Genomic DNA, 72,089 nt, shown 5'->3' with positions numbered 1-72,089 from the left:
TGGGTGCACCCTCACCCCATTCAGCAGGGAATACACTGTTGGAATGAAAGCAAGAAACTGCTCCTTCTCAGATTCTTCCAAATGACCAGCAGTGACGATTTTAGATGCACAATGTTAATAAATGACAGAACCTGAGCAGTCATAAGAAAGGAACTTGAACAATATACTCAAAATATTGAACCTTGCATTTTGTAGAGGGCTAAGATTATACACAAATTATATGTTTCCTGTTAGACGTTTGATGTCTTGGATGTCTCATGACAGTCAGGCATTTCCATCTAATCAGACAAATATTAAAATGCAATCATTCATTTGCCTTTGCATATTTTAAATTGTAGCAAAATAAATATAAAATTAGGTTCTTCTCTGTTAATTCACAAAAGCTTGTAGCCTCTCACTCTCCCACACTGAACCCAAGGAACACTAATATCCACAAACTTTTAATAGTACTCTTCATGGGAAAATGTCAATATATTTTTACAGTTTAATAAAATTATGGTGAAATCACCACACAAGGCGTTTACTAATAATATTTTTACATAAAATTGAAGTCAAGATATGTTAAATGTAATTGATCATAATTATTTATCCTTCACCTGACTCATATTTACCTCATTTTAAATTTTCTAAATTTAAACTTTCTTCTATTTTATACAATTCAGTTGATCATACTGTATTGTAGGATATTAAATGTAATATAAATATTGTCATTTATTTTACATATTGTTATACTTTATATTTTTCATCTTGCATTTTACAGTGAGATTATGAAATCTTTCATCACCTAAATGTATTTTTTGTTTTGTTCTCTGCTTCATAATTTTCATATACATAATGATATAAACATTAATGTTTTTGAGAATATTCAACTTTAGATGATTTTTTATTTTATCCACACTGAATTTTTATTTACTCCATGTGTGAGTTGGAAGATTTTTACCTTCACTTCTGCTTTATTTTCTTCCTGACCCTTCACACTCCCAACTCTTGTTTTAGTCAAAGAACAGTGATGTATCATTCCAGCAAATGGAGCCAATTCAATGAAAATATACAGATACACCTTAGAGATATATGGCTTTTGCTCTAGACAGGTACAATAAAATAAATATCACAATAATGTGAGTCACACAATTTTTCTTCTTTCCCAGTGCATATAAAAGTCGTGTTTACACTAAACTATAGAATAAGTCTGAAATAGCCTATGTTTATAATAAAAGGTACAAACCTTAATAAAAAAATGTACTATATTGCTAAAAAAGGCTGACACAGATATACACATACAAAAAAATCACATGATGTTGGAAAAATAGTGTTAATAGAGTCGCTCAATGTAGGGTTGCAAAAAACCTTCAATTTGTGAGAAATCCAATATCTATGAAGAAAAATAAAGTGCAATAAGACTAGATATGCCTCTGTAACAATAAACGTTTGCTAGTATTATACCTAGAAATTATACATAAAGGATGTTTACATATGTATAAAGGTAATTGACAAGTTATATATTGGGTGGGAGATAAAAATTACAAAATGATTTTAAAGAAAATTAAAGGGTAGATCAAAACATTCTTGAGTGGACAGAATCAGACATCCTCAGTGACCTCATCTTGTTGACTTGCAAACAAGCAAAAACATAATGTGAGATATTTTTTTGTGAATGCCTGTATTAAAAAAAAAGCATAACTTAAGCCTAAGTTATCAGAAGTACCCAAGAAGCTTATAGTAATATATGTCTATAAGGTAAACCAAAAAATACAATTTTATAACTGCAATAAATCAAGGAATTTTATTGTTTGCTACTTCATTTTTTTTCGATACAATCTTACCTCTGACACTTTGCCATTGAAATGCTAAACCTCTTTTGCTCTGGTGTTCCACAATGTATAAGTTGCTTTTTACTCAAGAAAAAATTTTTGAAACAGGTTCTTGCTCTGTTGTTCACGTGGAATGTGTACACAGAATCAAAGCTCTGTGCAGGTTTACATCCTTAGCAAAAGCCATACTCCCACCTTAGCCCCATGAGTAGCTGAAACTACAGGAATGCACCACCACACCTGGCTAATTTCTTCTTATTTTTTTGTAGAGACAGGGTCTTAGTATGTTTCCCAGGCTGGCCTCAAACTCCTGGGTTCAAGTAATCTTCTCAACCTGGCCTCTCAAAGTGCTGGAATAACAGATATAAACCACCATTCCCTGCCAAAAAAACTTTTAAAATTTATATTGTGCTACAGTTTACTTTTTAACAGGACAGAATAAAATAAACTAGCTATACATAAATCTAACAAAAATTTGTAAAACATATGATAAAGACCACAAAAAGTCCTTGAAATATAAGAAAATCAGCATAAACAAATGGAAAACCACATCATGTTCTAAGGTAGAATATCTCAATATTACTCAATCATCAATTTTTAGAAGTAATTTATAAATTTAATTTTGTCCCAATAAAGATACCAACTGGTATTGGAAGCAGGTATTTTATTGCAAAACTCCTATAGACGAAAACACAAATAAGAACAGCTGAGAAAACTCTGAAAAAAATAGAGTGGCTATTCCACCCTATGAGACATGTTGATTTATGAATACATGGTAGTTCAGTGGAACCATAAATTCAAAAATAAACCACAGTGCATAAGAAAGTGCCTTTGTTCAGGCTGCTAAAACAAAATGCGCTAGACTGAGTAATGTATAAACAACAGAAATGTTTGGTCACTGTTCTGGAGGCTGGAAAGTTCAACATCAAAACACCAGCAAATTCAGTGTCTGGTGAGTGTCCCGTTTCTCATAAATGGTGCTTCTTGCTGTGCCTCACATGGCAGCAGGGAGAAGTGTGCGCCCTTCAAGCTCTATTACGGGGTATTAATTACATTTATGAAGATGAAGCCCTCCTGAGTGAGTCACTTCCCAAAAGCCTCCGTGTTTTAAAACTAGCATATTAGGGATTAAATTTTTACAAATGAGTTTTTACAAGTAGACACAAATTCAGGCCATAGCAAAAAGTTAATTGGCAATACAAACTACAGTTGGGGTGGCATCATTAACACTTTGAGTTTAGGAATCCAATGTTTCTATCATAAAGGTAAAAACTAATGTGCTAATTATAACCTGCAATAAAATAAAGATCAAATGAAAGATAAATCTGTATGGTGAAAAAAATCAAGTTTTTAAAGGTGAATTCTTACAGGTTGTATCCGGATTTTTGTGGTCCCTGGGGATGAATAAGACCCCAGAGATTCCTCCTGTGATTTTTTTACTGAAGTTTCTGACACTCTTACTCAATTTCAAAGTGTGTAAAAATGCTTTCTGTTTCTGTCTTTAAGAAATTCAAATTAAAGTTGGCCTCCATATGCTTGATCTAAAACAATTATTCACTCAGTGGTCCTCTGCTGAGGAAGGGCACTGAATCTCACATGCCCAGAAGCATTGTTGCAGGCAGTCAGGGACCCCGAACAGAGGGACTGGCTGAAGCCATGGCAGAATAACATAAATTGTGAAGATTTCATGGACATTTATTAGTTCCCCAAATTAATACTTTTATAATTTCTTATGCCTGTCTTTACTGCAATCTTTAAACATAAATTGTGAAGATTTCATGGACATTTATCACTTCCCTAATCAATACTCATAATTTCCTATGCCTGTCTTTACTTTAATCTCTTAATCCTGTCATCTTCATAACAGGATGTATGTTGTGCAGGATGTATGTTGCCTCAGGACCCTGTGATGATTGTGTTACTGCACAAATTGTTCATAAAACATGTGTGTTTGAACAATATGAAATCTAGGCACCTTGAAAAAAGAACAGGATAACAGCGATGTTCAGGGAACAAGGGAGATAACCATTAGATCTGACTGCCTGGGAGCCAGGCATGACAGAGTTATATTTCTTTTGTTGCCAAAAATGGGTAAGTGAAATATCACTGAATTCTTTCCCTAATAAGGAATATTAATAATTAACAGCCCTGGGAAAAGAATGCATTCCCAAGTGGAGGCCTCTAAAATGGCTGCTCTGGGAGTATCTGCTTTATGCATTTGTAGATAAGGGATGAAACATGCCCTGGTCTCCTGCAGCACCCCCAGGCTTGCTAGGATTAGGAAATCCCAGCCTGGCGAATTCTAGTCAGGCCGGTTCTCTGGTCTTGAACCCTGTTTCCTGTTAAGATGTTTATCAATGACAATGTATGCACAGTGGGACATGGAACCTCATTAGTAATTCTAATTTCACCCTGGCTTTGTGATCTTGCTCTGCCCCCATTTGCCTTGGGATATTTTACTGCCTTTGAAGCATGTGATCTCTGTGACCCACTCTCTATTCATACACCCCTCCCCTTTGGAAATCCATAATACAAACTTGCTGGTTTTGTGGCTCAAGGGGCATCACAGAACCTGCCAACATGTGATGTCTCCCCTGGACATCCAGCTTTAAAGTTTCTCTTTTGTACTCTTTCCCTTTATTTCTCAGGTTGGCCAACACTTAGGGAAAATAGAAAAGAACCTATGTTGAAATATTGGGAGCTGGTTCCCCTGATAAAGCATCATGTTCTGTCAGACACAGGACATCTCCTTGAGGCAGAGCCTCACCATTCACGCATGATCAGAGGCTTTCTCAGGCATGCACTGCTCTGTGCTCTCCCACAGAGGCTCAGCCCTGACCATATGACTGAAGGTGACTGATGAATATGTGCCCTAGTACTCTAATTTACAGGGATTTTGTTTTCTATTAATGATCTTTTGCAAAGCTCTAGGGTCTTTCCTGAATCCACCTACCATACACAGATAGACTGGTAGATTTGGACAGAAGCTTGGATCCTCCTCACTTGAAGCCCTACCCTGTCCCACCAGCTTCTCTAGAAGTCCAACGTTCTAATTACTCCTGAGAGACCACATATCAGGGCATCTCTCTGTGCCAATAATTGAATAAAAGTGAGAAGATAAACAGCGAAAAATTTCTGCTGAAGGTTGCATCTAGGGGTCTAGTTGCCAGACTTATATATCTTTTTACACAAATATTGACAAATATAATTTCATCTTCAGATGAAAAACAAAATAAAGAGTCACAGCTCACAGAGGAATGAGAAAATGAAATCAATGCTCTATAGAATCCAGCTTACCTCAGCCATGGGATGCTAAATCTTCTCAGAAAAAAAGCAGTTGTCCTTGATCATCAGAAAACAACTGTGGTCACAGACAGCTGGACACTGAGAATGCAGGATGTTCACTGAGATTCCATGCCTACATCACAGAGAGATGGAATTCCCAGGAGAAGCTGAACCCACAGGTCCTGTTCTACCATTTGGTCTAACTAATACTACTCCTCCTGGCACAACAAGATTCCCAAACTCTTCTCTGGGCCTCACTAGGGATAGTTCAGAAAGACAGAAAGTTATTAATGACCCTCCATTTCTGTAGTTTCTGGGGTCTAATTTATTCATTTTTAGGTTTGGGGTTTTTGTCCTCCCTCTACATCCACAGAATTTTTGTGTCCTATTCCAGTACCTATAACTTTAAGTAATCATTTTTTCTAGTCTAGTCACCTGTACTGTCTTCTAGTCATTTCATTTTTTTCTAGTAGAGTGAGATGATATAGACACAAGAACTTCTATATAAAATTCACTATAACTAAGTTGAGCACTACAACCCCTCTTTGGGCTGGACTGTCATTCAGACAATGTAAAAACCAGATTTGCCTGGGGTTGCAGTTAAGTAAATGAAAGCTACATCTTGTCCAGGAATGGTCAGTGAGAAATCTCAAAGTTTGAAAATGGTTGCCTATAGACCTCAGTGATATTCTCTTCATCTTGGAGTCAGTCAAGAAAAGATTTTTGAGTGCTGAGGGAAATGTCACTTTCAACCAACAAATTACCTAACCAACATGTGTGGACCCAGAGAAAAAAAGGAAGTAAAATCAGTTTGCCATGTTGACAGATATAATGATAAAAGCTACAATGTGATTAAAATGCAAGTGGCCTCAAAACCCTAAAGTTTACATGAATGATCTTCAAGGGACACATGGTGTGACTGGAGTCAGCTGACTATTATGCTAAAGGTGAGAGATGATGGATACCTCAAGAAGTGGGCCAAAGACCAATGCAGTTATCATGCCAAGAATGGTCTGGGGCCTTCTAAACCATGCTTCTTTCAATAAGAAGCACAGGTCTGGCATGCAGTGATGACCTGTGCATTACACACGGATTCAGTCTTGGTTTCTAGCTTAATTGTGGTCAGTATTTTCAGAGAACAGACCCTTTCCATGGAATCCAAAATGAATTATCTGACAGATCGCAGCTAAAATTCTTTCTGATTTGAAGCCAGATAAAGAATATCCTTTACCAGAGAGCCTTTAGTTTCGATGTGGAAGATTAAACAGTTAGAACATGCCCAATGACCCGAAACCCTGAGCTCTTACCATTAAGAGGAGCAACCACCCCTGCTTCAGGTTCTGTGTGGCGGGCACTGAGGTTAGCAATCCAGTCACCCAGTGAGCACCTTAAGGTGGCAGTTTTCTTGACTCATCAGGGAATTAGTGACAAGCAGCTAGGAAACATTCAGTAAATTGAAGACCCCATAGAGCCAGGAGTTTTGCTTCAAACAGTGGAGTGGGTTGTTATTAGTTCATTTTCATCCTGCTAATAAAAACATACCTGAGAATGGGCAATTTACAAAAGAAAGAGGTTTAATGGACCTACAGTTTTACATGCTGGGGAGGCCTCACAATTATGGCAGGTGAAATGCATGTCTCACAGGGTGGCAGACAAGAGAAGAGAGAATGAGAGTAAAGTGAAAAATGGTTTCTCCTTATAAAACCATCAGATCTGGTGAGACTTATTTCTTACCACCAGAACACTATAGGGAAATGTGCCCCCGTGATTCAATTATCTCCTACTGGGCCCCTCTCACAAAACTTGGGAATTATGGGAACTAAAACTCAAGATGAGATTTGGGTGGAAACACAACCAAACCATATCAAGGAGTATAAAATTTTCACCAAAGAACCTAATTTTTATATTACAGCTAAGGTGTTCCTGTGGCAGTACAATTTTCTTTTAGAATATGTTATATTCTATGTGGCATTCTGATGTCTTGGATAACTCAAATTTACTCACTTCAAAATTGGAATATCAAGCTGGAAAGTCCCAAGCCCTTGATGTGTCAGGATTAAGTTTTACAGGAGCTTTGTAGCAAGCTCATCAATGACTTTCAAATCAGTCTAAGTAGTAGTGTCAGGGAGACTATGTGTCAAAACTTTAAGGGGCACCTCTATGTGGAGGCTGGCTCCCTCTCTCAGAGTCTTCACATGAAAAGAGTATCAAGTATTTCTTGGATGTTGGAAGAAGTGAACTGTGTAAATCTGCCCACATAGTTCCCGTGAATCTTAACTGGAAAACAGGACTATGGGATGTTGGGGATTTTATCAGCTACTGGCAGAGAGATGTTACCATTCTAGACAGGAGCATGAAGGCAGATGCTTCTAAATTGGTAGCCAATAAACATCACCTACAGAGTTAAACTTTTTGGACATCAGAGGGTAGAGACACTCATGATGAATTCTGCCCTGCCACTGTGGCAAATGGCAGGGAAGTTTGTCTCACTTACACTTCTCTACCTGTTCCTCACACAGTTTAGAATAATCCCTTCTGGCACTTATGGAGCAGGCAAGGACAAAAATGCCTAACCTCACAATTGCTACTATAGATTCTGATATACAAACAGAACAGGACATTGACTTAGCTCAAAAGCCTCCATCTCCACTGTTACATGACCCTCCGGCTTTCACTGTCACCCTCCCCAAACACTATTATTTGCATTTTCCTCTTTTTTTTCATTTTATTGTTTACTTTTGTTTTATATTTTCCTCTATGTAAACAAAAATTAAAAAGTTATAGTATCCCCTGGACAGGGGAATACAAAAGACCAATAAAGGCTGGCACAGGTGTCTGTTGGGGATAGAAAACAGCAATGGGAGGTGTTATTCTCTCTAAACGTTTCACCATGAGGTCTGTACTGTCCCCTCACCTTTGTACCATCTAGCATTTGGAAAGTATTCAGGATCAGAAGCTTCCAATTGATGAAGGAGGGTGAAGTCCAAGATCAAGGTGTGGGCAGGGTGGGTTTCCTCTGAGGCCTCTCTCCTGGGGTTGTAAGTGGCCGCCTTCTCCTTGTGTCTTCACATGGCTGTTTCTCTGTGTGTGCACATTTGTATCCTTATCTCCTCTTTTATGAAGACATCAGTTAAATTGAATTAAGGCCCACCCTAAGGTCCTCATTTTCAAAACTTTTTTACTGTAACTAGTAACGATTGTCTACATTTATGGTGCTGTTTTGAAATATGCACACATTGTGGAATGGTTAACCCAAGCTAATTGGCATATGCATTACCTCACATACCCATCATTTTTTTGTTGTGAGAACACTCAAAATCTACTTTCTTAGCAATGTTCAAGGATAGAATAAATTAACTGTAGTCACCAAGTGCAATAGATCTCTTGGACTTATTCCTCCTGTCTAACTGAAATTTTGTATAATTTGACCATCTCCCGACTCCCCAACCTCTGCTCCCAAAGACGTTATTTTAACTCAATTACCTCTGTGATGACGCTATCTCCAAATATAGTCACATCCTTAGGTGCTGGGGGTTAAGGTGTCAACATATGAATTCTGGGAAGCACACGATTCAGCTCATGGCAGCCTCTGTCAGGACATAACATTTACGTTGTGATCCCAGTAACCTAGCAATAGAAGGAATGACATGCAAAGATTCTGAGGAGGAAAATTCCAGGCAGGGAATTCTATTGAGCAATGGCCCTGAAATTGGAGTGAACAGGGTGAGTTTGAGGAACCAGAGACCAGCGGCAGAGGAGAGGGTGTGCAGAATGCAAAGGGAGGACGTGAAGTCGCAGAGTTCTGGTGAGATATGCAAACTTGACTGTGATTTCATTCTCCATGTGGTGAGAAGTCCTTGGAGGGTTTTAAGCAAGAGGTACAATCAGATTCATATGTTTAAAAGCTTTTTCCAGTTGCTTCATGGAGAATTAGTTCTAAAGAGGGCAAATATGGAAACAAGGAGCCTTTTTCTCAGGTCAGGTGAAAGTGATGGTGGCTTCGACTGAGTGATGCGGAATAAGGATGAAGCAGGTAGGCCAGGCACGGTGGCTCACACCTGTAATCCCAGCACTGTGATTACAGGGGCCAAAGGGGGTCAGATCACGAGGTCAGGAGATCAAGACCATCCTGGCTAACACAGTGAAACCCCGTCTCAACTAAAAACACAAAAAATTAGCCGGGCATGGTGGCGGGCACCTGTAGTCCCAGCTACGCTGGAGACTGAGGCGGGAGAATGGAATGAACCCAGGAAACAGAGCTTGCAGTGAGCTGAGATCGTGCCACTGCAGTCTAGCCTGGGCGACAGAGGGAGACTCCGTCTCAAAAAAAAAAAAATAATAAATGAAGCAGGTGGATTGGGGATTCATTTGAGCACAAGGCTATAGGAATGTTGGTTTGTTGCATAGATGGGGAAAGGGTCTTTAAGACTACCGCTACATGTTAGGCAAGTCAAGAGAATTTCTAGAGATATGGTGGGGCCCTTTCTGAGACAGGAAAGAACAGGAGAACAAGCTTTTGGAGAATTTCCAAGTGATCTAGTATTTTCCTAAGAGCATGGGTCATGAAACGTGGTAGAGCCTGGGCATCCTCAGTAGTACGGACACACACTTCCCGCTGCGTCATTTTAGCACTGACACTCAGACCTGGAACACAGAAATTCCCAAATGGGAAGAGGTGTGATACTGTAGGAACACAAGTGTGGTGGTGAGGTTGGTGGGGATTTGCAACACACCAGCTGTGTGATCTCGATGGAGACCTGCTGCATCTGGCCTGCATAAGGTCAGTCTCCAGTACACTGGGGATGAGGGCACCCACCTCCTAGATCTGTCTTGATGATTCAGCAGAGTCATGCTCATGAAATAAAGGTAAGTCCTGGCACATGCTGGGCCGTTGGCATGAATTATTATTGGTATTATTATTAATATCTTTGGTGTTTTTATTAATATTTTTAATACTGAGAGGATATCAGCTCAGTTACTCCAAAAAACGCTTCAGAGATATCCCAAGGCCCTCAGACAGTCTTCACTCCTCCATACTTTTCTCCAGCCTAGTAGCCAACCCACTCTTACCTCAGCCTTGTTTTTAAATTAAACAAGTGGCTCTAGGCATGTTCCTAAGGCTCTGAGCAGTTTGTGGGTTGTGTTCTCTCCTCCTCAGACCTTTGACAGGCATTGAGGCCCTTTAGCAGATCTAGGAAGTTTGCTTGCACTCCACCTTTCCAGGGAGATTAAATGTGAATGAATATTGGATTGGTCAAATGCTCACTGTGTCTGTTGAAAGGATCTTTCTGTTACTTTCATTTATCCTATTATTTCTGTAATACATTGATTGATTACTGGATATGTCAACATTGCATTTGTGAAATAATTCCATTTGGTCTTGTTCAGGAAAGTAGTCATGTAAATAGTCTTAATTTACCCTTTTATTTATTGACGAATCTATATTATGTTTGTGTAACGACAACACTTTTGTAATTTGAAGGAAACTTTCTGAAAAGTTTCTAACTCTGTATCTCTTTTATGTATCACTTTACAATATTTTATTTGTAATATAAACACATAACAAAAATTTACTATTATACACATTTTTAATTGCATAATTTAGTAGTATTATATATCCACATTGTAATGCAACAGGCTTCTATAGCTTTTCCATTGCAAAACTAAACCTCAATACCCATTAAACAACAACAGCCCATTTTAACCTCTCCTGAGCCCTTGATAAACACATTCTACTTTCTGTTTCTATGAGTTGGACTACTTAGGCTATCTCATAAGTGGAATCATACACTCACTGTCACTTTGTTTTCTGGCATACTTTACTTAACATAATGTCCTAAAGGTTTATTGTTGCTGTAGCATGTGATAAAATTTCCTTTTAACTCATATTTCATTGTATGTATATATCATATTTTCTTTACTTATTTATCTGTTAAGGGACATTTAAGTAGCTTCTACCTTTTGGATTTTGAGAATAATTATGTCATAAACATGGATATGCAAATGATTCTTTCAGGTCCTGCTTTGCACATTTAGATATTCAGAAAGGGGGTTGCCAGATCATATGATAATTGCATTTTTAATATTCTGAAGAACCTCTCTACTATTTTTCATTATGGCTGCATTATTATTTTTTTCACCACCAGTTCACAATGTTCCAATTTCTCTACATCCTTGAAAACATTTGTTATTTTTTCTTGCTTGACAGTGGCCATCCTAATGAGTGTGAGGTAATATCTCATTGGGGTTTTGCTTTTTATTTCCATAAAGATTTGTGATTTTGAGCATCTTTTCAAATTCTTCTTGACCATTTGTATATCTGCTTTGTAAAATCATCTGTTGAGCATTTTGCCCATTTTTAAATAGGGTTATTCACTTTTTGTTGTTGAGTATTAGAAGTTGTTGAGTTTAGAAGTATAGATTTTGAACATTATCTTCTATCAAATATGTAATTTGAAATTTTTTATCATTTCTTCAGTGGCATTTTTACTCCATTCAATGTTTTCTTTGATGTCCAGAAAGCTTATGGCACTTGATATAGTCCGATTTTTCTGTTTTTATTCTTGTTACTTCTGCTTTTAATGTCATATTAAAAAAATTACCAAGAAAAATGTCATAATTGTTTATTCGATATTTTATTTTAAGAGTTGTATAGCTATCTTTTTACATTTAAGTGTTTAATTCATTTAAGACATTTTTGTCTATGGTGCAAGTAAAAAGTCCAATTTCGTTTTCTTCCATTTTGATATTCAGATTTACGACATTATTTGTTAAAGAATCTGTTCTTTCCCTTTTGTTTGGTCATGACAACTTGATTAAAAATTATTTTATGATATTCATGAAAGCTTACTTCTGGGTTCTCTATTCTGTCCCATCATTTATTTGTCTTTCTATTTGTATTGCTATAGTTTTGTAATATGTTTTGGAATCAGGAAGTGTGAAACCACTAACTTTGTTCTTCTCTGAAGCTATTTTGGCTACTCATTGTCCCTTGATATTCCATATGAGTTTTAGGACTTAAAATAATATTTATACAAAAAAAGTCTCAGCAACCCTTCCAGCCTGGCCTTGAGATATTATATGAATTTTAGGACTTCAAATAATATTTTTGCAAAAAATGTAGCATTGGGATCTTGATAGAAAATACTTTGAATTTCTGCTTCACTGTGAGTAGTATTGACATCTTAACAATATTAACTTTTCTGACCCTCGAACACGAGGTCAAGAGTGTGGTGTTTTAAGTTTCATATATTTTTTCATTTGTCAGTTTGCTTCTGCTTGCGATTTGTAGATGAGAGCTTATTATGTTGCCCAGGCTGGTCTCCAACATTTGACCTCAAGTTATTCTCCCTCCTCAGCCTCCCGATGTGTTTGGATTACATAGATGAGCCACTGCACCTGGTGTCTTTATTGGTTTTATGTTATTTTTATGATTTGAAGGTAATTTTTGAAAATGTTTATAAATATGTATCTCTGTAGAAGGTTTTTCATTTTTAATGTGTCAAAAACATGTACAATTTATCATCTTAAATATTTTAAGTATATAGTTAAATATTATTAAATATATTTGCATTGAGACATAACATTTCTCTAGAATGTTTTTATGCTGCAAAACTGAAACTCCATAATCATAAAACAACAACTACCCCTTTATCTCCTCTCCTAAGGCTCTGACTAATACTATCCGAATTTCTGTTTCTAGGAGGTTAATTACTTTAGATATCTTATTTAGCTGGAGTTACACAGTGTCTTTTTGTGACTAGTTTATTTTACTTACATAATGTCCTCAAGATTTATCCTTAGTGTAAAAATAATCAGACTTCCTGCTTTTCAAAAACTGAATAATATTCCATTATTTGTATATTCCAAATTTTCTTTATCCGCTTATTCATTGCGGGACATTTGGGTTGCTTCCACCTGTCAGCCTTTGTGAATAATGCTGCAATTAATATGGATATACAAATAACTCTTCATTTGGCCATATATATGGGAGTTTATTTCTGTGCCCTATTCTGGTCCATTGGTCTGTCTGTCTGCCTTTATGCCAGTACCAAATGGTTTGGTTACAATAGTTTTCTAATACATTATGAAGTCAAGGAGTGTGATGCCTCCGGTATAATTTCTTTTTTTGAAGATTGTTTGGCTTTTTATAGTCCCTTTAGAGTCCATATGAGTTTTAGAAGTGTTTTGGTATTTCTGCACATTGAAAAGACAGTTAATACTTGACGGAGATTGCATTGAATGTGTAGATCACTTTGGGTACTGTGGAGGTCTTCACAATATTGTCTTCCAACCATTGAAGAAAAGCATGCTCAAGAGTGTGTTGTTTAATTTCTACATGGTTGTAGATATTCCAGTATTTTTTCTGCTCTTAATTTCTAATATTATTTCCTTTTAATCAAAACTGATAATTTATAATATGTTAATCTTTTTTTTTTGAGTCAGGGTTTTGCTCTGTTGCTCAGGCTGAAGCACAGTGGCTCAATCATGGCTAACTGCAGCCTTGATCTCCCAGGCTCAAGAACTCCTCCCACCTCAGCCTCCTTGGTATCTGGAAGCACAGGCATGTCCAGCTATTTTTTTTTATTTTATATTTTGTAGAGACAGGGTCTCCCTATGTTGCCCAGGCTGGGCTCCTAAACTCACTCAATCCTCCAACCTCAGCCTCCCATAATGCTGAAATTATAGGTATGGGCTACCATGTCTGGCCCATATTTTAATATTTTAAAATTTAGTAAAATTTGTTTTACATCCTAGTACGTCATCTACCCAGGACAATGTTTCATGACCTATTGAAAAGATTGTGTATTCTAATGTTGTTGTGTGAAGTGTTTTTTTTCTTTTTCTTCTGTTCACTGTGACTAGTGTTTTCTATATGTCTTTTAGGTTTATACAGTCTGCAGTGTTATTCACATCCTCTGTTCTCATGTTAACATTCTCTCTGGCTTTATTATTCATTATTGATAGTGGGGTAATTATGTCTCTTACTATTTTTACATAGCTGTTTCTTTCTTCATTTGTGTCAATGTTAGTTTTATATGTTTGGGAACCATTATGTGAAGTGTGCATATATTTATTATTAATAAAACTTCCCCAGTGAATCGACCTTTTTGTCATTATATCATATCTTTCTCTGTCTCTTATTTCAGTTTTGACTTAATGTGTATTTTGCATAATTATGACCCCTCTTGCTGTCATTTGATTGCAATTTTCCTACAAAGTATTTTTCGTACTGCCACTTTTAGCCTATCTGTTTGCTTAGATCTAAAGTGAGCTTCTTATAGACAGCAAAAAATAAATCTTGTTGTTTTTTTAAAATCTGTTTAGCCAATGTATGTATTTTTATTGGAAATTTACTCCATGTATATATTCATTTTAATTCTGGAAATAATTGACTATTTTCATGTTGTTAATGGTTCTATTTGTTTGTTGTGGCTATTTTATCCTATTTTTTGTTCTTATTGCATTCCTTTGTGTTTAATTGGTATTTATGGTGACATGTTTTTATTTCTTTCTATTTTAATTTGCCAAGGCCAAATTGCAAGATAAAAAGTTTGCCTTTATTCCATTCTTTTGACACCTAAATTCTGGAGGTAAAGGCTATGGACAAATCTAAAACCATGAGGCTTTTCCCATCTGGAGCCCAATCTTTTTTGGACTGCTGTCTGATCTCTGGAGGAGTGATGAGTCCACACCCAGCAGCAGTGGACAACAGTGGTCTACCTGTGAACACTTGTTTCTTGTACGCCCCATCCATCTCTCGGGGTGCCACCTCTATTACCCTTGAAACAGGAGAGATATTGGCAGAGAAGGGGCATTCCCTCCCATCTGGCAGAAAAGGAGGATTCAGGCCCTTTACCTCCCTAAGGTCAGAAAAGTCAGAGCTCTTAGAGATGCACTTGCAATGTGGCAGCCACTGGCGATAAGGGGTTATTGAGCACCTGTATTGTACACAGTATGAACTGATACATGATGGGTAAAAATACAAGAAAGTATTTTAAAGATTTAGCTATATATATATATATATATATCTTAAATAATTTAATTCTGATTATATGTTAAAATATTTTGGATATATTGGGTTAAGTTGTCAAAATCAATTTTACTCATTTTTCTTTTTCTTTATGCTGCTATTACAAAATTTTTACTGACACATGTGGCTCACATTTTACTTCTATTGCACATTGCTCAATAGAGGGTTACCTATTTTCAAAGCTCAGTCTTCCTCAAAATCCAAGAGGCCAGAAAGATTGCAAAATCTAAAATTTAAAAATAATTGTCATTGGCCGGGTGCTGTGGCTCACGCCTGTAATCCCAGCACTTTGGGAGGCCAAGATGGGTGGATTGCTTGAGCTCAGGAGTTCGAAAGCAGCCTGGCCAACATGGCAAAATCATTTCTCTACTAAAAATACAAAAATTAGGCAGGCAAGGTGGCCGGTGCCTGTAATCCTAGCTACTCAGGAGGCTGAGGCAGAAGAATTGCTTGAATCCGGTACTTAGATTAATCCTACCCTTAGGCAAATTTATGTAGTGATTTCAATTGTCCTACACATTCCTTTCCTGTGATAAGTGTCTGGGTTTAGGAGGTAACAGTGAGGGGATCCACCATCTTCAGCCATCTGAGACATAGTTTCCATTCATGAGTCCCTCTTAAATGTTTCTTTCTGAGAAACTTGATTTCTCAGCCTCTTTCTTCAATCTCTCAACACCCTTGGCCTTTAAAGGTAGGCTTACATACACCTACTCATGACAAAACGAGGTTATATATATGTTCTGTCAATTTCTAGAACACTGTTATGTGGTTCATGACTGTAATGTGTAGCACATGTAGTTTTGTACATGAATAGTATACTTTATATAGTATATTTTATATAGCTACTTTCTGTTACACATCACTAAAATACACATTCAGTAAGTGCTCACTTAACATTATTGATAGATTCTTGGAAACTGAGACTTTAAGTAAAACAATGTACCATATAATAAAACCAATTTTACTACTGGTTAATTGATACAAACAAGAGTTAATTTCCTAAGGTATGTAATATTTTGTTTCACTTAAAGTCAGTTTCCAAGAACCTATCAACAAAGTGAGAACATATTGTAATTAGTATTATGGTGTATAGTACATTACTGCATTATACTATTATAGCATGTTATTGTAGTCTTAGCAGTTGGTAGGGTAATGTGTTTCAGTTTCCCCCAAGATCACAGAATTATTCAGATGGATCAACAACAACCTCCTGTGGGAACCAGGAGCATCTCATCCCTTGATACTACAAAGCCTTCCCCAGACAACTCCTGTTTGTTCTCTTTGCTCCCAAGTGCAATTCCTGTGTGTGTCTGTTTACCTTACATAATTCCCTCTTTCCATGATTATATGTAATGAATAACTGCTGTCAATCTCATTAGTCCAGTGATTGGTGCCATGGTTTTAATTGCTCCAGTAACCTAGGGGGGTAATTTTTCCCTCAAACAATTCACAACACAATTAACCACCCGTAACTGAGGACATCTGCTCAACTTTAACTGCTTTTGACCTGCTGGTTTCTTGATACATTAGAAGCCACCTCAGTCAGAAGCACCAGTTGCTGGTGCTTTGGAGTTTCCACATTTGTTCATTTATAAGAATATTTTCCTTTGCCACCATGAGCATACTTATAATAGCTGCCTTCGAATTCTTTTTTTTTTTTTTTGAGACAGGGTCTCACTCTGTCACCCAGACTGGAATGCAGTAGCATGATCTTGCTTTGGTCTAAATAGCAGTTTGGGGCCTTTATCAAGAGTTGCTTTCCCTGCCCACACTAAAGCACACTTATCACTTAGACATAAATGGTCAATTAACTCTGCTCCAGCCTGATGTGTCGTCAGGTTTGGCCTGCGTTTGGCAGGCAGTTTGCTGCCTGTCAAGGCAGTGAAAACACAGCACCTTAATCAGTCAGCACTTCAGTCCTTATTACCAAGAGTCAGGCTATATCCCTGTGGTCATTTCATCTGATCTGGTTATCATTACTAAATGCCTGGGTAGTCATCTGAACATTATTTATTATTGCACACTCTCAGGACAGGCCCAGGGATGGTCTTTTGTAAAACTGCAGAAGCAAAAGTGACTTTCACTTTGGAGAGAATTATGCATGTCAGTCAGTTGCTCTGACAAGTGCTACTGTCATGCAAGCAAGAACAGTGGCCTTCTCTTTTCTGAGCTGCTGCTTCCTTTGCTGCTGTCATGAGCTCTCATGATGAGGTGCATATTGCTTGTGCCTTATGGTTCAGGCACTGATGAGCAATCAAAAGGAAAAAGAGCATTTGCTATGAGCCCCTCCCAAAACCCCTACCCAAAGGGCTTTGTGGAGCTTTGGATATAAACATTTATTTTTTGAACAATTTTTGGAGGTTTTCACATTAGTTGTTGATTTACTTTTGTACCCCATCCCCATCTAATTATTCTCTCTCCCTCTTCTCCTTCTCAGACTCAGTCATTCCACGGGTCTCTAAGGCTCTGTTGATTTTCTTTAAATTCTGTAGATTTACTTTTGTACCCCATTTAAGTTTTTCTGTCTCTCACCTTTTCTCACACTCAATCATCCCACAGGTCTGTAAGGCTCTGTTCATTTTCCTTAAACTTTTTAAAACTTTTAAAATTGTATCTTTAGATTGGATAATCTCTATTGCTGTGTCTTCTGTTTCCGATCTATAGATAAGCTTAATTTATTATTTTTATTTCTTATTTTTCTATTTGGCTATTTTTCATTTCTCTGCTGAGTTTCCACATTTGTTCATTTATAAGAATATTTTCCTTTGCCATCATGAGCATACTTATAATAGCTGCCTTCAAATTCTTTTTTGTTGTTGTTGTTTTTTGAGACAGAGTCTCACTCTGTCAGCCAGACTGGAGTGCAGTGGCACAATCTTGGCTAACCGCAAGATGTGCTCCCAGGTTCAAGTGATTCTCCTGCCTCAGCCTCCAGAGTAGCTGGGACGACTGGTGAGTACCACCATTCCTGACTAATTTTTTGTATTTTAAGTAGAGACAGAGTTTCACCGTGTTAGCCAGGATGGTCTCGATCTCCTGACCTCGTGATCCACCTGCCTCAGCCTCCCAAAGTGCTGGGATTACAGGCATGAGCCACCGCACCCAGTGGCTGCCATCAAATTCTTGTCTGCTGATTACATCTTGGACATTTTGGAGATGTCTACTGCCTGCTTTTTTATCTTGTGTGTGTATTACATTTTCATGTGTCTTCACCCATCTCACGAATTTGAAAATTGTGCACTAGAGAGTGTATAGAAGAGTTATAGAGACTCTGGATTCTGTTGTGTCCCATTGAAGGGTGTTGATTTTTAAAGAGGGTGTTGATTGGGCTGGATTCTAACTTCAATACTTATCTCTTCTACAGAGGGCACAGGGGACATCCTCATTCACTTCTTATACACACATATCTCATATATGTATTATATAGAGAAGTTTTATAATGATACATACTATTTTATTCAGTATTCATCATTTTTCTTTGTGAGAGTGTTAGTTCAACTAGCTACTTCACCATTAGTGGAAGCCAAAACCTCAGTTTTGATTTTTGGATTTAATACAAATTGTATTATATGCTATGGATATTTTTATATCAATTTTTAAATGCAGGATTATATTTTTGATATCTATTTATGCTATTGCAGATATCTATACTCTGTTCATTTTTAAAAGTCCTTTTATACCTTTTGGTAAAATATACATGAAATTAACTATTTTAACAATTTTTAATGTGCAGGTCAAAGGAATTAATCACACTCACATTGGTCTCCAACCATCATCCACATTTAAAGGGAATTTTATTCATTTTGCAAAACTGAAACTGTTTCTGTTAAACAAGAATCACCCTTTACCTTCCTTTTGGACTGGAAACTACTCTTCTACTTTGTGTTTCTGAGAATGGAACAACCATAAGTATCTCATATGAGTGGAACCATATAATAGTAAAGAAATCATGAGGAAGAATAATATACACTGTATAAGGAAGAATAATATACACTGTATAACATGTTTATTAATTTAAATAACCCGATCTGTAGTACATGAGGATTATAGAGAAAGATAGATACAGAAGAAAAAGCATTTAGAAGGGTGTGTTAAATTTATGACTATGGTGTCTCAAGTTCCAGAAAAGTGAGGCCCCTGCCCCAGACACAGGGCTGGTCACAGTGCAGCTGGGAGCCCAGTGCAGCTGTCTGACTCCCAAAGCCCACGCTCAGCCCAAATGTCACTGTGCCCTGAGGCACTCTGCCCCTGCCAGCTTAGGCACTCAGTGGCCCTGAGATTCACCATGCCCTGGTCTTGGTCTTGAAGGTGTTGCTGGCCTACTGGTGGTGATGGCTCAGCTGACAGGACAACTAGGAGCTTCAGGAAATAGTGGCAGCTGTGAGGCTACCAGGAGCCACACCTCAGGCTTCCCACTGCCTGCCCAGGGGTCCCCAGGCAACAGGGCCTAATGTTGACCAGGGAGCCACAACCACAGGCTCTCTGAAGCTGGCTACATAACAGAGTCTTCCCCTACCCTCGGTTAATCTGCTAGACCCTCACCTTTTATTCTGACTGTGTCACACCATGGACTGGAACCAAACCCCAAATTCCTCCTCAGTTAGAAGATGACGATTATCTCTTGTCACTGAAGCACCTGCATTTCTTGGAGGACTTAGATCTGGAGACAGAAGGAAGGGCAGGATTCTGACAGGTCCTGGGTGGAAGATAATAAAGGGAGCTTGTTTGGGAGGGAGGGAGAAAGGGGCCAGTCTCTGGGGCTTTTCTTTTAAGGGGCCCCACCCTCCCCTCCAATTCCATGTAGCCCCAACCTGTTCTCAAAGTTGGATATAAACAGTCCCTCCTCTAGGAATTTATCATTGATTCTAGTCCCTTAATCAAACTCTCCATTGGCATGGGTCTTTTCCTTCTCTGTGTATCAAACCTTCCCAATAAATCTAAGATGGAGAGGATGGAGCCATTGAGTGTCCTCCTCAGGGTGGTCTCTGACCTTCACATTCACACCTTCCCTCAAGGCAAGGGCCCCACCTGCTCACCTTCCACCTTTATTAGTGTTGATTATATTTTCCAAGAAGGTAGACATCCAAGCTCTATGAGAAAGGCGCCCTGGCCCACAACTAGCCTTCATCACCTATACTTCCTATGCTGCATCACCACCAGGGCTGCCAGGGTCAGGGCATGTGCATAAACCAGGACTTGGACCTGCATCAGGTTTTGGGCTCTACAGAAGGGACGCTGAGGCTCAGTGACCTTTTATCGTGATTCTTTGTGATGACAGACAGGGCAACTGAGCTCTTGGAAACAAAGAAGGTACTCAACAACTTAGGAACTGCCTGTCTTAGGAGGGGCCCAATTTCTGTCTTCTCCAATGGGTACCACATATGGCAGAGGCTGAGACTCAGTTCTGCAGCTTTACTGCTCAAGGAGTAGTCTTTGATAGAGCCTCCATTACTCATAGAAAAGACAGACCAGACACCCCCATTCACAGGGACATCTGGTAGGTTCTCAGGAAAGGAGGTTTGCTGAGTGCTGCAATCTCAGGGCTCAGTCCAGGACTCTGTCCTCACAAGTTTCAGGATCCTGGTCCCCCCTTCCTGCCCCAGTCTCACACACATCCATATAATCCTATATGGCAATTTCCAACATCAGCAAATCAGTGAGAAGTATGCCCAGAGAGGGCACAGCACCCTGTGCCATCAAGGTGGTAGCAGTGATGAGTACCAATTCTCAGTTTCCCACACAAGGCCTGTCCTTTGAACTCTTAACAATCCATGTCTCCTTGACCCCCCTACCCAATCTCCTACTTGGAGCTGCCAAGGACCCTCAGCCTCCTTACCCAAAATCTTCCCCTTCTCTTTCCACAGCTGGCCTGCAAAGACACCAAGCACCTTCTAGTTATCTCTTTGGTGGGATTTCAATAAGTCACAATGTCAGATCTTCCCCAGCCTCACTCTTCCTCAAATCCACTCTGAGCCCAGGTCTCCCAGGCTCTTTCTCTGGTCTCTCTAATGAAGGGATTCCAAGCACTGTGGCCACCGGAGGGCAGGGCCAGGAGAGGAAGACACTGTGCTCTTTTGATGTGGAGAACTCCAGCTGGGAGGGAGGAGCCCTGTCCTTGACTCCCTGGAGCCTGTCCCTGCCACAGGCCAACTCACCCGCTGCCGCAGCCCCATCTGAACTCTCTAAAAATGTCTCTAATTAGCAGAGTCAGAAACAGGGGCAGTGAGACTGCTTCCCTCACCAAGTTACACCCCAGCCCCACCGACCTCAGATCATGGATAACTGCCTGAGTCAGCTGGTGCAATGCTTCCACCTCCTCCGGTAGGCCTGGATTCTAGATTTACTCCCAGCTCCAACATTCACTGCGTGTGTAACCTTGGGCATGCTCCTGGGCCTCCCTGAGACGGTTTCCTCACCTGAGAAGTGTGATGAGAACACCTTCCTCACAGGGCCTCCTGAGGACTCAGTTGCATGTGGCTATCACCATTGTTCTCACTATCATCCCTCTCAGGAAGAGGCGGGCACAAGAACTCTCAAATTTCCTTCCTGCTTTGCACCTTATCATGACCCTGAGAGGCCCGCACAACAGACTTCCTGCATTTTCCAGATGAGGAAACAGTGGCCCAAAGATGGCAGTGACTTGCCCAGGGCCCCACAAGAGAGGCTAACTGCTCCTCCCACCTGGAGGGCCTCCTCCAGCTCCCCTCATGCCACACACCAGCACCACTACTGGTTAGGGTCCCATCCTCTAGACTCTATGGGTGTCCACACCCCCATTAAGGGTCAGCTATGGTGGAAACGGACATGGTGTGTTGGGTGGCCTGGTTGAGCAGTGCCAACCTGTCCCAACTTCACTGGAATTGCAATCTCACAAGCTGGGTTTGAGAGTATGCCAAAGACTTCATCTCCCTAGTGATCCACCAAGAAAGATTTGCACACAGAACTCTCTCTCTTTATCCACTCCCTTTAGTTCACATGTGGGCCCCACCCACCAGCTGCTGGCCTCCACTATCACTGATACCCAGAGCTGATCACACCTGCCTTGACGAGGCTGCTGAGATTCAGGTGGACCTAAACAGATCTTTGGCTCAGACAGGTCACTTCAGGCTTGTGTCCTGGGCCATCTCCATTGCTCTTCAGAAAGCCCCTGCCAGCGTCAGTGTGCCAAGCCCTGACCATAATGGCCTCTCCGTAAGGACTGCATCTCACCCACCCTCTATCACCAGGGCTCCTGCTCAGCCCTTGTCACTTTCCCAGGACAAATCTGGCTTCACAGACATGTCTAGATCCTGTGCATTTCTCTTTGTGATGTTCAAAGAAAAAGAATAATTTCCATTTTTTTTTTTCTAATTTGACCTACAACCTATTTATTGTGAAGATGTCCAGGACGTGCCTACCCATCCACTCAGAAGGCTTCAGCCCTTGCTTTAGTGCCTTCTGGGTCCATTCTGTCACTAAATGTTTATGACCTCAAGGGGGAAGCATGAGCAAATGCAATTCCATTGGTACCAGTGCAATGAGGGCGGGGCCAGAAGGGTGAACCTCACTGGGGTTATATAGAACTTTTATACAAGATAGACACTTCAAGATTGGTTTGGAGAAATGCAGGGAGAAATATCTTTTATAGGTGATAGTATGTAGAAGTTAAGCTTAGGCAGAAGTTCACGGGTCCCTCTTACTAAATGTGGCAATGTGTGATGATGTCCCAATGGCCATAACACACATACATAATTTATAGGATTCATTTTGTATTAGAAATTGTGCATTTCAGCCAAAAGTTTTTTACATGTCATGGATAGTTTCCCACATTGCTTGAAGACTGGAAGTGAGAGCACTTTATGAAATGTCCTTTTGGACACAGTTTCATCACAGGTTCCATGTCCCAAGGAGCAAAGAGACAAGTCATGATCAAGTGGCCTCATCACATGGGGTGATGCCTGGTCTCATGATTGAGGAAATCAAGAATGCATACACGCCAAGGGTGATGTTAGAGGAGAGGTTTAATAGGTGAAAGGCATAGAACAACTCTCTGCTGCAGAGAGCGATCCTCAAAAACACTTGCCTTTCTGCAGTGAAATGCAATGGCTTTTATAGATGAGCTAGTGGGAGGGAGTGTCTTATCCGCAAAGGGCATGAAAAAACACTTAAGACCAGGTGTGTCATCTCCATAGAGCACGAATCTCTGGCAGCTCACACTCCAACCTTTTATTATGCAGGCGGGTTCTTAGCCTGAGGTACTCCAAGTTGCTTATCTCTTTCTTACTGTGCATGTGTAAAAAAGTTGGGTGGAGCCCCCATGTTGAATGTGTCTGGCCTGAGGTGGTCCCTTCTTTTGGTGCAGCTGCAGGCATACCCACTCATACAAGCTTCTAGCTTCCTTATCTATGATTGCAGCCCAATCTTCCAGGTTGCTCTTTGTTAAAGCGAAGTGATTTCTCGGGCTGCTTTTTGTTAGAAGGAACATTCTGCTGAGGACTGTGCTCTACTTGCCTAGCTAGTTTCTTTCTACCTCCACACTCAGTGATAACTGTTCAGCTTTTAAGGGCATCCTGGTGGTGGGAAAGGACAAATTTGAGACCACAAAGTACCTTAGAATAAGAATTCACCCTTCTATCAGCTTTAGTGTGAATTGCACTTCTATTGTAATATCTGCTTCATGCACTATTGAATTACTGGATTACTGGATTCTTAAAAGAATTCAGATGACAAACGGACTTTCAACAGATTCTTTGAGTCTTCCTGTTTCTAGATCTTGGTCATTCCAGTGTAGATTTTTCTTTTTGGAAACACTAGGTGATGAGGAAGCCTAGGCTGCCAAGCAGGACACTGTGGATTACTTGTGGGGAAGGTGTTTCCGTGGGGTCTCTAAAGGGGCAGACACTGCAGCCCACAGGACAGCCTCAGCAGTGATTCTCTCCAGCGCTGCCCCGGCAGGGTAAGGCTGCCAGCAAAGCTCTGATTCCTTGTCCTGAAAGGCGACCTCAGCCGGGTAAGCCCCAGGCTCCAGAAAAAAAGGGCGGACCAGGCAGCGCCCCATGTTCCGGCCTTGTTGTGGGCTGCGCCTGCAGCCTCACTGGTGCACGACTTCTAAGTGTGCAGGTCCTGCTCTGGTCCTTCAGGAGGCAGAAGACGACGTTTCTCTTCAATTCGCCGACCTGTTGGCTGGGCCTGGGAAGGACTTGAGGTCTGCACGGCGGTTTCCGAGTCTCCAGCACCAGTTTTCCCAATGTGCTGACAAGAAGAATGGCCAGAAGCACCTGGGTGGGGAAGACATAGGGCGAGCAGAAGAAGGCGAGCTTCCAGAAAGAGGCCTAACGCAAATGCTTAGTGCCTGTGTGGGTGGGGAGATTGCTGGGTGCTACTTGGGGTCAAGGCCCTGTGCCCTTCTGGAGATTGCCAGAATAACCACATTCTGCCAGGGGTCACCAGGGATTGTCTGAAAACCTTTGGAAATGATACAGGCTCCCGTTGCTCAATAACTGGAAGAAGCTGCAGCTGCAGCAGCTCATCCAGGCCGCTGAGGGGCGCCAGGACCCCCACCAAGTACCCCTTGTAAGGCAGCCTGGGAACACAGCCTAAGTCTGTAGCACCAGTGAGAGCACAACCCGCACCTCCACTGCCCTGGTTCTCTTCTGGCTCACTCCTCATGTGGCTGTGTCAAGATTCTAGAGGCTTGATCTCTGACTTGCCTGAGAAGTGTGCAAGGTTGGGGAGGCAGGGCAGGGGGAGATGATGGCCAAGAGCCCTGCTACAGTGCTGGGTGCTGCGAGGAGACAGCACAGAGGTGGTCATCTTGTTCTGTTCAGAGAAGAGAGGAGAGGACAAAGCTCATGACACACTGTGTTTTTAGGGGGCCTCCCATTCAAGTCCTATCCAGTCTCCACTGTCCTACATTTCTCCAGACTGAGGAGATAAGGCTCTGGTAGTTGGGCGTGGCCACGGAGGTCCGCATTCCCCCCTTGACAGACCCACAGACTGACGGAACTAGGCCCAGCACCACGGAGGCTTTCTCCAGTGGGCAGGACAGTGGGCTCCTGCACTGGCAGTAGGCAGCTCCCTAGCCCCTTCCACCAGCCACCTGCTTCCAGTGACTGAGATCCTCAGGGCTGAACAGGCCCCCCGTTGGCAGGGCTGCTGAGATTCAGATGGGTCGCTTAAGCTTTCAGTGTCCTGTGCCATCTTTCCTGGCTTTCAGAAGGCCCCTGCCAGCCTGAGTGGGCCAGGTTCTGACCCTGGCTGCATCTCCCTGGGAGCCCCATCTCACCTGCCCTCCATCCCCAGGGCTCCTGCTCAGCACTTCCCACCTTCCTAGGACAAGCCTGGCTCCAACAGGCATGTGTAGACCCTGTGTGTTTCTCTTTGTGGTGAGTAAAGAGAATGATTTCCATTTTCTTTTAATTTTTTTTCTAACTTTACTTATAATTTATTTATTGTAAAAAGGATCAAGCTTCAGGAGACCTGACCTACCCACCCAGGAGGCTTCAACATTACTACAGTACCTTCCCAACCCACCTGTCACTAAATATTTCCACTCTTAACAAAATGGGGGGAAGCACAAGCAAGTGCAATTCCACTGGCACCAGTGCTTTGAGGATGGAGTCAGAAGGGTCGTACCCATTAGGATTCTATAGGAATTCTGTAGAAATAAACGTCTCGCAGTTTGTTTGGAAAGATTAGCATGGAGAAATAACTTTGATAGGTTCTAGTACACAGAAGTTAAGCTTCCTAACAGCCATGAGCTTACAGGTTCCTATTCCTGAATTTGGTCATGTTTTTGATGTCCAAATTGCCATGATGGGCACACATATGTAGAATAGTTTATACCATTCATTTTTATATTACCAAATGTGCATTTTTGGCTAACAGTGTTTTATACATCAAGGGTAGTTTCCCACCTTTCTTGAAAATTGGAAGTGACAGCACTTTATGGAATGTTGGTTTTGACTCACTTCCATCTAAGGCTTCATGTCCCCACAGTGCTAAGAAGACAAGTAGTCATCACGCTTCCATTTAGAGGGACCCAGGGGAAGCAGACGTAATATGAGAATGAAAAGTACCTTGGAGTCAGAATTCACCTTTCAACCAGTTTTAGTATGAATCAGACATCTATTAGAATAGCCTGCTCATGCACTCTTAAGATTTCAAAGAGGGACAAATGTCATCTTTGAAAAGTCAAAGTGACCAATGGACTTCCCTCAGATTTTTTTGCTTTGTTTGTTTGTTTGTTTCTGGCACTTGGTCATGCCATGGTAGAGCATTTCTTTTGGAATTACTGGGTGATGAGAAACCCCAGGCTGGAGAGCTGGACACCACAGAGTCCCTGTGGGAGAAGTGTTATTGAGGTCACTAAAGTGGCAGACACTGCAGCCAGGGGGAAAGCAGCATCCAAGACTCTCTATGGCACGGCCCCGGTGGTGGATGAAGCAGCCAGCCCAACAGCTTTTTCTGTGTATGGAAGGGTGACCCCATGCCTCTGTGTGGCTCCAGCTTTCATGAGACAGGTGCGGACCAAGGAGCGCCTTACACATTTACTGCTGCCATGTGTGGGGCCTGCATCCGCCACTGGGAGCCCCACTTCTTCCTTCAGTGCTGGTTCCTGTTCCATTCCTTCTGGAAGCTTCAGAGGACTTTCCTCTCTGACTCCCAGCATGTTTGCCTGGATGCTGCAGAACCCCATAACTGCACATTTCCCGAGTCTCTACGGTACCTGGTGACCCATTGTGACAAGGAGGATGACCCAAAGTACGGAATTAGGGCCATGAGGAAAAAAAAAGCAGGAGAGATGCTATAGGGAAGAGACCTGACAGGACCACCTTTAGTCTGGGGCTGCTGGTGCCACGCGGGCAGGGCTGGTTGCTGCCAGGTGAGGTGATCCTCTGTGCTGAAGATTCTCACCCTTTCCACCCTTTCCTCATCTGGGACGCCTGGGTAAACAGCTAAAGCACTAGTTCCGGTCTGGAACAAAGACTGCAGAAGCTGGCGTGGGCTCCAGCCTGCAGGACACAAGCATGAGCCACGGAGCACCCCACATGCCTAGGTTGTTGTGGGCTAGACTGGCAGTTCCCACTGGCCTGCTGACTGCTTCTTGGAGTGTGGGGGTTTTGTTCTGTTCTTTCTGGAGGTGGCAGATGACTTTCCTTCTGAACTTCTCCCATGTTCACCTGACCTTTTCAGACCTGAGATCAGTGGAGTTCCCGGGTCTCCATGGTATCAGGCACTCCATTGTGATGACAAGTAGGATGACCAAAAGTATGCCAGTGGTTGAGGAAGAAGAAAAGGAGGAGGAGTGGAAGTGCAGTGAGGAGGCTCCACAGGATCGCCTCCAGCCTGGGGCAGCTGGATTGGCGAGACTGGTGATGGTTGCTGCCCGGGCAGACAAGACAAGGAGATAAACCATGCTGAAGAATGCCATTAGCCCCACCTTCAGCTTGGGGTGCCTGGGCGTATCTGAAAACCTTGGGAAAGTGTTCATGTTTTCATTTCTTACAAAATGGAAGAAACAGCAGCTGCAGATGCTCTTCCAGGCCTTCCAGCAGAACCTGGCACAGAGCAGAACCTGCTCTGTGACATGTGGACTGAAGCCTGGGCCTGCAACCTTGGGCCAGGGCACCCGTGAATGCAACCCTTTTCGTGGCCCCCTCTTTGGACTTGCTTCTTCCCTGGCTGGGCCAGAGTTCAGGCCTGCTCCTCTCTGGTATGCTCCATAAGAGTGCAGGGGAGGAAAAATGAGGGAGTGGAGTCAGGAGCCTTTTTCTAGTGCTGGGTGTACTGAGAAGTATCTGGTTGTGCTTGAAGGGGAGAGGCCAAAGCCGAGGACATTCTGCCTTTTTAGGTAACTTATGTTTCAAGCCTTGTTTTGTCTCCACTGGCTTTTGCATCTGAGGACAACGGAGTTGGGGCTGTGTTACATGGATATCTAAAGAGATCCTACCTCTCGCCCTGAATGTCCGAGAGACTGATAGGTCTATTCCAACACCAAGGTAATATGACTCTTTTGCTACCTGTGCCCTCCCTACATAAGGGATTGGACGTATCACTGGGCCAAGCACCAAGGTAATATGACTCTCCTGCTTGTACCCTGCCTACACTGGGCATTGTGACGTATCACGGAGCCTAGCACCCAGGTGGTGTAACTCCTTTTTCGGGACCTGTCAACAAAAGGGATTGTGACGTATCTCTGACCCATCACCCAGGTGATGTGACTCTCTTGCCTTCTGTTCACTCACAGGTAGGATTGTGACCTCTACCTAGGCTCAGCACACAGGCATCATGATATTTCTCAGATGTGGAACCACCCAATAAAAGAGATTTTGATTCTCATAGATAGGTTTAAAGTGAAGGATAAGGTCCTGAGTCTCCTACTTGTGAAAAGTTACAGAAGAGTTTGACACAAACATATATGATGAAGCCTTTAGGTGGTACAGAGAGTTTTATCATACAAACCAGAACACAGGTGACATTGTGACTCTCATAGCCACATTATTCTGGAAATTTGAACTGTCACCCTTATAAATGGACAGAGCCCACTTGTGAGATCCGGAATCTCACATGCAGAAGTCCACAGTTGGAATTGTGACTGTTATATGTAAATCTGGCCACAGGTGGGATGGTGACTCATTTCTGGACCAAGCTCACAGGCTCAGTAATGACTCTAACACCTGGACCCCGTCAATAAAATAAATGTTTGCTTTAGTAACTAGACAGGGCAACAGGTAATGTCCTGGGTTTCTTACTTGTACAAAAGTCACAGAGCCGTACAACACTCAAGCATGCTGTACAATGCCCTCAGGTGGTAAAGAGAGTTTCATAACAGGGTCCAGTACACAGATGAAATTATGACTGTTGTCTGCACACTCAGCTAACAGTCAGGATTATCATCCACCTACATGGGCACAGTCTATTGTTGAGGTTCTGAATCTCACACCTGGAGGCAGTTGAAAGTTGAAGCTGTGACTCTCATACATGTTTTTGGACCACAAGTAAGATGGGGAATTTTGGATCAACATTAAACACCCTGTTAGGCTGTGTCTTCTTTATTAGGACACTGTTTTCAGATGAGTTTGGGGATCTCATGCACAGATGCAATCCACTGTTGGCATTGTGACTCACGTACTGGGACAGAACTCACAAAAGATGTTGACTTTCATATTTGGAGCCACGCCATTATGTATTATTGTGAATCTCATCCCTGGACCTTTCTGCAGGCATGATTTTGACACATACCTTTGCCCAGCAACTGGTTGATTTAACTGTTCTGCCGGAGTCCCATCTAAACATGGCATTATGACCTACACCCAGGCCAAGCACATAGGTGATGTGACTCTCCTGCCTGGGCTATACTCTCAGAGTAGATTTGGAAATGTTAATGCGCAAATCACCTAGGTGATGGGACTCTCCTCTCTGACCTGGGCTCAGCCCACAAGAAGCACTGTGACATATCACTGGATTCATCTCCTAGGTTATGTGACTCTCCTGCCTGGGCCTCACCCCCATTTGGAATTTTGACATAACCCTGGGTCCATCACCTAGGTCATAGGACTCTTCTCTTTTGCCTTGGACCTGCTTACCTGGGTTATTGTGACATATTACTGGGTCCAGTACCTGGTAGATTTGACTATTCTTTTTTGCCTGGACTTTCCCTACCAAAAAGATTGTGACAAATCAATGGGCCAAGTACTCAGGTGATGTGGCTCTCCGGTCTAAGCAATGCCTCTAGTTGGGATTGAGAAATATACCTAGGCCATATTTTCTGGTGATGTAACTCTTCTTCCTGAGCCCCTTTCTCAGAGGGCATTATGACATATCTCTGTGCCTATCACCTAGGTCATATGACTCTTCTCTTTTTTCCTGAGCTCTGTCCACAGGGTAATTTGTGACATATTGCTGAAACCAGCACCTAGGTAATTTGACCTTCCTGTCTTGTCTGCGCCCACAAAGGACATTGTGACGTATCAGTAAGCTCAGCAGCCAGGTGATGTGACTTTCCTGCCAGGGCTTTTCTCTCAAAATGGATACTGACATATCTCTGGCTCAGCATTCAGGTGATGTGGCTCTCCTTTCTGGTCCCTGCCTACAGGTGGTATTATCACATATATCTGAGTCCAGTTCACAGGCATAATAATGACTATCATACATGGACACAACCAATAGAAGAAATTCTGACTCTTCTAGCTGGGCTTATGGCAATGTATCATGACTTCAGACTCCTACATTTGGAAAGATCACAAAGTATTAGGAAGCTTATGCATATTCTAAAATGCCCTTTGATGGTACAGAGCGTCATTACAGGGCCCAGCACACAGCCAAGAGTTAAAATTGTCAATCTCACACCCGGACATAACAAACTGTTAAGGCCCTGAATCTCACTCATAGGCACAGTCCACTGTTGGAATTTTGACTGTCATATGTGAATCTGGCCATAGGTAAAATGAGTGACTCATTGCTGGACCTAGCTCACAGGCACGGTAATGACTCTCATATCTAAACCAGTCAATAGAAGGCATGTTGAATCTCATTTTTCAGCTTGGAGTAACAAGTAAGATCATGGGTTTATATAAGCACAAGATTTCAGAGTGGATTGCAAGTCTCAAACATATTATAAAAAGCCACAGGTGGTGCAAAGAATAATAAAACAAGGCCCAGTACAGTGTTGAGGGTTTGACTGTCATTGCATACACTGCCAACAGTAAAGATTTTCACACTCCCACATGGACACAGCCCACTGTTGAAGTTCTGAATTTCATGCCCAAATGCAGTCAAAAGTTGGCATTATTATGCTTACATGTGGATCCAGCCTTCAGGTGAGACGATGAGTCTCTGATCAAAGATTCCACAAATATGTTAGGCTCTAACTCTCCTATTGTGTGTTGTCTGAGGTTGAGGCTTTTATGTGTGGATTCAATTTACTGTCGAAATGATGACTTGCATACTTGGACACATGAGGTGTGTAAAAGTTTATGAGGTGCATACTTTTTATACCCGTACCCAGAACATGTGCAGGAATGTAAATTCCATTCCTAGACTCTCCCACAGGTGTGACGGTGACATATAGTTTTGCCCAGCCAGAACTTGACTGATTTGAATATACCACCTGAAGAAAGCCCACAGTTTAGATTGTGACATATACCTAAGCCAATAACCTTGGTAATGTTGACCCTCCTGCCTAGTCCCTTCTCACAGGTGGCATTGTGATATACCTCTGGTCTCATTTCCAGGTGATGTGATTATCCTCCCCTGCCTGGACCCCATTCCCAAAGGGGACTGCAACACATAGCTGATCCCAGCACTCAGGCAATGTAATCCTTCAGCCTGTTCTGCCCACAGGGGACATTGTAACAAATCACTGGTCCCAGCATCATAGTGATGTGAATTTTTACCAGCACCAAACTCACAGGGGGGATACTAATATATCCCTGTCTCAGTATTCAGGTGATGTGACTCTTCTGCCTGGTTCTGTCCACAGGTAGGATTGTGACATACACCTAGGTTCAGGTCACAGGGATAATGATGACTGTCATATGAGAGCCCAGCCAAAAGAGGAGATTTTGGCTCTCATGGCTAACCTTAGAACAATCAGTAAGGCTCTAGGTCTCCTAATTGTATAAAGATTACAGATGATTATGACACTCATGAATATTCTATAAAATACTTGGGTTTTATCAGAGTCCATTACAGAGGTAAAATTTTGCCTCTCATGGGCACACTATCCAACAATTGGGATTGTCACTCTCACATATGGACAAAGTCCATTGGTGAGGATCTGCATCTCACATGTGCAAGCAGTCCACAGTTAGAACAGTTAGAATTGAGACTGTTATATGTCGATCTGGAGACAGATCGGAAGGTGACCCATTTCTGGACCCAGTTCATAGGCATGTCAATGTCTCTCATGCCTAATCCCAGAAAATGAGAGATGTTGACTCATATCAAGGTTTACAGCAACAAATAAGATCCTGGGTTTCATACTTTTACAGAGGACTTAAAGAATTACAACATTCATGCATATTGTATAATGCCCTAAGGTGGTACAGAGAGTGTTAAAACAGAACCCAGCTTAAAATTCTGATTGTGACTCTTGTATGCACACAGACCACAGTTAGGATTATTTAATTCTGTGAACAGAACCCACTCATGAGGTCCTGGAACTCACTCACAGGAACAATTCACAGTTGGAATTGTGACTCTCATATCTGGATCCATCCAAAAATGAGATGATGGCTCATTTCTGGACCCAGCTCACAGGCACGTTGATGACTGTCATACCTGGACCCAGCAAATAGAAAATATGTTGACCCTGATGCCTAAACTTAGGGCAACATGTAGGATCATGGGTTTATACAATCATTAAGATCTCAGAGCAGGTTTCACTCTCATGCAGACCATATGAATCTCTTAAGTGGCACAGGGGGTGTCTTATAGAGACCCACCACAGAGGTAACAATGTGACCCTTCTATGCACACACAACATACAGTCAGGAATGTCATCTTCCCATATAGACATAGCCCTTTATTGAGGCTCTGAATATCACATCCAGATCAGTTGAAAGTTGACATTGTGACTCTCATACATGAATCTAGTTCACAGGTAGAATGGTGAATTTTATACCAATGGTGAGTTTTGGTATAAACTCAGCACAACTGTGAGGCAGTGACTACCCTAATTAGACAGTGTTTTCAGCTGATGTTGGGGCCTTCATGCATGAATTCTGTCCATCACTGATATTGTGATTTGTGTACCTTAACACAAATCACATGTATTGTCTCTTATACCTGGAGCCAGAAACTGTGTGGGACTGTGAGTCTCATCCCAGGACCTTCCTGCAAATGTGACTTTGACATATAATTTTTTCTCAGCACTTAATTGACTTTACTTCCCTGCATGAACCCTGCCAACAGTTGGGATTGTGACATATACCTAACCCAAACACCTAGATGATGGGACTGTCCTCTCTGGGCCTTGCCCACAAAGGGGTATTGTAAGCTATCTCTGAGCCCATCACCTAGGTGATGAGACTCTACTTTCCTGCCTGTGCCCTGCCTCCAGTAACAGAAATACCAGTATATTTCCCAGGTGGTATGACTCTCCTCTGATGACTAGGCCCCATGAAGAAGGAGGATTGTGACATATTGCTGGGTCCAGCACCTAGGTGATGTGACTCTTCTGACTGTTTTGACTGGGTTCTGCCTACAGTGGGCATCGTGACATATCACTAAGCCTAGAACAAATGTGATGTGACTGTTCTGTGTGGGTCCTGCCCATGGAGGGATATTGACATTTCCCTGGCCCAGCATTCAGGTGATGTGGCTTTCCTCCCTGGTTCTGCTCACAGGTAGGGTTGTGACCTATACCTAGGACAGGCAATTGTCATGATGATAGCTTTCTTACATGGACAAAGCCAATAGGAGAAGTTTTGACTCTAATACCTAGGCTTAGGGCAATAACGAAGGTCTTTGGTCTGCTAATTATAAAAGGTCACAGAAGACTATGACACTCACATGTATCTTATAAAGCCCTTGGGGTCTATAGAGAGAGTCACATAACATGGCCCAGCAAACAGGTGATCTTGTGACTCTCAAAGACACTTGTAGCCAACAATTAGGATTGTCACTTTCTTACATGGACAGAGTCCACTAGTGAGATTCTAACTCTCACACATGGAAGCAGTTAAGAGTTGAAATTGTGACTGTCATGTATGGATCTGCCCTCAGGCTGAATGATGACTAATTTCTGGATCCAGCTTACAAGCATGGTGTTGACTCTCATACTTAGACCAAGCCAATAAGACATATATTGACTTGTACCTAGCCTTAGGGCAATGGGTAAGGTCCTGAGTTTCCTACCTGTATACAGGTCACAGAGGAATGTGAAACCCTAGCATATGGTACCATTCCCTCAGGTGGTGCAGTGTATGCTCAAACAGGGCCCAGCACACAGTTGAAGTTGTTACTTTCACATACACATCCAGTCGAAAGTTAAGATTGTCACCCTCACATACAGAGAGTGCCCACTGCTGACGTGCTAAATCTTTCGTGGATGCAGTCTACAGTTGGCATTGTGACTGCCACAGCTGTGATGGTGACTTATTTCTGGACCCCACTCGCAGGCACAGTGATAAATCTCAGTCCTGGACACAGCCAATAAGATAGATGCTGACTCTCCTCTCTGGGCTTAAAGCAATGTGTAAGATCATGTGTCCACACAAGCATACATGTCTCAGAAAGTATTGTGATTTTTTTTTTTTTTTTGGAAATGGAGTCTCACTCTGTCACCCAGGCTGGAGTCCAGTGGCGCGAACTTGACTCACTGCAACCTCTGCCTCTTGGGTTTAAATGATTCTCCTGCCTCAGCCTCCAGAGTAGCTGGGATTACAGGCACATGCCACCATGCCTGGCTAATTTTTGTATATTTATTTAGTAGAGATGGGGTTTCATCATGTTGGTCAGACTGGTCTTGAACTCCTGACCTCATGATCTGCTCACCTCGGCTTCCCAAAGTGCTGAGATTACAGGTGTGAGCCACCACACCCGGCCAAGTATTGTTTATAATGCCCTCAGGTGGTACACAGAACATCATAAAATGGCCCAAAATACTGGTGAGATTGTTACTGTCATATGCATTCCCAGCCAAGAGCATTGTCACTTTCCAAATGAACACGGCCCACTGTTAAGTTTCTGAATCTCATACCTAGAGCCAGTCAAAAGTTGAAATTGTTACTGTCATACAGGGATTCTATACACAGGTAGGATGGTGACTCTGGACCAAGATTAAGCACCTTGTGATGTTTTTATTTTTTACCAGTACGTTGTCTGCAGGCAAGGTTGGGACTCTCATGCATGGACTCAGTCTACTCTTGAGGTTGTTAAAATGCCTTTTGGGTGCAGCTCACAGAAAGTATTGCCTCTGAATCCAAAGCTAGGGCATATGAGAGATTGCAAATTTTCTCTCTAGGCCTTTACACAGGTGTGATTGTGACATACACCTTTGCTCAGTATCTGACTGATTTACTCTTTTGCCTAGGCCCAGCCTACAATTTAGATTGTAAAATAGACTTAGGTTTAACCCCCAGAAAATGTGACTTTCCTGTCTGGACTCTGCCCTCTCGGGAAACAGTGACATATCTCTGGGCCAATCACCTAGGTAATGTGACTCTCCCATTCTGCAAGGGCCAGTCCACAAAGGTCACTGTGAGATATCTCTCGGCCCATTACCTACATTATGTGACCCTTTTTTTGTCTTGAATTTGTTTACAGGAGGAATGTTGCTGGAACATTCATCTACATGACATGACTGTCTTCTGCTTGGGATATGTTCACATGGTGGATTGTGACATATTGCTTTGCCCAGCACCCAGAAGGTACAATTTTTATTGCCAGGACCCTGCCCACAGGAAAAATATTGACATATCTCTGGCCCAGCACCTAGTTGATGTGACTCTCCCTCCTGGTCTTTGCCCACAGGTGGGATTGTCACATATAATTAGGTCCAGCCCACAGGTATGATGAAGACTCTCTTATATGTGGACCCAGCCAATAGAAGAGATTTTGACTCTTATAGCTAGGCTTAGGGAAACAGGCAAGGATCCAGGTCTTCTGCATGCAGAAAGATGTATGCATTACAACACTCATGCATATTCTATAAAGCCCTTGGGTGATATAGAGCATGTCATATCAGGGCCCAGCACAGGGGTAAAATTGTGATTCAATAGGCACACCCAGATGACAATTAGCATTGTTTCCCTCACAAATTGACAAAACTTCCTGGTGAGGTCCTAACTTTCGTATGAGGACACAATATACAGTTAGAATATTGACGGTCAAATGTGAATCTGGCCAAAGATCGGAGGGTGAGTCATATCTGTACCCAGCTTACAGGCCCAGTGATGACTCTTATACCTGCACCCAGCCAATAAGAGAGCTGTTGACTCTCATAGCTAGGCTTAGGCCAAAAAATAAAGTCCTGGGTTTTCTACTTTAAAAGAATAATAATAACAGGTGATTACCACACACAGGCATATTGTGTAAAGCCCTCAGATGGTACAGTGAGTGTCTTAATAGAACCCAACACAACACTGAGATTGTGACTATTGTATGAACACCCAGCTGACTGTTACAATCGTCACCCATACACATGGACAGAGAAGAATAATGAATACCTGAGCCTTACTGACAGATACCGTCTTCTGTTGGAATTGTACCTGTCATGTGTCATTGAGCCACAGGAGGGATATTGGTCCATTTCTCTACCCAGATCACAGGAACATAAATCGTTCTCATACCTGAACCCAACAAACAGGAGAGATGTTGATGCTCGTGCCTGGACTTAGGGCAATGGGCATAATCAAATATTTGAGATTGTAACATACACCTGGGAAAGCACAAAAATCTCAAAGCAGACTGTGACTCTCACATATACCATGTAAAACCATCAATTGGTACAGACAGTTTCATAACAGGGACGAGCAAACAGATGAGATTGTGATTCTCATATGCATACCAGGCTCACAGTAAGGATTCTCACCCACCCACAAAAACCAAGCCTACTTATGACATTCTGAACTCACACTCAGAGCAGTCAAAAGTTGGAACTGTGACTCTCATACATGGATGCAGTCCACAGGTAGGATGGTGACTCTCACAGCAAGATTCAGCACCCCTGTGAGGCTGTGACTCCCCTACTGGGACACTGTCTGCAAGAGGAGTTCAGATTCTCAGGCACAGATCAAGTCCACTGTTGAGGTTGTGACTCGAGTACTTGAACACACCTCACAAGATATGTTGACTGTCATAAGTGAAGCCAGGACATTTGTAGGATTTTGAATCTTATCTCTAAACTTTTCTGAAGGTGTGATTGTGACATATACCTTTGTCTAGCACCTGGGTAATTTTACTTTCTTGCCTGGGCCCAGTGTACAGTTGAGATTATCACATATACGTGGACCATGCACTTTATTTATGTGCCTCTTCAGCCTGAGCCCTGCCCTCAGGGGAAATTATGATATATCTCTGAGGCAATCCTCAAAGTGAAGTGACTCTCCTTTCCTGCCCAGGCCCTGCCCTTAGTTGAGATTGTGACGTATCACTGGGCCCTTAACGCAAGTGATGTAACTTCTCTGCCTGGGTTCTAATCAGAAAAGGCATTGTAAAATATCTCTGGGCCCATCACCCAAGTGATGTAACTCTGCCTTCCTGCCTGAACCTGCCCCTAAGAGGCATTGTAACATATCACCAGGCCCAGCTCCCAGGTAATATAACTGTCCTGCCTTGGCCCTGCCAACAGAGGGCATTGTGACATATTGCTGGGCCCAGGACCTAGCTGATAAGACCCTCCTGAATTGTCCCTGCTCCCGGGGGGATTTTGACCTCTCACTGGGCCAATCACCTAGGTGATGGGGCTCTCCTCTGCTGCCTAGATCCTGCCCAAAGTGGCAATTGTGACATATCTCTGGCTAGCACCCAGGTGATGTGATTCTGGTGGCTTGTCTCTCCCCACACTTGGAATTGTGAAATATACATGGGCACAGCTTGCAGGTGGGATGATGACTCATATCTGAAAATATTTTGACTCTTGTAGTTAGTCTTAGGGCAAAAATTAAGGTCCTGGGTCTTCAACTTGTAGGGTGGTCATGGAGTATTTTGACCTTCGTGCACATTGTATAAAGCCATCAAGTGCTACAAAGAGTGCCATAATGTCGTTCAGCACACAGGTGAAATTGTGGCAGTTGTATGCACACCCAGCCAAAAATAAGAATCGTTACCCTCCGACGTGAACTGAGCCCAATGTTGAGGTTCTGAATCATACATCAAGAGGCTATAAAGTTGGAATTGTGAATCTCATATGATAATCCAATCCACAGATGGGATGATAACTTCAAGACCAGGATTTAGAACACATGGGGACTGTGCTTCCCCTATTAAAACACAGTCTTCAGGTGAGCTTTGGGCTCTCGTGCACTGATTTAGTCCACTGTTATGACTAACTTGCATACTTGGACTCAACCCACAAGACGGATTGACTGTCATACCTTTTGCTGGAAAACGTCCAGGATTGTGAATTTCTCTTGTTGACTGGGCCCAGTATAAGTTTTATTGCTGTGCCTGTGAGGTGGGTTCAAAAATGAGTCACTATCTCACCTGTGGCTGCATCTATGTATGACAGTCACAATTCCAAATCTGAATTGCATTTGCATGTGAGATTTAGGACCTCACCACTGGGCACTGTCCAGGTGTGAGGTTGACAATTCTGTCAGCCGGATGTACATATGAAAGTCACAATCTCACCGTTTTCCTGGGTCCTGTTATGACACTGTCTGTACCACCTGAGGGCTTAATACAATGTGCTTTGGTGCCGTAATACACTATGACCTTCATTAAAGTAGGAGACGCAGGACCATGGCTGTTGCCCTAAGCTTAGCTGTGACAGTCAAAATTTCTTCTCTTAGTTTGATCCATATATGACAGTCATCATACTACCTTTAAACTGTGACTATATATTTTGCAATTTCACCTGTGGGCAAGGACCAAACACAAAAGTCACATCGCCTGGGTGCTGGGTCAGTGATATGTCCCAATTCTTATTTTGGGCAAGGTCTAGGCAACAGAGGAGAGACACATCACCTACGTGATTGGTCCAGTGATGGGTCACAATCCTCTCTGGGAGCAGAGCCCATTCAGGAGAGTCATATCACCCAGCTGCTTGGCCAAGAAGTATGTCACAATGTCCTCTGTGCACAGGGGCCAAGGCAGGACAGCTACATCATCTGGGAGCTGGGCCTAATAATATGTCCCAATTCCTCTTGTGGAAAGTGTTCAGGCAGAAGAACAGAGTCACATCACCTAGGTGACTGGCCCGAAGTTATGGAATAATGTCCGCAATTTCATTTGTGGGCTGGGCCCTGGGATAAGAATAATATCACCTGGTGCTGGACCCAGCAATATGTTACAATGCCAACTCTAAAAGGGTTCCAGGCAAGAGAGGAGAGTCACATCACCTAGGTGACTGGCCCGAAGATATGGAATAATGTCTGCTTTGGGCGGTGCCAAGGAAGGAGTGTCTCAACTCCTCTGTGCTGGGCCCGGAGATATGTCACAATACACACAGTGGGCAGGACCCAGGCAGGAAACAAGAGTCATATTACCTAAGGTTTAGAAAAGCAACAAGTAAAAATTATTACTGTTGGCAGATCCCAGCCCCCCACCCAAAAGAATAAAATCACCTGGGTGCTGCTTCCCGTGAAAATCACAAGCCCCTTTGAGTGCAAAGCCCATGAAGCAGAGGTGATTCACATGACCTAGGTGATGATCCCAAAGATATTTCACAGTGCTCTCTGTGGGGAGGGCCCAGGGAGACAAGTCACCTCACTTGAGTGCTGGGCTCAGAAAACATCACAGTCTTCTCTGATGGAAGAGCCCAGGAAAGAAGGAAGAGCCACATCATCTAGATGCTGCACCCAGTGATGTGTCAAAATCTCTATTGTGAGCAGAGTCCAGGCAAGTGAGGAGAGTCACATCTTTTAGGAGATTGGTCCAGAGATATTTCCCAATGCCCCCTGTGCACATAGCCCAGACAGAAGACACACATTACCTTGTTGCTTAGCCCAGTGATGTGTCACAATGCTTCTTGAGGGCAGGGTGCAAACAGGATCGGACAGTCACATCATTAAGTACTAGGCTTAGTGATATGTTATAACCTTACCTGTGAGCAGGGTCCAGGTAGGTGGAAAGATTTACATCACCTAGGTGCAAAGTAGAGAGATATATCACAATTCCTTTGAGGGAAGGGTCTAGGCAAAATAGTCACATCGCCTAGGTGTTTGTCCCAGGTATATGTCACAAGATATCTCGTGCTGAGCTCAAAAGAACTGTCAAATCACTAAAGTTCTAGGTAGAGGTGTATGTCACAATTATACCTGTGGGAAAGCCCGGAAATGAGACCCCCAATCCCGCACATTTGCCCACTCCAAGTAGAACAGTCAACAGCTCCCGTGAGTTGGGTCCAAGTACATGAGTCACAATCTCAACAGTGGACCGCATCCTCACGTGAGAGCCCCAATTCCTTCTGCAAGCTGTGTCCTGGTAAGGGAGTCACAGCCTCAATGATGTGCTGAATCTTGGTGGGAGAGTCACCATTTCACCTATGGACTGGATCCATAAGTGAGAGTCACAACTCCAACTTTTCACTGCCCATGGGTGTGAGGCTTAGAACCTCAGTTGTGGGTTGTGTACAAGTGGGCATGTGACAATTTTGACATTTGGCTGTGTGGTCCATACAGGTCTCTATATCTCATCCATGAACTGGGTCCTGTTATGACACTCTCTGTACAACTCAAGGGGTATATTCAACATGCACGGGTTTTATAATCCTCTGACTTTCATACAATTAGAAGGCCCAGGACCTTACCTCTTGCTCGAAGCCTAGCTATGAGGGTCAAAATCTGTCCTTTTACCTTGGCCCATGTGTAAGTGTTATCATAATTCCTGTGAGCTGGGCCCAAGTGTATGTCACCATCTCAACTGTGGAGATCTACAGGCAGATGCAGTGAAATTTGAGATGGGAGGAGGACTGAGATGTTCTCTGTGAGGGTGTAATTGTTATTGTCCTGGGGCTCTTTCTAGATATTTTCAAATAAAATAAATTTAGAGACTTCATCCTAAAGGAGTATGGCAATGGTGGAAGCACCAAGCATAATATCTGCAAACATAAAAAATATTAGGCAGAAAAGAGCTGTCTTTCAAATGGAGGAAAAGCCAGATTAGAAAGAAGGATGGGAGGGGAAGGGCACAATGCAGGGTGGCAAAATCCCTTCAAGATTAGAGAAGGTTTCACCCTGAAATCAGCCTGTTCTTGGGAGGGGCGTAAAAGAGGGGTTGAATGTTTACTCAGACTGAAGGTGGAGCAGAGGCCAGGGGCCTGGGGGAACAAACAAACAAACAAACTGTGCCTAACAAGTATTTTCTTCTGAACTCTGAAGACAAAATTATTTAATTGTTTGTGAGGAACAAATGGGAATGTGCAGAATCTGTGAACCTGCGAAATCTAAAAGAGGATGTACCATCTAGCTCACAATGGTAGGGGTGTTTCTTTGCAATAAGCTGTTCTCACAGAGCACAAAGAATTAGAGAGTTTTTTTACATCACCATTTACCAGGACTCGCTACCCAACCCATCTTTCTTTTCTACTTTCTGCTTTTCTTTGCCATATCCATTTTTTGCATTTGGCTTTTTCTGAATTGTATTTATTATAATAACCTGGTAAACACAGGTGAAATATTTTGCCAAGTTCTGTGAGTAATTTTTATCAATTATTAAACTTGAGGAAGAGGGTTATGGGAGCTTATGATTTATAGATAGCTGCTCAGAAGCATAGATGTGCCCGTGTTGGTTGTGACAGGCATGTGCAGTGGGGACAGTGTTGTGGGACTGAGTCCTGAAATTGTGGGGTCTATGCCGACTATGGGTGGTGTCAGAATTAAGTTGTTAAACTCCCAGTTGGTGTTGATGAATTGGCTGATGTTGAACAAACTCTATATATTTGGTATTAGAACGAAGACATCACAGCAACCTTGGCTGGAGGGGTACAGTGTGTCTTTTGGGGAATAAAGACTATTTTTTTTACACACATGCTGTCACAATGTGATAATAGGTCTTGTGATAATAGGTCTCATCCAGGGTCAGAGGGAATTGAGGACTAACAGGGATAGAGTTCTGAGGGAAGACTCCTCTCCCCATGCTGCTGCTATAAAGTGATTCCTGCACACTTACACACATGCACACTAGGCAATGATGTAGCTACACCCCTCCCATGATAAAGGCTTCACCCTCAGGAATTGTGCTGAACCTCTGCATCTAGAGTTTCCCACTAATAGACTACATAAGTGACCAGAAGACTCGTGGCTTACTTCTATGCCCACATCTTGAATCTGCACCAGTGACCTATTTTCTCCACTATCCTAGGCTTCTAGGCCCTCTGTCTCTCTCATCTGCCTGCATACACACATTTAGAAATTAGAGTTACCCTGCGTGGAACGGTGTCTACAGAACTAACCAGTCGTTTCACCAACTGTGCACTGTCCCCTACCCATGGGTTTTTTTGTATCACTTTCTCTTAGTCTGCTTTTTTCTTCTCCACAAATCCTCTTTCACAAACCCAAGGCCACAGCTTAGGTGCCTAAATACAAACCCTACTGGAAATGGAATGTCTATGAGTTCAGGATGAAATTTTTGGACCTGTTTATTGTAAGCATAAACACAAAATAAAAATAAAAGTCTTAATGTTTCAACTTGAAAATAAAAAAGAAAATTTACTCCTCTCATTTTTCTCAAATTATTTAATTTAGATAAATTTTATATGTAAATTATTTCTCTGCTTTTATCTTTTTTGTTGTCTTTCTAGATTTTATTGAATCTCTGTTCTAATTTTTATTATTTTGTCTATTTCGCTAAATTGGGATTAATTAGATTTTTAAGGCTTTTGCAAATCAGCCATGTTGTTTATTTGAGATCTTTCTTTCTTCTTGTTATAGAAATATATCACTGTAAACTCTTGTCTTAGAACTGCTTTTTTCAGAAAAGAAATCAAAGTTAGAATATTTATTTTTGTTGTTCTAATAATAGTGAAAAGATATGGATAATCCATAAGTCCAAGAGTTGTAGACTGCTTAAATAGATTGTTTTATATGTAAACACTAGCATTAAAATAATAGGAAACAAGGCAATTGTTAAATTGCCAAATAACAGACTGACTTTTGTAAATTGTCATGGATATAAGAATGATGTATGTTCTTTAATTACAATACACAAAATTTTATAAACTCTTTAAACAAATTTGTTGATTATTTAAATCTTCTAAAAAAAAGAACTGCTTTTTTGCATCCCAGAAGTTGTGGTATGTTGTGTTTTTATTTCTATTTTTCTCAAGATACTTTGTGATTTCCTTTTTCTTTTCCCCTTTGACCCATTTGTTGTTCAGGAACATGTTGTTTAATATCCACATATTTGTGAGTTTTTCCATTTTTTTTCTGTTATTTTCTAGTTTTATAAAACTGTAATTCAAAATGTTGATATAATTTTAATCTTTCTAAATTTGAAGAGATTTTGCTGTTGTTGCTGGTCCAACATACAATATATCCTGGATAATGTGCTTGAGAAGAATGTGTATTCGAATACTGTTGGATGAAATACTCTGTGTATATCTGCTAGGTGCGCTTGTTCTGTAGTGCCATGCAATTACATTGTTTTCTTTCTAACTTTCTCTCTGAATAATCTATTGTTTTCAGTAGAGTAATAACATCTTCCATTACTATCATAATGGTCTGTTTTGTTCTACAGTAATATGTAGAATATATATTATCTATATATTATATAGATATAATATTTTATTATATACATATATAAATATGTTTACATATTTATGTGCTCCAATGTTTGATGCATATATAAATTGTTATAGCCTTTTGACGAATTAGCTTGTTGTCATTATATAGTGAACTTCTTTATATCTTGTGACAGATTGTTTCTAGAAGTCTATTGTATCTGATACAGCCACTAATACACTCTTTTAGTTATTATTGGCATAGTAATTTTTTTATTATTTAACCATTAACCTATATGTGACCTTAAATCTAAAAAAAGTTTCTTGTGTAAAACATACTGTTATATTTTTTAATGCCTTTTTTATTGTACTTTAAATTGTGGGGTACATATACAGAACATGCAGGTTTGTTACATAGGTATACACCTGCCATGGTGGTTTGCTGCACTCATCAACCCATCATCTACATTAGATATTTCTCCTAATGCTATCCCTCCCCTATGCCCCCACCTCCTGACAGGCCCCGGTATGTGATGTTCCCCCTCCCTGTGTCCTCGGGATCTCATTGTTCAACTGTCACTTATGAGTGAGAACATGCAGTGTTTGTTTTAATGTTCTTGTGTTAGTTTGCTGAGAATCATGGCTCCCAGCTTCATCTGTGTCCCTGCAAACGACATGAATTCATTCCTTTTTATGGCTGCATAGTATTCCATAGTGTATATGTGCCACATTTTCTTTATCCAGTCTATCATTGATGGGCATTTGGCTTGGTTCCAAGTTTTTGCTATTGTGAACAGTGCCACAATAAACATACATGTGCATGTTTATTGTGTGCATTTATAATAGAATGATTTATAATCCTTTGGGTATATACCCAGTAATGAGATTGCTGGGTCAAATGGTATTTCTGGTTCTAGATCCTTGAGGAATCACCACACTATCTTTCACAATGGTTGAACTAATTTACACTTCCACCAACAGTGTAAAAGCACTATTTCTCAACTTCCTCGCAAGCATCTGTTGTTTCCTGACTTTTTAATGATCACCATTCAAACTGGTGTGAGATGTTTTAATTAGATTCCATTTGTCAATTTTGGCTTTTGTTGCCATTGCTTTTGGTGGTTTAGTCACAAAGTCTTTGCCCATGCCTATGTCCTGAATTGTATTGCCTAGGTTTTTTTCTAGGGTTTTCATGGTTTTAGGTCTTATGTTTAAATCTTTAATCCATCTTGAGTTGATTTTTGTATAAGGTGTAAGGAAGGGATCCAGTTTCAGTTTTCTGCATATAGCTAGCCAGTTTTCCCAGCACCATTTATTACATAGGATATCCTTTCCCCATTTCTTGTTTTTGTCAGGTTTTGCAAAGATCAGATGGTTGTAGATATGTGCTGTTATTTCTGAGGCCTCTGTTCTGTTCCATTGGTCTATATATCTGTTTTGGCACCAGTACAATGCTGTTTTGGTTACTGTAGCCTTGTAGTACCCTTTGAAGTCAGGTAGCGTGATGCCTCCAGCTTTGTTCTTTTTGCTTAGGATTGTCTTGGCTATGTGGGCTCTTTTTTTGTTTTAAATGAAATTTAAAATAGCTTTTCCTAACTCTGTGAAGAAAGTCAGTGGTAGCTTGATGGGGATAGCATTGAAGTTTTTAATCTCTTTAGACATTTTATCAATGTTTTAGCTCATTTTCTGCTTCAATAACACAATATTCTAGAGTCGGCAATTTATAAAGAAGAGAAATTTACTTAGCTCATTTTTTTAGATACCAAAAGTCCAAGAACATGCCATTGCCATCTGATGAGAACTATATTTCCATGTCACAAAATGATCAAAGGCATAAGGAGGACAGAAGGTGTACACCAGAGAGCTTACTTTTATAATGGAACCACTCTCGTGACAACTAATTCATCCTGGAAATAATGACATTAATTCATTCATGGAGTAGAGCCCTCTTGACCTAGTAAATTCATAAATGTCTATCTTCCTAATTTTATAACAATGAGTTAAATTTCAACATAAATTTTGGAGGGGACGTTCATACCATAGCAGTGTGTTTTTGTTGTGTAAGAAGACTTTTTATATTTAAAAAATATTGATAAGTAAGTACTTATTACTGTCATTTTGTTGATTGTTGTCTGATCATTTAATAGTTTCTTTGTTTTTTATGCTGTCTTCCTTTGTGTTTTCGTTGATTTTTTTGCTTTTATTATTGCTATATGCTTTGATCCCTTTTCTTTTTTGTATCTATTATAAATTTTTTCTTGTAATTAGCAAAAGACTTCCATAAAACATCTCATAATTATGAGTCTTGCTTAAGATAATAACAATTTATCTTCTATGCATAAAAAGACTTAACAATTTTACTTTTTTAAACACACAATTTGTGTCACACTTTAAAGTACATTGCCTTAAAACCATCCACTACAAACTTTTCAACATTCTCTTTTAAAGCTTCTGTGTGGGTTGAGAGCAAAGCTACAAAGGACCACAACAATCCCATAAGTTAGAGGTAAAACTTTAGTCCTCAGCTTGCTGACCGAGCTTCTAGGCTCCTGAGTGGACTGCCTGTGAGCATAATTATAAATTTCAGGCCAGCCTCTTCTGTCTTGTGGTGTCTCATCGCCGACCTGGATTTCATGTTCTTCAGAAAATCTTTGGCCTTTTTTAGATGAAACTAGTACTTCCTCATGGCTTTGATGACTCATTTGGTCCAAGAGCTCATCCAGGTAGGCCTCCTGGACCTGAGATCTGCCTCCAAAAGAAGAAGAGGCTGAAATGAGACACCAGAGCTCAAAAAGTTTAAATGACATGCAGAGATTCTGCAAGTAGAACTGAAGGCCAGGCACCCAGACAGGTACAGAAATCTTCTACTACCAAAAACGGTACCAAATTTGCCACTGACCCCCTTTGTCTCTGCTTTGGGTATCTGGGCTCCTCTCTCTTTCTGGAATGTTCTTCCCTGCTCAATTTCCATCTACCAGGACCCAACATGTATCACACTCCTCAGGGACACTTACTCACCCCATCTATTTGGTCCCCTCCTCTACCTTCCTGTGGCACTTCCTTCTTACTTTTCTTCTCACCATTTACACTTGAACTCAGATACAATGTACAAACCCTATTCACACTGTAGAGTTTGTCATGGTGCCAGAGAGAAACACAAAATCAGCCCAGGTGTGGTGGTTCACACCTGTAACTCCAGCACTATGGAAGAATTGCTTGAGCCCAGTAGTTCAAGACCAGCCTGGGCAACATGTTGAGACTCCATCCCTACAAAAATTTTTAAAAATTAGCTGGGCATGGTGTTGCAGGCCTGTGGTTTCAGCTACTCAAAAGGCTAAAGTAGGATGGTCACTTGAGCCTGGGAGTTCTAGGTTTCAGTGAGCTGTGGTCACACTGCTGCACTCCAGCCTGTGTGACAGAGAGACCCTGCCTTAAAAAAGACAACAAAATTATATGATTATATAACTTTCTAAGAATGATATGTACATATACAAATATATATTTCTGTAGCATCATAATGATGGTGCAAATATGCCTCAGATTAAAACTGTCAAAAGAGACAAGGGATAGTATTATGTAGTGATAAAAGAGTCTATTTGCCAGGAATCTCTAGGAGGTATAAATATAAATATGCACATAATATAAGGGTTCCCAAATACATAAAGTAAATATTGACCAAAGCAAAGCAAGAAATATACATCAACACAATAATCGTGGGAGAGTTTAATACACCACTTTTAATAATAAATAGAAAAAAAACAGGTAAAAGATCAATATAAAAGAAAACTTGAACAACATTAATGACCAATTAGACCTAATAGACATATATAGAGCTTTTCAGTCAATCATAGAAGAATAAACAATATTCCCAGTCACATGACACACCCTTAAGAATAGACAATACATTAAGACACAAAACAAGTCTTATTATGTCTAAGAAGACTGAGACTATACAATGTATTCTTTCTGGCCACAATAAAATGAAACTAGTAACTAAAAGCAGAAGGAAAACTGTCATATCCCAAAATATGCGGAACTTAAGCAATACACCTTTGAATCCACTCTAGTTTAAGAGTCAGATGACTTCATATGGTTAAAATGTTAACATTGCCTACACTGACACACAAGTTCAATGCAATCCCTAGGAAAATTACAATGATTCTCTTTTGCTGAAACATAAAAAAATCTAAAATTTATATAAAATCTCAAGCCACCTTGAATAGCCACCATAGCTTTTGAAAAGAAGTATAAAATTTGTCAGGCACAGTGGCTCACACCTGTAATACCAGCACTTTGGGAGGCCAAGGTGGGTGATCAGGAGGTCAGGAGTTCAAGACCAACCTGGCCAAGATGTTGAAACCATGTCTATACTAAAAATACAAAAATTAGTCGGGCGTGGTGGTGGGCACCTGTAATCCCAGCTACTCGGAAGGCTGAGCCAGGGAATTGCTTGAACCCAGGAGATGGAGGTTGCAGTGAGCCGAGATCTTGCTACTGCACTCCAACCTAGGTAACAGGGTGAGACTCTGTCCAAAAAGAAAAGAAAAGAAGGAAAGAAAGAAAGAAAAGAAAGAAAGAAAGAAAGAAAGGAAAGAAAGAAAGGAAGGAAAGAAAAGAGAGGGAGGGAGGGAGGAAGGAAGGAAAGAAGGGAAGGAAGGAAGGAAGAAGGGAGGGAGGGAAGGAAGGAAAGAAAGAGAAAAAGAAAGACAGAAAGCAAGAAAGAAAGAAAGGCAAGAGAAAGGGAAAGGAAAGGAAAGGAAAGGAAGAAAAGAAGTATAAAGTTAAAGACATCATATTTTCTGATTTCAAGACATATCACAAAGTTACAGAAATTAAAACAATAAGGTACTAATATAAAGACAAAGAAGTGATGAAATAGAATAGAAACCCCAAAATAAACCCTTGTGAATATAATCAGATGACCTACACTTGAGTTGCTATGGCCACACAATGGAGAAAGAATAGTCTTTTCAACAAATGATGTTGGAAAACTGACTATCCACCAAACAAAAAATAACCAAGTAGGACCCTTCTCTTGCACCATATATAAAAACTATCTTAAGTATTTCAAGGTAAAAACTATAATTATAAATTTTTTTGAATAAAATAGTCCAAGTATATTTTACAAGGTGGGAAAATTATTACTTTGATCCTGACAATATTTTCTTGAATATGACATAAAAAAGCATAAGCAACAACAACAAAAAAGTAAAATGAGACTGCATAAATCCAGACTTAACTGGCTTAAACATCACTAAAATACATGTTCAATAAGTGTCCACTTAATGTCATCAATAGGATCTTGAAAAATGACATTTTTTTAAACTTCTATTTTAAGTTCAGGTGTAAAAGTGCAGATTTGTTACATAGGTAAACTTGTGTCACGGGGGTTTGTTGTACAGATGTAAAATGACTTTAAATGAAACACTGTACTGTATGTCATAGAAACCTAATGCTTGTGTATATCAAGGGTTTCTAATAAAAATTATAATATCAAGTACTAGTATTATATTATATATTTTTATGTGTAAAATTATACCTACAAATACATGCACACAGGCACACACACACAGTTGTTTATTACATGTTTGTCCTTATGGATAAGCAAGTATCCATAGGGGATTGGTTCCAAGACACCCTTGGGGTACCAAAATTCTAGATGCTTAAGTTTCTTATATAAAGAGAAGGATTATTTTCTTTTTTTTCTTTCTTTTTTTTTGAGACAAAGTTTTGCTCTTGTCGCCCAGGCTGGGGTGCAGTGGCACAATCTAAGCTCACCACAACCTCCACCTCTTGAGTTCAAGTGATTCTCCTGCCTCAGCCTCCTGAGTAGCTGGCATTACAGGCACCCACCACCATGCCGGGCTAATTTTTTGTATTTTTAGTAGAGACTAGGTTTCGCCATGTTGGGTGGGCTGGCTTTGAACTCCTGATCTCGGGTGATCCGCCCGCCTTGGCCTCCCACAGTGATGGGATTACAGGTGTGAGCCACTGCACCTGGCCAAGAGAAAGATTATTTTCATATAACCTAGGCACAATCTCCTTTATACTACTTAATTCATCTCTAGATTACTTATTATATCTAAAGCAACATAAATGCTATGCAAATAGTTCTGTATTGCTGAGGGAATAATGACAATAATGTCTGTACATGTTCAGTACAAAAGTAAACATTGTATGCTTAACTACATATTTTACTCAAGGTTGGTTTGAATTTGCAGATGTGTTATTCATGGATTTAAAGGGCCAAATCATGTGTGTGTGTGCGTTTGTGTTTAAGTGTAGAAAAATAAATTCAACACCCTGTACCTATTAACTACTTAATAAAACTTTACCCGTACATTTGAAGCTGTCTGTATTATCTACACAGTGTTTCCCAAATATAATTATTTGCCACTTTACCTCAGAAAATCATCATTCATCTTAAGTTTTGGGAAAGTATAATTCCTTTTACTTTTATTATTAATTATACTACATATGTAGGTATCTAAATAATGCATTGTTTAACTTTGTAAGTTTTAAAGCTGTCTGTAAAGATGCATGCTGTATATACTTCTGTAATGTTCTGTTCTTATTCAACATTGTAATTTTAAAAGCCTTTCATGTTTTAAATAGTTTCTTCCTCAAATATATGTATTGTTTATAAATTAGCCTCTTAATTGAAGATACTGAAATCTACCTCAAAGAGAATTCTTGAGAGATAATGAATGCAAAGTTCTCATGGCAGTGCTTGACTCATTGTAGGTGTCCAATAGTGTATATATAATAGGATATATAATGTTATAAAATTAATATATGTAGTATTATAGTGATTCATCCTTTCTCTGTAAATCTATAATATTTTATAAACTGCATTATTCATTAAAAGTTTTTTGCATTAAAATTTATTAAACTGTAATAATATTTGAGTGACATGAACCTTTGGGGAAGGTCTCATTCTAGAGACTTGAAGTTTCAGGATAGCTAAGATTTAAATTTTCTGTGTGTCAAATTATTGTTAAACATGTTTTTTTTTTAACTTTAAACAAACTAAAAGTATTATTTTTGTTTTTAAAATTTATAATTTCCAAATTCTCTCTTGAATGTTTTTAATGAACCTATGTGACAGAGCTGTCATCAGATCGTGCAAATTGTTTTGTCTTTTTTTACAATATTACATTATTTATTCACTTACTTATATTGGTGTGGCCCACATTGTTGCAATTTTAATAACTTTGTTTGTTTCACCAATATTTATGTCGGTTAGAAGGGGAATAAGCAAAGAGAAAGAAAATGCAGCCATCTGGCTCTGAGTCCTTACCAGGAAGAATTTCGGGATACCAAGTTCTTGCACAGAGCTCATCATATAATTTTGGTGGCTAATTTTTTTATGGAAGCTGCTAGTACAGTTTCCATTGTGCTGTACAAGGTTAGCTTTGATCTTGTAAGCTGACAACACTGAATTTGTGGCTGTTTGGAACCCTGTCCTAAAGAGGACTGGAAGTCATATACAGGCTCAGTAGGAAGGAGGTCTCTGATTTATTTCTGCTGTTGCAATAGTCACATGTCCCAGCAATGCCTGCTCAGTAACTCATACTTGGTATGACAGGACTTGTTGTGGAGTTTCATGCGGATGTGAGAAGAAAAAAAATACTCAGGGATAACTTCTAGTGCTCCCCTCAGGGAAGAGGCCCCAGGCCTGGGAGTCATCAACAGAGACATGGTACCTAAAGCTTTGAAATTATGTGGGACCACTCTGAGAAAAGAGGGACATAGGGAGAGAAGAGGACTAAGAATTACTGGAGATGTGGTGGAAAAGAGTGAGTAGAATGACAAAGGTCAAAAAAAAAAAAAATGAGTGGGGTCTTCAACAAAACAGGAAAGTGTTTCAAGAAGTAAGTCTTCAATTGGATTATCCAGGTCCAATGCAGCTCACAGACTGAGCAAAATAACAACAAACACTTAACCTTGATTTTTGTCAAATAAAATTATTTTATCCATTTTGTCTGGATTTTCTAATTTATGTGTCTAGAGTTGTTCATAATATTCTGTTAATTTCAGAGCACTCTTTAGTGTACCCTAGTGTAACAACCCATTATCTACATGCTGAATGAGAATAGAGTTTCAAGGAAAATGCAGAGTCATTACGTCTTGAGGTAATGCCCAGAAATAAATAAGAAAGTTCTTCAATAAACCCTTGGGAAATTACCATCCAAGTGTACTTTTGATTCTTTCCACAGAAAGACAAATGAAGACTGACTTTTTTCCAACTGGAATCCTAAAGAAAGCTGAGCAAAAATCTATTACTGTGAACCATTTGGAATCAATAGGTACATCAGATAATAAGGTTTTAGGGTTTGAAACTACAGGAAACCTCAACATCACACCATCATAGGCCCACATCCACATGATCTTCACAGAGTAAATTGTTCTGACCCCATCTTATCTGGCAGAAGAATGTCTTCAGGCCCCCAAACCAATTCTCAGAGGCAGGTCTTTTAGCTCATTTAGATGAAAAAACAAATCACACTTTCTGAGCCAGAACACAACAAAAAGACCGATCTCTATAAACAGTGCAAAACATAAACAAAAAGAGTTGTTATTTTTAAGCATTTCTTTAGTAAGAACTCTTTCTCATGAGTCTCTGAATATTTGGAATGTATTTATAGAGTCATTAAAATATAATTCTGTGAAGAAACCAATAAATTAACATTTTTATTTTATGTGGCTTCGTAAATTTAGGTCTTCTGGGTCATTAAGGTATTAAGTTTCAGTGTCTTTTATTCCTAAAGTAACATGTTACTTCCCTGTTTAACTATTCCATGATGTTCAAGACCTAATTATTAATAACGAAGAGACAGTTCACCTTCTATTGTAATCACACAATCCAATGTCATTGTTGGTTGATGTTCATTACATCTTGATTTCTTAAAATGTATTTACATAGGTTAAGAAAAATGGGGCAGGAGAAAACTTCACCCAAATTATGTAGCAATGTTAAACAAATTCAGTTTTTGAGTCCAAATTAAATTATTTGTGTCTCTAAACTTTCCCTTGTATTTTTCTTACAGCAATGTAACTTTGAATTTTAGCCAAGGATAATTTTTTTTTTCAGACAAAGTCATCATTCTGGAGAAACATTGATTTAGGTACATGGAATCTGTTTCCTTCTTAATAGAGCATGAAAAAATGGAGCATTATATATTTAGCTTACCTAAGTTTTTCTCTTTCAAAAAGACTAATATAATGAAAAATTTGAAATTTTCCCTGTAGTACATTTTTATTCAAAATACATAAATATGCTGAATTTAAAACAATTTTCCAAAACAACTGGTTATTGGCCAAGATTCAAGAAGCTCCAGAATGTCTTATCCAAAAAAATCAATTAAAGACTGTCAATTAAATATTAAGCGATAGTGCTTAAATGTAATTTGTTTTGTTTTCTTTGTTTTAGAGATGAGGTATCAATATGTTGCCCAGGTTGGAGCGCAGCAGCTAGTCACAAACACGATCATGGTGCATTACAGCCTGGGCTCAAAACATCTTCCTGCCTCAGTCTCCTAAGTAGCTGGGACTAAAGGCATATGCCACCACACTTGGCTATGTTTTTAAAAACCACCTTTACGCTATTGTACCTTTTTGGATATTGGGAAACAAATATATTTTGCCTCTCAAGAAAAAGGTACTTAGTGGCACACTAAAGAATAAGTCAATGAGTTTACAAAACACAAGAGGCAGGGTATAGTTGCTCCAAAATGATAGGAAACAACATTAAGACTTTGTTTTTGTTTAAAGAGAAACAAAATGTTTTCACTCAAGTTTTAGGTGCCAAAATAGCTAATTACTGTTAAAATGTCACCAAAATTAGTACCATTACTCTGAAAATCAACTATTTCCAACAGAAAAAAAGTTTAGTTACCTTTTACAAGAACCATGTTGTAACTTGCATTTTTAAGGGTCTTATATCTCTTCAGTATTATAGGAAACCTCTTTGTTAGATTTCAAATTAACTAATTCTAACCCAACCCAAACGAAAAACTGCTCACATTTATCAGCAAGAAATACTATTGCACATTACACTCATATGTGAAGAACGTGTGCTTCCCCCCATACCCCCCAAACTGAATTACATTTTATGAATTATATTCTAGTATCTGAATTTATAACACTCAAAGTTCTTATGCTTTTCCACTGAACAAGTATATTAATACACTCGTAGCCTCAAAATACTTCATGAACTCTGAAGTGAATCTCTATGGTGGGAGCTTCCTTTGTGAAATGAATTCGGCTCGTCACCTCCAAACCAATATCCGCAAGTATCTAAACAAATTTATTTTGCTCCTTTCCAATCCAAGATCTTATTGGATCACATACTTGACAAAGTGTTACATGGATGTGTGTTTGTGCAAGTTCTTTCAAGACTTGTGGATAAGTAACCCAAGTATTGCCTCCTCGGGAATGACCACCATCCAGCCAATACATTGTTCTTATGCTTTTAATGAAAGCATCTATGTTCTTGTCTTTCTTGGCTTCTTTCCATTCAAAAAGAAACTGATTCAAAACAATGCAACCTTTATTGAATCCAGTCAAAGTAAAAGATGCATTCTTTAGTGATGGTGGATAAAAACCCATGGCCAACTCATCAGGTTTTTCACAGGTCCTCTCTTTTTCTCCCTGGAAATGATTTGTAGTATCAGACTACAATTAGATGCTGCGGAGTCCTTATTCCAAACATTGAAATTTTTATTTGATAAACTACTCTAACTTGAAAGCATTAACTAATAACATATAAAGGTGCTTAAAAGCTCCAGAGTCACTATTCTGTTCTGGGGAACCAAACTTACTACTTTTCACAAAATTATCATGGCAGCTGAATTTCTGCAAATGCATTCGGGAGCACTTCATCACTCAAATATAGCTATTGGGGAACCGGTGGGCTAAAATGGTAGCAACATTTTCTAGACTCCAATTTTCCCATTGGTAATTCACAGGATGACAGAGTCATAATTTCATGGTGATTCTGCACATCCCTGAGGAAAGAGAGGACGTGGTGGCTGCGGCTCCTCCCTCGCCCGCTCCCCGGAGATGTCCCGCTACTCCAGGCCCTCCAAGGCCGCCGCCAGCAGGAGCAACTCAGCGCTGTGATGCGGGTTGGCTCCTGGCATGGCGGACTGGGCAAGCTCTGAGGCAGCGCCCGGCGACTGAGCGGGAGCATCGCACACCACAGCTGCAGCTGAATTCGTGGTTCTGCCCTGAGAGCAGGACCAGGCATCTCTAATTCCAAGCTGTGGCAGCAGAAGCAGCAGCCGCGGGGACCGCAAAAGCCCGAGCTGTTGGGAGGCAGAGGGTGGGGGATCCTGAGGGAGGGACTACGCAGGAAACCCAACTGTAGGGGCCCGCGGCCAGGCCTGAAGCCGGAGCTGGGCGATCACGTCAGAGGCGGACTTCAGCCTGCAGCACAGGATTTCATTCTTTCTATGGTTAAATCCTATTCTATTGTGTGTATACACCACATTTGGTTTATTCATTTATCCCTGTTGGGACACTAAGATTGATTCCATATCTTGGCTATTGTCAATAGAGCTATGATAAACATGGGAGTGCAGATATCTCTTCAATATACTGATTTTATTTCCTTTTGATACATAATAGTGGAATTGCTGGATGGTATGGTAGTTCCATTTTTAGGTTTTTGCTTTTTGTATTTTGTTTTGTTTTTATTTTTGTTTTGAGAAACCTGCATAGTTTTCCATGCACGTTTCTAACAAATAGATGAATAAATCTAAAAATGTACTAAGTTTACACTCACATCAACAGTATACAAGTGTTCCCTTTTCTCCACATCCTCATTAAACCTTGTTATCTTTCATCTTCTTGATAATTCTAAGTGGGGCAAGGTGCTATCTCACATGATTTTGGATTGCATTTTCCAGATGATTGGCGATGTTGAGCATTTCTTTGTGTCTTCTTTGGAAAAAATGTCTATTCAGGTCTTTTGTTCACTATTCAGTTGGGTTTTTTAATTTTTATTGCTGTTGAGTCCCTTATGTAATTTGGATATTACTTCCTTGGCAAATGCACATATTTTCTTTTCTAGATTGTCCTTTCACTCTGTTAATAAATTTCTATGCTGTCCAGAAGCTTTTATTTTAATATTTTATTGATATTAATTTTTGTGTTTTCTGACTTGATAGAGAGGTAAGAGTTGGCCCTCAGCTTCATAGGTTATCTGTCTTCTATCTCACTACTTTTAAGAGTTTTTTTTTTCTTTTTGATGCCATGCAGTTTGATCATTATTCTCTTAAGATTTATTTTATTTATAATGACACATAATAATTGTACATATTTGTGGGGTACAGTGTGATGTTTCAATGCGTTCATACACTATACAATGACCTAATCAGGGTAATTTGCATATCTAGCATGTTAAACATTTATTTGTGCTAATAAAATTCGAAAACCTATCTTCTAGCTGTGTTAGAATGAACAGTGCCGAGACCAGCTCGGTCGCGGAGACCCTAACCCAGTGGCGCTAGAGGCATTAAAGACATACACACAGAAATCTAGAGTGTGAAGTGGGAACTGGGGGCTGACAGCCTTCAGAGCTGAGAGTCATGAACAGAGTTTTACCTGCATATTTATTGACAGCAAGCCAGTGGTAAACATTGTTTCTACAGATTATAGATTAACTAAAACGGGAGACAAAGGGATGGGCTCTGGCTAGTTATCCACAGCAGGAACATGTCCCTGAGGCACAGATTGCTCATGCTATTGTTTTGGTTCAGGAACGGCTTAAGTGGTTTTCCGCCCTGGGTGGGCCAGGTATTCCTTGCCCTTGTTGGTTCTGATAAACCAACAACCTTCAGCGTGGGTGTCATAGCCATCACCAGCATGTCACAGTGCTGCAGAGATTTTGTTTATTGCCAGATTTGTGGGCCTGTTTATGGCCAGATTTGGGGGCCTGTTTCCAAAAGAACAGTACATTATTATTAGCTATAGTCACCCTATTATGTAATAGAACACTAGAATTTATTCTCTTTAACTGTAACTTTGGAACTTTGGCAAGCCTCTCCCCATCCCTTCATCCCTTCACTCTCCCTAGCCTCTGGCAACCACCATTCTACTCTATTTCTATGAGATCAACTTTTTAAGATTTCACATATGAGTGACATCATGTGGTCTTTTTCTTTCTGTGACTGGCTTATTTCACTTAACATAATGTCCTCTAGATAGATCCATTTTAACATGAATGACAGCTCATTCTGTTTTATTACTGACATTAGTCATGTGTGTGTGTGTACAACATTTTCTTCATTCATCTGTAGATGGGCACTTATACAATGTTGGTGAGAGTGTAAATTGGTACAACCATTAGGGAAAACAGCATGGAGGTTTTTCAAGAAATTATAAATAGAACTACCATATATTTGACCCAGAAATCTCACCACTGGTTATATGTCAAAGGAAATGAAATCAGCCTGTCAAAAAGATAATTGCACTCCTATGTTGATTAAAGCACCATTCACAATAACCAAAACCATTCTTTCAACTATTTTTTATCTTTTTTGACACATTACACTCAAAACTTTAATAAGATTCATGTCTTGTTTCCAATGTCTGAAACTATGTTACCGATTCTTTGAATATTGCCTTCCCATTTATATAGTATAGTAAAACAATTAAATGTTTTTCATTACTTCTCATCTAATCTTAATATATAAATATATTTGTATTTTATATTAATTTGCCTTCTATAAAATATATGACTACATTAATTGTGCTCAGCATTTCAGTGTAGTAGTCTGCTCATCAGCTCAGTCCATTTCAATGTGTTATTTGTATGCTGTACATTAAATTGTTTTACTACATTTTCAGTAGTTTACTTTCCATTTGCCTCTTGTTCAAATATGACTGGACAAGCTCATAATTTTTTCCCACAGTATTTTGGTTTCCTTTTTTTTATTATATTGGCAAACACTTAAATATAAACCTCATATCTGAGTTTTATGTGCCATACAATTTATCTAAGGCTTCACACTAGTAGTGAATCTCCTTTTGTGCAACATAATTTATAATTTACTTCTCACATATGGAACACAGCATACTCGGGATGCCTGCAGGCAGTTTATCTGTGTTTATTCCATATGCCTTGTCAGAAGCTGAACAACCCACATGGATCTGACATCCTTGTGATCAGATGCATCTGAATGGAGCATGGCCTCTTAGGTTGATACTTCTCTGGATCATTACCTTTATTTTCTTCTGGTCCTGAGAAGTTTCCATAATTTTCTTTCAACTATATTAGGTATTTTGTGAATTCTTGTAACTTCTTGGTGATTTCAGTATCTGCATTAAGTTTTTAAAGCATGTTGTTTTCCTAAAAAGCAGAAATGTCAACAGTTGCATACATGAGTAAAATATTTTACATAGATTTTCTATGGCATAGATCACCTCATGAGAAATTCCAAGTTTCTTCATTTGAAATACTGCTGTCTTCCATAGACCATATTGTAATAATGTAGCAGGACAAGCCACAGACAAAACCCCTCAGACTCTTAGTTAAAGAAGGAAGGGCTTTATTCGGCCAGGAATTTTGGCAAGACTCACGTCTCCAAAAACCGAGCTCCCCAAGTGAGGAATTCTTGTCCCTTTTAAGGGCTTACAACTCTAAGAGGGTCCGCGTGAGAGGGTTGTGATCAATTGAACAAGCAGGGGGTACGTGACTGAGGGCTGCATGCACCGGTAATCAGAACGGAACAGAACAGGACAGGGATTTTCACAATGCTTTTCCATACAATATCTGGAATCTACAGATAACATAACTGGTTAGGTCAGGGGTCGATCTTTAACCAGGCCCAGGGTGCGGCACTGGGCTTTCTGCCTGTGGATTTCATTTCTGCCTTCTAGTTTGTACTTCTTTCTTGGGGGCAGAAACTGGGCATATGAAAATATGAGGGGCGGTCTCCTCCCTTAATAATTCGTAGAAGGTGATTCCTTTTTTACCATTAGAAAATTAATTATGTTCTATGCACGAATTTCTGAAATACTGCACTGCAGTAAATAGTACATGGTCACAATTATTGTTTCCTTTAACATAAAACTAATATGGGTAAAATTATTTACCTGAATTAAGATCTTTTGGCTTCAATTGCCATTCTACCTCATTAGCACTTCCTTACCTCCATAAAAGGCATCATTTGAATTTTTTGTTTAATTTAGAATTCTTCAAAAGAGGTTTTTTTAATGTTATAATGTTTTTATTGCAATTGAGGACATTTTCAATAAATATCTTAAACTTGAGGCCTTGGCTAAGTATTCCTTTTGTACTAGAAATCAGATTTCTCTGGCACAACTCCATTGGCTGCAATAATATTTATGAAAACTACAAATGCCAGCACACTATTTCAACACTGTACTCAGTTGTTCATATCTAAATATCTCATTAGCTATGATACAAACCAAATATAAATGCTGAATATATAGCACAAATAAACAGATTCTTCACAGAAGAAAACAATAACAGACTAATTTTCTACAATATGTCACTTGTTCATTAGTTCTTCAATAATATTTAGGCTATTTCAAGTACAAGAAGTTCTTTTATCTAGGTTCTAAAGGGCATAAACAAAGATGCATATAGTTAGATTTATTTTTATAAACTTTTGTTTTTTTGTTTTGTTTTGTTTTTGTTTTTGTTTTTGTTTTCCTGTGTGCCTTACTATGAATATATGGAGACAAAGACAAAAATGTACATTTAAGTTATTAGTGGTTATATGCATTTTGCATATATGGCTTTTTGCTTATATTGAAGTTGTAAATGACAAGATAAAATAATGAAGTTTGATAAACTCATCTGTGCCCTATAAACTTTAGTCCACTTACTGTATAACTTGATTCAGTCATTATTTATTAGTTTGAAAGCTGGTTTTAAAAGGCTGCAAACCAAACTTTATTACACATTTCAGAATCAGGAAGGGGTAAACTGTGACAGAGTTCCTCTGTGCCACACACTTTTTTGGGGAGAAAAGTTCTGCAAAAAATAAAATAAAATAAATAAGTGTTTCCAAATTTTAGTTTTGAAAAAGCTTGAGATTTTTTCTATGATCAACCTTCACTCTAAAGTCCCTTTTACCCAAGGCATGGTCCCTGGGTCCTTTCTAAGGTTTAGTTTCTGGGAAGTTTTCAGCAAACCTCTCTCATGCTTTGTCCCAGTTTTTTGTTTTGTTTTGTTTTTTGTTTTGTTTTGTTTGTTTGTTTTTGTTTGTTTGTTTGAGAAGGTGAACATCTTCAACTGAGGATGGATTTCCTGTCCCCGAGGCTATGTGTGTTCGCTGAACCTGACGCTGAATTGGGAGTTTTCATTCCCCCATCATCTTCCTCAGTCCATCTCCTTTTCTCCAACCCATTTTCTTCAACATCTTCCAGCCTTTGTTGCTGTCAAGAATTTCAGAATGAATAGATGCAGAAGCATCATCTTTTTGGAAAGTTCCTTCACTTCCAATCTGCTCACTACATTTTCCAGCTCTATTTTTATATTTTAGAATCTTTAGTGTCTATTTGTCTTTGTAGTCTGTACTCTGTAAACCATATTTTACTCGTATTTTTTAAATTATTTTCTTATTTCCAACCCTTTTTCTTCTTACTTAGTGTTGGACCAACAAACATTCACCTTTCTTATCAAGGTGAATGTGAGCTCTAACCTGCTGTGGGTCACAGCCATCACAGGTATCACCGCCAGGGTGAATGTGAAAGGGTAACACAGTCTCTCCAATTTTCATTTCATGTCTGTGTATGCTCAGGTATGTAAGGGTCACATTTAGTTTTCACTTGAACAATCCGTTTTTCACTAACAATTGTTCCATTTTGACCGTCTTGATCTACAAGGACATAACTTTGTTAGTGATAGTCAAAATAAGTTTCTGCCTGAAACTTACTGACACCAACTTCAGGGATTCAAAGCGTATGCTCCAGATGATTTTCTCTTCCAATCGTAGCAGGTTTTACAGCAGTAATAATAAACAGTGACCCCGTATACAACACAGGTGATCTAATGACAATTACTCTAACACACGGGGGACAATGATTTTTCTCATTTTCCTCCTCAGTGTCTTCTGCATTCCACTGTCTTCCCTGGTAATGTGAGGAGGGGCTGCGCTGGAGCCCTAAAAGACACCTGCAGAGCCAGAGGCCACGGGAGTGCAGGCGGCGAAAGCCAGCCTGGCCCTGGCTGGCTGCTGTGGCCCTTGCCAGGATGCCCTGACACGCATTACCTGGAGCCAAACAAGGTTGTGGGCAATGAGCAAGGGGAATGCTGATGGCCCTGCCCAATCTGCAGGCCCTGGAAACCAGAAAACTCCTGGGAACTATTATACCTTCCCCAGCTGCAGGAACGGCAGGAGAAGTGTTGGAGAAGTCAAGGGGCCAGAAGCTCTCAGGTCTTTCCTGGGTTGAGCCAGAAACAGAGGCCAAAAGACTTTTCAACAAAGTTTACATGTGGCTAGTTATGACCTGCTGATTACACTTTTTTTCACATTTATTGAGCTGTGATTTACACATTGAAAAGTGTATATATTTAGGGTGTACAATAGAGTACTTTGAGGTGTGTATACATCTTTAAATTATCTCAATGAAGCTGGTTAATCTATCCCCTCACATACTTTATACATTTCTCTATATGTGGTGAAACTTTAGATCTAATTTTGTAACCAATGGAAATAACTACACGTTATTATTGACTATAGTCACCATTCTGCACATTAGGGTCCCCAGCAGTTTTTCATTATATAACTGAAGGTATGTAGCCTTCGATGGTATCTTCCCACTTTTCCCCACTTTCTAGCCTGTGGTAACTACCATTCTATTCTGTCTTTTTTTTTTTTTTTTTAGAGTCCACATACAAACAAGATCGTGCAGTATTTGTCTTTCTCTATTTGGCTTATTTCACTTAGCATAATGTCTTCAAGATTCATCAACATTGTCATAAATGAAAGAATTTCATTCTTTATTACAGCTGAAATTATCTCTCTCACAGTTTATCCATTTGCTTGTATCAGAGGAGTGCAGATACCCTTAGCGATACTGATTTTATGTCCTTTGGCTATATGCTCTGAATTGGGATTAAGGGTAGATCGAGTTTAAAAATGTTAAAAAAAAAAACCTCCATACTTTTTTTTTTTTGTAATTGCTGCACCAATGGACGTGCTCAGCAACTGTCTGCAAGTATTCTATTTTCTCTGCACCCTAACACATTTTATCTTTTGACTTTTTGATAATAGCTATCCTAAAACCATGATAAGGTGATATCTCATTATGATTTTGATTGTAATTACTCTGATAATTAGTAATGTTGAGAATATTTTTATATACTTGCTGGCTATTTGTATGTCTTTGGAAAAATGGCTATTTAGATATTTTTCCCTATTAATCAGGTAATTGGTTTTTGTTTCGTTCTGCTGTGAAGGTTTTTTTCTTCATATTGAGTAGTATTAAATATATGTTGGATAGTAACATCTTACATATGGTTTACAAATATTTTCTCCCATCCCATATATTGCCTTTATATTTTGTTGATTGTTTCCTTTATTGTGCAGAAACTTTTTACTTTGATATAGTTCCACTTTTTAATTTTTGCTTTTGTTGCTTGCCTTCTTTGTGTTGAATCCAAACATTACCATGACTAGAGTTAAGGAGCACCTTTCCTATATTTTTTAGAGAGGATTCATTATTTCAGTTCTTATGCTTAAGTCCTTATTTTAAACTCATTTTTGTGGTGGTATAAGAGAAAGATTCACTTTTTGTGTATGCATATCTAGTTTTTTCCACACCATTTCTTGATGTGTCTGTCTTTTCCTAATTAGGTGAGATCACTCGACGGAATATGTGTGACTTTATTTCTGGGTCCTCTATTCTGTTCCATTGGTTTTTATGTAGGTACTATAGTATTTTGATGACTATAGCTCTGTAATGTAGTTTGAAATCAAGAAGTTTGAAGCTTTCCGCCTTTTTGTTCTTCTCAGTATTGGCTATTTGGGGTCTTGTGTGTTCTCCATACAAATTTTACAATTGTTTGTTCTACATTTACTTTAATGGCATTAAAATTTTCATAGGAAGTTGTTTAACTCTGTAGATGAGTTTGTGTAGTATAGGTATTTTAACAATATTAATTTTTAGAATCCATGAACACAAGATATATTTCTCATTTTGTATTCTTCAATTTCTTTCAACATTTTAAAGTTTTCAGTATGCAGGTCTTTAATATTCTTCGTTAAACTCATTCTATGTAATAAATTATGTATTTCGTTCTATTTGGTAATATTGTAAATGGAATTATTTTCCTTATTCCTTTTTCAGATTTTTTTGTTACTGTATCAAAAGGCAACTGATTTTCATGTTAATATTCTATCCTGCAACTCTACTGAATTAGTGTGTTATCTATAACAGGGTTTTGTTGGTTTTTTTTTTTTTTTTTTTTGTAAAATGGTGGGTATTCTTAATCCTGGAGATATTTTTAAATTGATAGTTGCTATTATCATTTCATAATTATTTAAAAATCTGACCAGATGTGTTTCTGCTGTCATGAATTCAGTGGAATTCAAATGTTTCAATTTAAAATAATTTTGTGGGTTTTGCCTGGGCTCTGGGATGGGAGGCGCCCCGAAGGAGCCAGGAGATTCAGGATGGGGAGGGAGAAGCGCTCAGGGAGGAGGGGAAGCAGAAAGGGGGACAGGAACAGCAGCAAGGAGAGGACTCGTGTCGGAGACCCAGTGGAGAGAGAGAATGGGCCAGAAAAGGGGTGAAGGGTGGGAGTGGGCAACAGGACTGCTTCCCAGCCCGGGCAGGGGGCAGGGAACTTTGCTAAAACCGCAAGCCCCAGGGAACAGTGCGGGCAGAGTGGGAGGGAGTGGAGACAACCAGGCGGACCCCAAGGTCAACGGAGAGAAAGGGACATTTCTTGGTTCCTTCACCTCTGCCCAGCGTTCTGCAGGCATGGGCCCCCCAGGGGCAGGGCAATGGAGAAAGCTGCTCCTGGCAGGCTGGGAGAGCTGAGAGGTGCACACCCGTTTCGTAGGGCCGGGGTGACGGCAGAAGCAAGCGATGGCTGCGGATCCCGCTGGCCCCGCGGGTGGGCGGGGAGGGCATGGGCGGGGCGAGCTCATGGGGGCCCAGCGCCGGGGTCTGCAGGGGGCCCTGGAGGAAGCCACCCGCCAGTGCAGTGGCCTTCCAGGAGACCAGTGTGAACGGCCCCGTGGAGACGCCCTTCCCAGCTGGAACATTTGTGAGGCTGGAATTAAAGCTCAGGCAGAAAAGCGGCAGGAAGAAGGACTGCAAGAAACACGAGTGCAAAGTCCAGCCCAAGCGGGGGAAGTGGAAATGCCTGGCCTGAGTCAAACTGGGATCTGAGGGGAAGGTACCGGCCCCGATGGTAACTGCCCTATAGAGACGCCCGCTTGGCGGGAGCCTGAGGAGCACCAGGGACCCAGTACAGCCGGGCAGAGTGGGCGGTGAGGACTCCTCAGCTACTGCTTCCCTGTACAGTTCGCCTTCTCCAAGGCCCGGCCCCCAGCTGACCCCAGCGCTGAATTGCATGGTTCCTCCTGGACCACTGCCGCGGGTGACCAGTGGAAGACTCCACCTCCCAGGGAGAGGACCCTACTATATCCCGAGCCAATAAAGCTGCTTCTCCCACCAAAAACAAATAAAAATGAATTAATTTTTTGTTTGGTCTTTGAAAATGATGTGTATCCTTTATTTACTGGTCAATGTGCTGCCCATTTATCTACATGCCTAATCAGTCAAACTTTTTTAAAAAGTTATTTAACGTTATGATCCTTTGTTATGACACAAAATAGTAAATTTTATAATGGTTTTAAAGTCATCTAATGTGATTAAAAATATGTCACTTTGTCATTGCCAATGAATCTTTGGGTTATTTATTTTGCACTGTTAAATATTCTGTCTACAAATGTCTAACAGCTTACAATCTTGCCTAACATATTGTATCTGCTAAGTACTAACTACTCTAATTCAACAAATTTTCTTTTTACACCATTTTTAAAATACAATATTATTTTCTATTTATTTTTATTAAAATTATTTTTCTGCATAATCTAAATATTTATGAAAATTATGAGGTCTATTCAGTCTGCCCTCTTGATAAAAGTCAGAGTTTTTTTCTCTTTATTAGTATGTTAGACAGGACAAATGCAATTTCATTACAGGGACATGTTGCATAGTTGTGAAGTATGGGCTTTTGTGTAACAATCACCTGAACGGTGCTCATTGTCCCAGTTAGGTATTTTCTCATTCCTAAACCCTCTACCAACCTCCCATCTTTCTGAGTCTCCAGTGTGTATTCTTCCAGTCTCTATATCCAAGTGTATGTATTATTGAGCTACCACTTATAAGTGGGAAATTGCAGTATTTGATTTTCTGTTTCTGAGTTATTTCACGTACAATAATGGCCTCCAGTTCCATTCATGTGGCTGCACAAGATGATTTTATTCTTCTTTGTGACTGGGTAGTATTCCAGGGTATAAATGTATAGTCAGTCATTGATTGACAAATTTAAACTGATTGATAAATTTAAATTGAAGATATGCTATTCACAATAGCATATCTTTGCTATTGTGAATAGTGCTGCAATAAACGTATGAGTGGGGGTATCTTCTTTACATAATGAATTATTTTCCTTTAAGTAGATACCCAGTAGTGGGAGTCCTGGATCAAATGGAAATTCTATTTTTAGTCTTTTGAAAAATCTCCATACTGTTTTCCATAGAGGTTGTAGAAATTTACATTCTCACACACAATGTATAAGTGTTCTCTTTTCTCTGTATGCTTGCCAATATCAATCATTTTTCTGCTTTTTAATAATTAGCCATTATGAAAGTGTAAACTGGTATTTCATTGTGATTTTTAATTAGCATTTCTCTGATCATTGGCAATGTTGAACAGTTTTTACATGCTTGTTGACCACCATTGAATTCTTTTTGAAAAATATATGTTCTCAATCTTTGTCTGTTTGTTAATGAAGTTACTTGTTTTATTCTTGTTGAGCTGTTTGATTTCCTTGTATATTCTGGACATTAGTTCTTTATCACTTTCATAGTTCACAAACACTTTTCTTATTCCATAGGTTGTCTGCTCACCTGTTAATTGAAAGCTCCTTTTCAGGAGCTTTTTAGTTTAATTCAGTTCCATTTGTCTGTTTTTCTTATTGTTGCATCTGCTTTTGGGATCTTAGTCATGAATTATTTGTCCAGACCAATGTCCAGAAGAGTTTATCATAGAGTTTCTTCTAGAATATTTATCATTTCAGGTTTTACGTTTTAGTCTTCTAATTCATATTGAGTTGATTTTTGTATATGGTGAGAATTAGGGTTTCTATTTCATACTTCTGCATATGGCAATATAATTTTTCCAGCACAATTTGTTGAATAGGATGTAATTTTCCCATGTATGTTTCTGTTGACTTTGTTGATCAGTTGTGTGTAGGTATGTCACTTTATTTCTAGGTTCTCTATTCTGTTCCATTGATCTATGCATCTATTTATATCAGTATAATATAATATATGCTGGTTTGGTTATTAAAGCCTTCTAGTATAACTTTAAGTTAGGTAATGTAATATCTCCAACTTTGTTCTCTTTGCTTAAATTTGTTCTGGCTATTCAGGCTTTTCTATGGTTCCATATGAATTTAAAATTTTTTTCCTAATTCTATGAAAAATAACATTGGCCTTTTGGTAGGAATTGCATTTAATATGTACATAACTTGGGGCAGTATGGTCATTTAATGATAATACTTTTTCCAGTCCATGAGCAGGGATGCTTTTCTAATTTGTTCGTGTCATGTACAATTTATTTCATCAGTGTTTCATAGTTTTCTTTTAGAGATCTTTCACCTATTTGATTAATTGTATTTCTATGTATTTTAACTTTTTTGGAGCTACTGTAACAGGAATTGACTTTTTAATTTGCTTTTCAGCTTGATCATTATTAGTGTATAAAATTGCTACTAATTTTTGTACATTGATTTGTTTTATCCTGAAACATTATTAAATTCACTTATCAAATCTAAAAGTTTTCTGGTGGTGTGAAGATTTTTCTAGATATAATATTATGTAATCATCAAAGACGAACAATTTAACTTTCAATTAAAATCATATGGATTCTTCCACCAAGCTTGACAGAATTGGTGGGGAGGGCACAGGTGTTGGTATTTTTTTTAAAGTGATCATGTGATTATGGTTGGAAGCCTAGGCCAAGAGCCACTTGGCTAAGCATTGCTTCTCAGGTTTCAATGTACATGTGAATCATTTCCAGTTTCAGGCCTCTCTCTTAGTAATGTGATTCTTCAGGTTTGGAAGGGATCCATGAATTGGTTTCTTTAAAAAGCCTCCTCCTAATGCTGATGATTCTCACACTACATCCATTGTAGTAGCACTCAGCTAAAGAAAGTAGGCACAGCGCACAGTTTCTGACACCCAAAATTCTTACCATGACACAAATACTTTTGGCTCAAAGTGAAAACCACCCATCACCATTTACAAGCATGTTATTCTCTGCTGGCTCTTTAAATTTTACAGAGGCTAGAGAAGGCATCAATGTTTGAGTAAGTCTGCATTTAAAAAACATGTACACATGAGTTAATACAATGTTTATTGAACATGTATTATGTGTTCAGAAGTCTGCCATAGAGCACGGTGCTGGAAACATCACGTGATGTGAGTTAATCTTCATAGCACCCTGGGAGTTGGGTGCTACATGTTCTGCAATTCCCAGGATTTAAATGAAGGGTCCAACATATCTATTTTTGCTTTCATTTAAAAAAATTAACTTAAAAAGAATATGTGTAGAATAAAAGCTATCTAGACAGATGAAAGGGATATAGAAAGAAAGGGTGAACTGATCAGAGGGATTTTTTGGTATTTATATTGACTTTCTTGTACCTTGTAGAGCAACTACTGGATCTGCAGAAATAAAAAACAGGTTGCTAGGTGGGATGTCTCTAGAAGCACTGGCTTCAATAAAAAAGAAATTGTGGCCCACAAATAGATAAATATTTTCTCCCATTTATCTGATTTTTATTTTCAGGAAATTGTGGGCACCAGCTCAGGAGAGGCAGCAGGAACCACCATTCGAATTTCTGATCTCCTTTAATTAGTTCTGTGAGAGGAGATTCCAGGGTGAGGCCAGACCTGGATGAGTCCTTAGAAGAGGGTGGATTTGAGCAGGGCTAGGACAGAAAGTTGGCCCCATGCTTCTGATGTTTATGCTGGTGGAGTATTTCTAGTTCTGTCTTTCCTAAGCCTGCCCAATAGAAACTTGACTCCTAGAGTTTGTGTAATTTTAATCTCTTTTAGCCATCTCCCTGTTAGTTTTTATAACAAACAATAACAAGGAGTTTAACCAAAACTCACATCACCACTGCACTCCAGCCTGGGCGACAGAGTGAGACTCCATCTCAAAAAAAAGAAAAAATAGTTTTAAGAAAGTTTTCACCCCAGCACAAGTGATTGGATAATAGAGCTCCAGGCCCCACCTCTTTGGGTCCTGAGTGACAGAAGATGGTGAAACAACCCGTAGCCAAATGTGGACACAGTGAAAAGTTCCAAGCTGCAGCCCTTTTCAGGCAGGACTTCCTCCTTATACTGAAGCCTGGCCCTCACTGTAGGACATTTGCATTTAACCTTGCATATAAGGTTATTTTTATTTATTAATTATATATATGTGGCCGGACATGGTGGATCTCATCTATAATCCCAGCACTTTGGTAGGCTGAGGAGAGACGAGCTCTTGAAACCAGGAGTTCAAGAGCAGCAAGTACAACATATACGCTGGGCAGGGTGTGAGTGCCCTGCCCCCAACCTTTTCTACAATAAAATGAAAAAATTAGCCAGGGGTGGTCATGCATGTCTGTGGTCCCAGCTACTTCATGACCAAATGGAATTATTTCACAAATGCAATGTTGACAAATCCAATAATCAATCAATGCATTAAACAAAGTAATAGGATAAAGGAAAGTAACAGAAACATCCCTTCAACAGCCACAGAGAACATTTGACCAATCCAATATTCCTTCACAATTAATCACCTTGGAAAGGAGGAGTACAAGCACATTTCCTAGATCTGCTAAAGGGCATCAATGAAAAACTTAGGCTAACCCCATAATAATAAAATACTGGTTGTTGTGTCTTGACATTTGAAAACAAGACAAAAATATTAACATCCAAAGAAATTACATAAGAAAAATAAACAAAAATATCCATGTGGGAAAATAAGAGGTTAGAATTCTCTATCATTGCAGATGACATAAAATGAATATAAAAGTTTATAAGAAATTCCTTAAAACCCACTACAACCAATAAATGAGTTGAGCAAGGTAACAAGATACAAAATCGATATACAAAGTTCAACTGTACTTTTATGTACTAGCAGTGATCAACCTGAAAATAAAATTAAGAAAACAATTCCATTTGTATATGTATGAAAAAGAAAGAAATATTTAGGAGTAGACTTAATCAAGTGCAATTTTACAGTAAAAAGAAAAACTTTGCTAAAATAAATTTTTTAAAAAAGTGAAAAAATTGGTACCGATGTTCATTTAGTTAATATTTATTCCATTATCTAGTGTATCCATTTAAACTCCACAAAATAAAATAAAATATATTTTGGCATTATTTTTAGTGTAATAAATACAGGTTGGCAGAAAACTCACAAATATAAAAGGAACTAATTCTACATGTCCAGAATAGCCCATCCTAATTTTTCTGTTTTATGTCTACTATAAATCAAATAGATTTTGTTCCATATTGTGAAGCACAAATTCAAAGTAGTTTGTGTGTGTGTGTGTGTGTGTGTGTGTGTGTGTGTGTGATGGAGTCTCACTCTGTTGCCCAGGCTGGAGTGTAGTGGTGTGATCTCGGCTCACTGCAAGCTCCACCTCCCAGGTTCACGCCATTCTTCTGTCTCAGCCTCCTGAGTAGCTGGGACTACAGGCAGCCGCCACCACCCCTGGCTAATTTTTTGTATTTTTAGTAGAGACGGAGATTCACCGTGTTAGTCAAGATGGTCTCGATCTCCTGACCTCGTGATCCACCCACCTTGGCCTCCCAAAGTGCTGGGATTACAGGCGTGAACCACCACGCCCAGCCTCATGTAATCTTATTTTAGGAGGAACCACCTCTAATTTTAGGCATTTGTTCATGGTAGGTGCCAGATGAATCAATGCCGGATTAGCATTATTTTTTAGGGTAATAAATCTACATATCTACAGTGAGAACTGCTCACTGTAGAGGATTTTGTCTTCTGACCAATGACATGATTCTGTCTTTCATAGGCTATTCCAAAACTTCTATAATGATGGTAGAGTTCAGTGAAGTGGAGCCTCAGGCCTGCCATCCCCATGCTCCTGGCAAGCAGCAGCATCTCCCCTGAGCATGGTGGCATAGGGCATGCCATTAAAACCACCTTGCTGCTGTTCAACTCCACATACTAAGTCGCTGTACACTTTGCAGTGGAATTCCACCTTGCTGCATCTGGTTGGCCAGAAGCCCTGCAGGTAGAATGGGATGGTCAGGAGGGCACATCGAGAGAATAGATGGGCGCTTAGAGGCTGCCCACCTTCCTGCCTCCTGCCCATGGGTCACAGCCCTCACCCAGCTGTCCAGCATGTATGTCTGCTGAAGGCTGCTGAACTTGTTCTCCATCACAGAGGTGGGGTGACAGGAGTCTGAGGGCACCACACTCCATGACCGGGCTCTACTGCTGGTGCCACAGTGCCACAGCTCCAGGTGAGCTGTGGGAAGGCGGGTGAGCCAAAGACAGGTCCCGCCTTCCACATCCAGGCCACACTCCCACCAACTTCCAGGCCCACCTCAATATTCTGTTGTGATGCTCTTTTCAGAGCCCTTCTCTTTACCTGAGAAAATTTTGTGTTATTATATGATAAATATGATAAACAAATATATTATCACATCACAACCTATTGTGACATCATAATTCATATGTATTTATAACATCACAATATATTATGACATCATAAACACTATGCATTATGACATCATTATATATTATGATGTTATAATATGCATGTATTAAGACATCACAATATATTATGATGTCATAATGTGTAGGTATTGTGACATTTCACCATATTATGACATCGTAATTCATACATGTTATGACATCACTGTAATTATGACTTATGTATTTTGACATCACAATATATCATGACATCATAATTCATGTGTATTATGATAAATTCATATTATGTAATTTGCAAGTAATACAATGTATTACAAATTATTACATAATTCATATGTATTACCTATGTATTAGATTGCTCTGGATGTCCTGGGCTCTGTGGGGCAGGCTGGGGGTGGGAGCAGACACCCAGGTTGCAGATGGAGTGGTTGGGGCACAGGGCCCTGGGCTTCCAGGAGCAGTAAGGAGGCCAGGACTGGCCTGTGGGGACTTAGATGTTGGCTCTGGGTGAGGTTGTTACTGCGGATATGAGCACAGCAGTGCTCGGGGGTTCAGGTGACTGCTGTGCAGCAGATGGACAGAGGGGTTAAGGCACCAGGAGACAAAAGCTATAGCCCAGCAGGTGGGGAGGGTGGCTGTGGGGGCTGTAAAAGGGGTGCCAACAGCATTTTTGGGGGACGGGCAGTGGGTGTGAGACAGCAGGCAGGGGGATAATGCCCAGGCATTCTGACCTGGAACAGTGGCAGGTGGACTTTGGCCAGCTGTGGAGGGGTCTGTCAGGGAGGTGGGGCGTCTGGTTTCAGAGGAGCCCACAGATGTGCTCATGCAGATGAGGGCCCTCCTGGGATGGACATGGAAGGGGAAGCTACAACCTGGGGACCATTGGTGGTGGGCTGAGTCCCTGGGACCTCTGGGATAAGCAGGCAAGAAAGTGAGAAAAAATCAGCCAGGGAGACAGAGGAGAGAGAAAAAAAGGAAAGTAGGCCCAAGGGGAGGAGCAGACCCAGGAACAGGATGAAAATTTCTGCTCACCTGCCCCATTGGCCTCTCCCCATGCTCACATACCCTAGTGCCCTTGCCCTGAGTCTCTGCTTGCATCTGCCTGCTTGGCCATCCCAGGCAGGTGTGGGCTCAAGCTTTGGGGGTAACTAAAGGGCCACTTTCAGAAGGCACAGTCTAGAAGTGGGTAGTGTTGAGTCATTGTCGTCTCCAAGTCCTGGGAACAGTTTCTGCCACAGCCCGCTGAACTGTCTTCATCACCCAGGGACCACCTTCTCTCACCCCTGGAGGCCTGGAGGACAGCTCAGAGCTGTGATAGGTGCCTCTTCTCAGTGTCTCTCTATATGGCTCCAGCCTGTGCCTCAGCATCCTACTCCGAGAGGTGGGCCTGTTGCTACACTTGAATGGCAAGGAGGTCACTGTTGGAAAGGGGCTCCCCCTTCCTCTTTCCTGGGCCCCCAGTGCCTCTGTCCTGGGGGTAAGGCAATCCTGCCTACGCATGAGTCCAGGCAGGAAGGCAGCCCAGCCCAGCCCTAAGAAGAAAGAAAAACTTGTTGAGTTGTGTGGGAGGGAACGGTGGCAGCACAGGACACTAAGACAAAAAAGAGCTGAGGCCTCCAGGATGCCATCCTCACCAGTGGCCGCTGTGCCCTGGAGCTCTGCAGGAGGTGGCTTAGGGGCTCAGAGGCTT

The 72,089-nt window shown here is 40.3% G+C and overlaps 2 long non-coding RNA genes and 2 pseudogenes across 2 annotated transcripts; 1 reads left to right on the top strand and 3 right to left on the bottom strand.

Annotated features, from left to right (window-relative positions):
• Positions 1 to 19,623: 19,623 nt before the first annotated feature.
• LOC134731827 (uncharacterized) lies at positions 19,624 to 37,109 on the bottom strand. Its single transcript, XR_010114437.1, has 3 exons — positions 36,990 to 37,109; positions 36,282 to 36,404; positions 19,624 to 19,825 (listed from the first exon to the last, which is right to left on the bottom strand). It is a non-coding gene; the product is annotated as an uncharacterized lncRNA (long non-coding RNA).
• LOC129457759 (uncharacterized) lies at positions 26,909 to 28,468 on the top strand. The gene is made up of 4 exons (XR_008649363.1): positions 26,909 to 26,992; positions 27,304 to 27,823; positions 27,962 to 28,109; positions 28,358 to 28,468. It is a non-coding gene; the product is annotated as an uncharacterized lncRNA (long non-coding RNA).
• A 16,526-nt stretch (positions 37,110 to 53,635) lies between the features above and the next one.
• Positions 53,636 to 58,608, bottom strand: LOC129492642 (mitochondrial protein C2orf69-like; annotated as a pseudogene).
• Positions 58,609 to 59,525: 917 nt separating this feature from the next.
• LOC129492641 (angiogenic factor with G patch and FHA domains 1-like) lies at positions 59,526 to 64,000 on the bottom strand (annotated as a pseudogene).
• Positions 64,001 to 72,089: the final 8,089 nt, after the last annotated feature.

Source organism: Symphalangus syndactylus, chromosome 11, assembly GCF_028878055.3.
Source record: "Symphalangus syndactylus isolate Jambi chromosome 11, NHGRI_mSymSyn1-v2.1_pri, whole genome shotgun sequence".
NCBI lineage: Eukaryota > Metazoa > Chordata > Mammalia > Primates > Hylobatidae > Symphalangus > Symphalangus syndactylus.
Note: the sequence above shows the minus strand (reverse complement) of the source record. Positions and strands in the feature narration are given on the sequence as shown.